This window comes from Ascaphus truei, unplaced genomic scaffold (genome assembly GCF_040206685.1).
Source record: "Ascaphus truei isolate aAscTru1 unplaced genomic scaffold, aAscTru1.hap1 HAP1_SCAFFOLD_515, whole genome shotgun sequence".
Taxonomy (NCBI): domain Eukaryota; kingdom Metazoa; phylum Chordata; class Amphibia; order Anura; family Ascaphidae; genus Ascaphus; species Ascaphus truei.
The window spans coordinates 101,313-173,401 of NW_027456846.1; the positions used below are offsets into that span (position 1 = coordinate 101,313).

A 72,089-nucleotide genomic window follows, 5' to 3' on the forward strand; every position below is an offset into this window, starting at 1 on the left:
AAACCAAGTACTTAATGCAAAAATATCAAAAAAAGAGCTGACAGATGCAGTAAAAACATTAAAGATCTCCAAAGCTCCTGGCCCCGATGGCTTCTCCAATGCCTACTACAAACGGTTCCTCCCAATGTTATCAACTCATCTCCAAACGCTATTCAACTCTTTTTTGGATGGCTCCCCAATTCCACCCTCCATGACCAACGCCAGCCTAGCTATAATACATAAGGATGGCAGAGACCCACTGCAATGTGTAAGCTACCGTTCTATCTCCCTACTAAATAATTATCTTAAACTGTACAGCAAGATCCTTGCCAACCGGCTGAACCCAATCCTACCCAGATTGATAAACATTGATCAAGTGGGGTTTGTCCAGAATCACCAGGCTTCTGACAACACCCGCAAGATCATAAACATAGTCGACCACGTCCGCATCACAGGCTCCAAGGCAGTTTTGTTAAGTCTTGACCCAGAGAAGGCGTTTGACAGAATTGACTGGCTCATTCTTGATCATACAATGCAGAGATTTGGCTTCAATGACTCGTTTCTAGAGGGAGTCAGAGCACTTTATCGCAGCCCCTCTGCGATGGTCAAACTTCCAGGGGGGCCGGCAAAGGCTTTCGAGATAAAAAACAGCACAAGACAGGGTTGCCCCTGTACCATCTTCTTTTTGCCTTGACAATTGAACCACTGGCGGCAAGAATACGGGACAGCGTTAATATCCAAGGCATATTAATCGGTGAAACCAAATACAAAATTTCACTGTTCGCTAACGATGTTATCCTCACACTATCTCACCCCCATACCTCCCTCCCCCAACCTACAAAAGGAATTATCGGATTTCGGCAAGATATCAGGCTACAAAATTAACAGTGACAAATCAGAAGCCTTGAATCTTAATCTTTCAGAATCAGAGATACAACTGTTAAAACTAAACTTCAACTACCGATGGAGCCCTTCATACTGTACATAAAATATTTGGGAGTAAATTTATTAAAGGACTACCGCTCCCTATACCAATGCAATTACCCATCTCTTTTTGATAAAATTAGAAAAGATTTGGATAAATGGGAAGAATACCAAATTTCCTGGATCGGGAGAATGATCTCAGTTAAAATGAACATACTCCCGAGATTACTATATTTTTTTCAGACACTCCCGATCCGGGTCCCTGGGTCGGAATGAACAGATATCCAAAACAGAATATTTAAATTTACCTGGCAAGGAAAAAGACCCAGGGTCGCAAGATCAGTACTAATGTCGCCAAGGGTTAAGGGAGGTATGGGGGTGCCAGATATTTCAAGGTATTACCATGCAGCCAAACTAAAACAAGTGGTTGAGTGGAATTCAGACCCAGACCAGCTATGCTGGTTAAAAATCGAGTCTCACTATGCCAAAACGCCTTCTCTGCATGCGAGCCTATGGACAACGGACAGAAGCGACAAGGGAGTCGGCAGATTTGAACTAGGAGCTATGGGCCACACATGGAATATATGGCAAAAGTCTAAAAACAAATTCAAGCTTTCGGCCCCTGGCTCACAACTCACTCCACTATACAATAACCCAGAGTTCCCTCCCGGATGCGAGATTAAGCAATTTGAACAATACTCAAATAGAGGTATCAGAGCGGTGGGCGACCTACTAAGCGACAAGAAGTTCCTGAGCTTCCAAGAATTACGTAACAAATTCGATGCTCCTGACATGGACACATTCAAATTCCTCCAAATTAGACATTTCCTACAAAAATTGTCCCCCACATTAGAATTCCCACTTCTCACAAAATTTGAAAAACTGTGCCCGGAGGACACACACCAAAAAGGCCTTATATCACAAATCTACGCTGTTCTAGAGAAACAAGCGAGTTCCGCTACACATGACTATATGCTCAAATGGGCAGCGGAACTAAATATGGAAATAGACAATGAGGACTGGGAAGATATATGGGACGCGGCATCAGGAACTTCTGTATGCACAAATATCAAAGAAAACATATATAAGATAATGTTCCACTGGTACCTCACGCCAGTGAGACTGAAACAAATCTACCCTCTGGCTTCTGATCTATGTTGGAGAGGCTGTGGACAAAAAGGGGACATGGCCCATATATGGTGGCTATGTCCACAAATTCAGAAACATTGGCTCACAATTCAAAATCTAATAAAAGAGGTCACAGACTTCACAATCCCTTTAGATCCACTGACCTACATACTGGGCAAGCCGATAGAGGAAATTGACCGCCCAGTATGGAAATTAATCTCCTTCATTTTAACAGCAGCAAGATGCTCAGTGGCGCTCTCTTGGAAGAAAATTTTCCCTCCCACAAAACAAATTGTGAGAAAGAGATTAAACGAGGTTATGTTAATGGTAAAGCTGACAGCATTCCTCAATCACGCAACGGAGCGGTTCTACACTATATGGGAACCCTGGCTGATCCATTGAACGTATTTATCATATCCCCCCCCCCAATTTCAGCAACCATCTGGGACCGCCGGAGGGATGCGTGGGAGGTGCTGCCGGAGGGTAAAGGAGATCCCAAGTATCCACTCACCCCCCCCCCCCCTTTTTTTTCTCTTTTTCGGGAGTCTTGTCCCTGGGACCACTGAGTGACCCGAGCAGTCAACCGCACCTTCGGGTGAGTATTCAGTGCCCCCTCCCCCCCTCTTTCACCCTTCTGTCACCAAAAAGAAAAAATAATTATTATGGTATTATGTTACGATTATCCTATAATGTTTGTAATGTGCTGTATCAATGCCTAATAAAAATGTTTGGAAAAAAAAAATCACATCGTCTGCGTACAGTGCCACCTTATGTGACTGCCTCTTTAGCGAGATCACTGCTATATCTGGGTTTAGTCTAATATGCGCTGCCAGGGGTTCTACACAAAGGGCAAACAGCAACGGGGACAGCGGACAACCCTGCCTAGTTCCGCTACGAATCTGAAATTGTTCTGATGGGAAGCCCTGGTGCCTCACCCTTGCCGTTGGGCCCTCGTATAGCACCAAGATGGCCTGCAGGAGACGTCCCTCAAAGCCAAATACCCCCAGCGTCTCTCTTAGGTAGGGCCAATCTATCCTATCGAAGGCTTTTTCCGAAGCCAGACTTAATACCATTGACGGAATCTTTTGCTTCTGGGCCAGATCTATCAAATCTATTATACTGTTCGTCTGGTATTGTCTGCTGCTTGTCTGCCCCCAATAAACCATACCTGATCCGGATGGATCAACCTGGGAAGGACACTACCCACCCTGTTTGCTAGTAGTTTGGAAAAAAATTTGATGTCAGAATTGATCAGAGAAATGGGCCGGTAGCTCTTACAGTCTGCCGGGTCCTTTCCAGGTTTATGGATCAGGGAGATAGACGCCTGTAGCATTTGTGCTGGGAATGAGGCCCCTGCCAGAATTGAATTGAACAATTTCAAAAGATGAGGGGCTAGAATTTTCAGATATTTTTTATAATACAGGTTTGAAAAGCCATCCGGGCCTGGCGCCTTTGCTGGTTTAAGTGACTTTATTACCTCCGCTAACTCTATAGCCGAGAAGTCTGCCTGCAATGCCTCTCGCTCCTCTCTGCTCAACTTCGGTAGCTGTGCCTTTTTTAGAAACCCCATCAGATTATCCCTTGTTTTTTGATTGTGGCTAACCTTGTCTCCATCATATAGCTTCTCATAGTAGGATTTGAATTCCTCCACAATTTGCGTAGGATTAGAGGTAAGGTTCCCCCCCTGCGTTCGGATAGATTGAATATGGTAATTTGGCAACTTGTTCCCAATCTTATTGGCAAGAAGGGCATCTGGCTTGTTAGCTTTTTCATAAAACTTACGCTTGAACCAGTTTAACTCCTTTTCGGCCTGGGAGGAGAGCAATAAATGAAGCTGAGTTTTGGTGTCTAATAGCTTCTTCAGAGTAACCTCCTGTTTAAGTGTCTTATGTCGAGCAGAGAGGGATGCCAATTTCTCCTGCAGCTTCTTGACCTTACACTCTCGTTGCCTTTTCCGTCTAGCAGCCAAATTCATCAGGATTCCCCTGAGGGTAGACTTATGGGCCTCCCATAGCGTGGAGTGTGACGACACACTACCCTCGTTTTCCCGAAAGTATTCTTTGATCCTCTCCCCCACCTCTCGTTCAATGTCCGGAATCTTCAGCAGAAGCTCGTTAAGCTTCCAGTTCGCTCCAGGTCTGTCTAGATAATTTAGGGTGCACCGCAGCTCAATCGGTGCATGGTCGAACCACAAAATATCGTGGATCCCTGTATGGGAGACCACTGGGACCATTCTATTTGATACAAGAAAGTAATCTATCCTGCTGTATCTGTTGTGTGGGTAGGAAAATAATGTATATTCCTTGATCCCCTGATGTTGCTCCCTCCAAATATCTAGCAGTTGGCAGTCTCGTAAACCTTGTGTGATGGTTAGTATGTCTTGTCTATGGGAAAGGTTAGTCCCCGTGCACCTGTCTAAGTCTGGGTTGAGCATCCTGTTGAGATCCCCTGCCACTATAATGTTCCCTTTTGCCGCCTCATGTAGTTTCTCAAAAAAGAGGGAGAAGAATTCCGGTGCCTGCTCACATGGAGCATAAATTGAGGCCAGTGTGAGAGGCTGGCCCTGTAGAGTCCCTATCAGGATTATATAACGCTCCTCTTGATCAACCAATTTCTTGTCCATTTGGAACGGTACCCTATTATGAATTACAATAGCTACCCTTCTCTTTTTTACCCGGGCCGAGGCCATGTGTACTGACCTGAAGTCTTTGTCTAGGAATTTGGGAAAACTGTCTCGTGAAAAGTGAGTCTCCGGCAAGAAGATGTCCGTGTTGTGCCGTTTATAATCTCAAAAGCCAACTTATGTTTTGCCGGGACGTTAAACCCTTTTACATTATGCAATAAGCATCTAAATTCTCCACTCATCCTAAATCAATGCAGGTGCACTTCTGACGTAGCCAACCGATAATGAAGGGACTTTCTGGTGCTGTTACGCCACTTCTTCGCCACTGTCGAAGGGACAACACGACACTGACACATGTAACAAAAACTTTGTCGTCGACTTCAGGACGCCTCCACCCCAAAGCCAAGTCCAGCGCCTTTGGGGATGGGCCACTAGAGGTGGCCCCTCTCCTCTCCTCCCCCTCTCCTCCCACCACCCTTACCTCCCTCCCCCAAAGGACTTTGCTGGTGTCCTGAGCTACACCCCTCCCCAGACCCAGCTGCAGGCCCATGTGGACTGCGGAACAGGTACCCCCCCATGGTTCCGGCCCCGCTCCCCGACTAACCTCTCAATAAACCTCCTTAACTAAATAACTTCCTTATCTAAGTTGCCTACTGCTCCTCTCTATGCTAACCTTATCCCCTCCCTCTACGGACTCCCTGTCTACTCCTCTCCCTTTCCTCTCTCCGTTGCCCCCTGCACTCCTTTTGCACTGATCTCCCCCTCTTCCCCTGCACCATACTATATACATGCCTTTAATACATTCTATAACTCCGCGACACTACCTGTTGGGCCTTTCTATCTATCTCCCTAAGTCCTCTACTGCACTGTTTCCCCCCCTTTCATCTCCCGACCTCCATATCTACCTTTGTTCCTGCTCCCTCTCACTCTCTGCACCCCTACATGTATCCCACCTCTCTCCTCTCCCCTCCCTCCCTCTGTCCTTCAGAGTCTTAGCTGCTTCTTCCAGTGCCTCCTGCTCTTCCCCTCTCAACTCCCCCTCCTCACTCTGCTTGCCCACCACCCCCTCTTTTTGTCCCCCTCCTCATTTGTCCCCTCCCCTCTCGCTTTTTCCTCCCCCCTCGCTCCTTCCTCACCCCCCTGCTTCTCGTCCTCTTTGCGCCCAACCTTCCCCCTGGATTCACTCCCTGCCACCGTGGCAGCTACTCCCCCAGTGCCTCTGATTTTTTTGCATTTCAGCCGTGGCACTGGGGATGTTAAAGCTACATCTGTATGTCTCGCTAATAATCAATGTTAATTGATTAACTGGAATATGAAGTGATATGTGTTGCAACCTGGGCACCTACCTGTATAACTTTTCTTTAGAATGGTATCTTTGTGGACAGAGAGAGAGAGAGAGAGAGAGAGAGAGAGAGAGAGAGAGAGAGAGAGAGAGAGAGAGAGAGAGAGAAAGAGAGGTAGAAAGAGATAGTGTTCTCTTTCTCTCTCTCTTTCTGTCTTTCTCTTTCTCTCTCTCTCTCTCTCCCTCTCTCTTTCTCTCTCTCTCTCTTTCTCTTTCTCTTTCTCTTTCTCTCTCTCTCTCTCTTTCTCTTTTTCTCCTGTCTTTCTCTCTCTCTCTTTCTCTCTCTCTCTCTCTCATTCTCTCTCTTTTCTATTTCTCTCTCTCTCTCTCTTTCTCTTTCTCTCCTTCTCTCTCTCTCTCTCTCTCTCTCTCTCTCTCTCTCTCCTCTCTCTCTCTCTCTCTCTCTCTCTCTCTCTCTCTCTCTCTCTCTCTCTCTCTCTCTCTCTCTCTCTCTCTCTCTCTCTCTCATCTCTCTCTCTCTCTCTCTCCTCTCTCTCTCTCTATCTCTCTATCTCTCTCTCTCTCTCTATCCCCCAGTGCAAAAAAATCAGAGGCATTGTGTGTGGGGGGGCGGGGGTGAATGGAACCTGCTGCAGCATTAATCCTTTGGGCCATGAGGAACAGTAAGGTTACAATAGAAAACTTTATTTGATCTACTAATGACAAAGAATATCATATTATAATGCAGAATATCAGCAATTTATCATGGGATTCAATGGCAATAATAACACAGAATATACCATCATAACTCGCCTGTAGGAAGAATAACCCTTCCTACATCTGTAGGTGCTTAATGCATTTTTCTTTCAATCGTTCTCTTCTACCTCTGGGCAATTTCTGCCAATGTTAGGGACGTCACCACACCCCATATTTTCACTGTATTTGAATAGAGGGTGTCTGATGTCAATATCAGCTTGACCACAGCAATCTCACTTCTTGAAGTTGCCCTGTGCATATGAACATAAGAGATAAAATAGATCCAACCTCATACCTTGAATATATTGAATGAATATAAAAAGGTGCAGTTTCTCCTTCTGCTTTTCATTCCATCATGCCCCATTTATATTTTATACAAAGAAGTGAACTGCTTAATCCATTCCATTTGTTTAGTAAGAGCTTTGGTAAAGCATCCCTTCATAATACAATATGAGTTTAGTAGTTAAGAGGATTACCTCTTTCATAAATAGCTCGGAAAGAAAAATACATTGAATTTAATGCATGAAACAGGTCAGCCAAGCACTTATCAGACATCTGGCATCTTTCTCTTATCATTGGAGGGGAGAATAGGTCACCGTTACGAGAACATGGTACGAGATTAGGAACAGTGATCTTTCGTATGATACAATGTTTTATAAGAGCAGTCTTATAACACGCTGATCAGTAAACTGATGGTCATAAACCTACAATTTTCACAAATATATTTCAGTTTTAATTTCAAATTGCTGAATAACGAAACATTGCAGGGGCAAAAGATTCTGGTTTGACAATAAAATTACTACATTAAGCTGTAACCCATGACAGAGAATAGTACAAACAGACAACAGCCAGCACCACTGTAGTGCTTACTCTCAATTCATACATGGGAACAACAGATCCAGAGAGACTGAGTGTGGCTGCTTTTCTGAACTTGAGATTACTGAGGAGGGACACAAAAGGGAAGTACTGCATTTATATGCGTTGGAATGGACCAGAAGAAAGGACATGAGGTCCTAAAATGTTGCTCCCCTTCTTATAATTATTGCTTCTTTTTGCAATTACCCTCTTTTTCAATCAGCCATTTTTTTTCACTTTTTGTACACCTTTTTGCATGATATTAGGTATTGTATATCCTATTCACTCATTACTCCATGGTGCTATATACATATATATAATGTGTGTTAGTGATTTATTGTTATATGTTACATTTCTTAACTCTGACAGTAGTTTTTTTTATCGTCTGTGCGGTTTTCTACTGATATATAAAAATTGAATTACAGACAGTGCTTTGTCAATAGTTTTCTTGTTTGTGTGCGAGTCACATTTATTTAAATTCTATGTAAGAAAATAGTTATGTAGCCATGTCTAAGATTGGTGTACATATCTCTTTCTCATGTTGGCAGTAAACCTGGTAAGTATGCAGGATTGCCAGCAACAATCAATGAGGTTTGCCCTCACACCCTGGTGAGGTGTCATATATCCCCAAAGGAAGTGACAACATGCAATGTGCCCCCACTTAGTGGTACAGAGAGGGTTTGTTCTCTGGGGGGTGATATAAGACACAGCACTGCTTAAAGTTAGAAGTCAGTTTCCTGTTGTTGTGCTGCCTCTGTTCAGTTAGAAGCACAGGAAGGTTTGCAACAGTGTTGCAGTGTCTCCTGCTAGCTGTGAGTCAGTGAGCATACGCAGCAGAGTTAGAGGAGCTGACAGACAGAGCAGAGTGAGAGGAGCTGACAGACAGAGCAGATCAAGAGAGGAGCTGAGAGAGACAAAGCAGCTCAGGAGAGGAGATTACAGCAGCCAGAGAAGCTGGGGAATCTCTTTGAGAGTAAAGGTGGAAAGCAGCTCTATTAGGGAGAAGGGACCTTCCTAATGGAGTGCTGCACAGAGATGAGCGGCTGAGTTGCTATCTGTGAGGGGCAGCTTGCCCATACCACCATGCAACTAAAGATGTCTTGTTCGCATATACATCCACTGTGTGAGTGTGAAGTTACTCAGCAGTGGATGGCACCACCAAGAAGGATTTCCTTGCCAGGACCATCTCCCTGCGGAAGCACAGATCCTGATGAGGTGGAGGCGCTGCACATGAAGTAAGTTGGACTCGCACCCACTACCTCAGCTACCTGTCCTGATGACATCCCCTAATACCATCAAGCGGGAGACTCAGGAGTCCTGTTACTTGCAGGTGCACCACCATACACGATCACGTAATGGGGACCAGTTAGACCACACGGGCCAATGTGAGATTGGGTGGGTCAGACAAGGGGGGTCCACCCGTTACAGTTAGATCACCCAACCTGATAAAGTGCAACTGCACTGTATGAAGAGCTGCTCTCACTTTAAAACCCTTGTACCCTATAATATCATTGAATTCTACACATATGTATATATATTTAATTAGGGTTACAGAGTACTTTCATATCACCACTACTCTTTCCTAAATCTGTCTCCGCGTCTCCCCTCCTGAAATCCCTCTTCTGGCTTCCGATCAAATCCCGCATCCCACACTCAATTCTCACCTCACTTTTAAAGCTTTACACTCTTCTGCCCCTCCTTACATCTCAGCCCTAATTTCTCGCTGTGCACCATCCCGACTCTTGCGTTCTGCTCAAGGATGTCTTCTTTCTACCCCCTTTGTATCTAAATCCCTCTCCCACCTTAAACCTTTCTCACTTTCTGCCCCGCACCTCTGGAATGCCCTTCCCCTCAGTACCCGACTAGCACCCTCTCTATCCACCTTTAAGACCCACCTTAAGACACACTTGCTTAAAGAAGCATATGAATAATCCTGGACACATGATAAATAAAGCTTGGCCCCCTGCAGATGCAGTTATTAGAATTCCCTCCTACTGTCTCTATATGTTCCCCTACCTACCAATTAGATTGTAAGCTCCTCGGAGCAGGGACTCCTCTTCCTTAATGTTACTTTTATGTCTGAAGCACTTATTCCCATGACCTGTTATTTATATTATTTGTTATTTATATGATTACAACATGTATTACTACTGTGAAGCGCTATGTACATTTATGGCGCTATATAAATAAAGACATACAATACCACACATTCTTTTCTGACTTAACAGGCGGTGTTTGAGGGGATACAACTGCCCCATTTTAAAGTGGCAGCCCAAGTGGCAGGTAAAAAAATAAATTTGTTTTTATTTTAATATATGCAGCCTTTGATTACCTTTATTGAAAACTAATTACCTAAGCTGCCAATCGATTCGTTCTCCCGTGAATGATCAGCAAAGATCTCTGCTTCCCTGTTTTCACTTAATGTCAGCAGCTACAATGTATAATTGTAATGTTGCCTATTGTTACAATTTGCAGCACAAATGGCTGGGAACATTTGAAACAAATTATCACAAACATGAAAGTGTTGCAAAGGTCTTGCACTGCTGGGAAGGGCTTAAGTCTGCAATGGACATAAAAGGATGCTCAGTGTATTAAAACTCATTAAAAATTGCATTAAGGGTTGAATAATAAAAAATAAAAAATGTAGTACAGTAAGTATTATCTAATACTACAGAACTGATTTATAATTAAAAAATATACTGGTAGGATATTGCTTGGATTGCTCCGTTAAACAACATCCGACACTGCGTGCTTCATAAGCACCTTCGGATGTCGGGAAATGTCTGCTGACTGTCCCAGCTCCAATAGCAGTAATCCGTCCATCCATGACGTACTGTATGAGGGACTTTGGGAACTCAACCTACACAGGCAACACAGAGCTTTCAGTGATAGGTTCCGATCGCAGCAGAGGTTATCAGCTGAATATAAGGGGAATGACCAGCACTCCTGAGTGCTTCACAAGTACCCTCACAGGCGCCGCGGACATTCTAACGGACGTCCCAACATGTCGCAATGCCAAATGACGTCATGATGTCACGTTACGAGGTGATGCACTGTCGTGTTGATGACATCCGTGGTGTCATTTGATGCTGGGGTTCCAAACGATGTAGAGGGCGGCAGCAAGGAGGCGACAGGACACATGTAAGTGCCTAAGGGCGGTGGATTTTCAAATCTGCTGCTGCTTACAAAGTACTCTCATAGGAGGTCAGGAAGTTTGTGGATTAGTCACCAGTGCCCATGAGTGATTCACAAGCACCCTCACAGTTGTCAGGAAGTATTTTGTGCTTGCCCCATCTTCAGACAAACTTACCTTATTACATGATACCAAGCCTATGTATCTGTTAATTTCATACTAATGCTTACTGAGTGTCTGCTTATACAGCTGAGTATGCAATTTTTAGTACCAAGCAGGTGAGATTCATTTACAGACCCTACGAACCAGGCAGCACTATATTAATTTAGAACTCATGTGTTCCCAGTCACCATCAGGCCTGATGCATAGTTAGGCAAGATACAGACCACCCTCATCCATACTTCCATCAGGGGATCTTGTATTTATCTAGAGTATACTAGTACTAGCCTTATAATCTTTGACTGTCAGAATTTGCCTGTTACTCTATGGTGGTTTTAATTATCACCAATCATCTGGTGATTTAATTCACCCCCATTATTTTATTTGTTTGTATAAATAAAGTTTTGTTTTTACCTTATATCAGATTACCCATAACTGTTTATAATGGGGAGACCATTTCTAATATTTTATCAGCATTACACTGAGGTGAAATCTTTATGCTAGTTGCTTTTATTACTTTCATTTTTTGGAAATGAAGTCCTGTGGGGAGAGAAGTATTGGCGATGCACAGCTCGGTGAAATGATAATAAGGCTGGATTGTTTGAGAGTATTAAAAAATTATTTATTTGGCCATAGGCAAGTAGATTAAAAAAGTGGGATAACCCCACAAGCAAACTCTGACGCGTTTCGCCTGCAATCAGGCTTTATCATAAGGGAGATGTCAAAGAGATGTCACTCTTTGATAAAACCCGATTGCGGGTGAAACATGTCAGAGTTTGCTTGTGGGGTTGTCCCTCTTTTATATCTACTTGCCTATGGCCAAATAAATCAGACTTAATTTAATTGATATGTATAACTCTTCTAACCAGAGTCCCTCCTGAAAAAATGTTTTTCATTATTTATAGCAAGATCAAGATAGTAAAATATTTGCTGTCACAGGTAATGTTACATACAGTACACTAAGAAAGCCAAATACCTTATTGTTGTTATTTACAAAATGATTTTGATAGCGAAGTAGAACTATCTTTCTAAATGAAGGTATAATAATGCCACAATTTGCTTTGCGAATATATTTATATTTTTAACAAAGTTTAATGAAAAATGTGCATATAGATAAAATATTTTGCCGATTAAATTGGTGCTAATTAGTTATTTGACATTTGACACTAAGTGCAAACACATTTGCGAAAGTTTCCATAACATAAGGCATATTGGAAGAGAACTTTGAGTGCATATTAGGGGTACTGCAATGTTTTTGGATGAATATTAAAGCACAAATGAAAAATTGGCATGTAGTAATATTTGGGAGAATTTTTTTTTCCCCCCATAAAAATGTTGTGCATCACAAATATAGAGATGTAACCTACGAAGAACTGAACTCAATTAGATTTGGGAGTTCAAGTCCAAAACATGTCAAATTGAAAGTAGTGATTTTTGAAGTCTCACAAAAAATCAGTGACCATTGACAGATCTGCAAATATCTAGTACTCATGAAAATGCAGCACTCATTTTATGCACATCTTTATCTGTAGGGCCTGTTGTGAATACATGAAAATCTCTGCAGTTCAGATATTTTGATATGTAAGTCCCAAAGAGGGAATAATACATGTACTCTCTTTTATAAATCTGGTGCAGTTTTTTTTTCTCCATTTCTGGGGAGTTTTGCAGCCAGGAGACTAAATAATAGGCTGACAATTTTTTAAATAATGTTGCCAATTTTAGCCAATTTTTTTCCTAAGCAGAATACAAACATAAAAGAAGCAGGGAAGTTGGAACGCACCATTATAGAACATAGTACACTTTAGCGCTTCTTGAGCATGTGGTGGAACTGCACAGGGAAGGGCTTGGGACGATTGTCATTTCATCCGTTTGAATACAATGGAACTTGTCTCCAGCATGTGGAAGATGGCTTGACCGCACATTGTATTAGGGGGCTTTGTTTCTAATTACAATTGTAGACCCTAAAAAACAGAACAGCTAAGACCTAACAAAATCTTCCATCAAGTTTGGAACTGGGATAAACATACTTATTGTACATTGTGCTGGGAAATGTGTTTCGCTTTGCATTATTAAAATGCATTCTTACTTTTTGATGCAGAGCAGGATTTGCCGATTGAGCAGATCAAGGAATTGGAGAGATGGAAATCTATCTGATACAGAACGTATATTAGGTCAAGACGTAATACATGTGTACAGTTCTAACATGTTTTCTGTCTCCCCAGTGGAAAAACCTAGTAAAGTACCTGAAGTTTGACTGATATACCACTCTTTTATTCACTTGGCCTGGGAGCGGCACAGAACAGACTGTGCGGTCTGCCACTCGGCATATCACAAGAGAGAATGAACATGGTAAAAGAGCATGCACTGGGTAGACTTGTTTCCAACAACAGTAAAAGTCTTGGTAGACTATAAAAGTAGCCCAGAAGTATTCTTGATCCATCTATGGGGGGAACAATATGGGCACAATAACATTTCTAGACCTAATTTCCAGATGTAGGCAGATTGCGTCAGGCCAAAGGCCTTGTGGAATGATACAGCCATAATTTGGTCTAAAATTATCCCAAGATTAGCATTGAGGTGGGCCTCCATGTGGGTGGGCATGAAAAGAAACAGGGAAAAGGTAAACAAAGCCATCAGTAAGTTCATTCTCTCTCACAAAGGTAAAATGGTGAGACATATGGATTTCAGGGAAAGGAGAGGTAATTGGCACAGAAGAAATGGGGTACACCTCTCAAACCAAGGTCTGGCTAATTTTATCAACAACATCACTGAACCAATACAGGCAATAAAGAGTCAGAGTGCAGGGTCGGTTTGTGTTAATGACTCTTATGACTCTGGTGGTGGGAAAATACTAGGAAGAAATGCGCCAACTGTATGGTCGGGCCTGTGGTTAAGTCCCAGGGGAGATTGTGCATTCCCGTACTTTATTAGCAGATTTGTACAAATCTTCTGCCTCCTAAACATTTCTATGTACGTTTAACTTGACAAAGAGAAACATTTTTCATATATTTATTTTATGTAAATAGACCCCTTTCCAGTTTTTTATTTTTATAATGTCTGTAGTGTTATCAATCTTTGTGCTATTTTAATGGTGTCCTGATATTAAAACAAATGATTTCTTCAAAGTGCAGGTCTCCTTAAAGATAGAGATACAAAGTAGAGCTCTACTCACAAGTTCATAATGAAGTTATCCTTTAAAGTGACATCCAAGAACAGTGGAAAGACAATGTTTCAGGTCCCTTATCACCTGATGAAATGTTCATATGGGACCTGAAACGTTGTTATTCCACTGTTCTTGGCTGTCACATTAAAGGAGAATTTCATTATGAACTTGTGAATAGAGCTCTACTTTGTATCTCTGTCTTTGAGGAGACCTGCACATTGAAGAAATCATTTGTCTGTGTTGTGTTGGCTGCGCAAGCAGGTTTCTCCTCGCCTGAGACTATTTCCTCGTACTTTTGGAATTATACCCGATATTAAAATAAACATGGTTGTACTGTGTATCAGAACTAAGGTGATTGGATTCTTCACTAGTTATTAAGAGCAGTGATCAGTATGTCACAGTACTTGATGATAGTACTCTCTCACTATTTATCTAATGCTTTTATTTTGCTTAAGAAAAGTGGGTATATGTTAGTACGTTCGTTTCTGTACTCACATCATAAGGATCTAATAGGGTTGCAAGATGTCCCAGATATACAGGATTATCTCTTATTTAATTGCATTGTTCTGTTGTCCCGGAAAGGTCTATCAAAACGTATAATTGTCCCGTATTTTAGTGCCTTGACACAGGGCTGCCAACGGTGGTGGAGGGAAACCTGGGGCTGGTGCTGGAAGTTGGACCTGGCCAGAGGTCGATTCCAACTTTTGCGTCTGGCTGTTGAGCCTGTTTGCTTATGGGCCCCAGCGCCCTCTCCGGAAGTTGAGCCCGTCCAGAAGTTGGGTCTAGTTTCCACAACCTCGTGTGGCACCGGTGAACCTTCCCCCCTCCATGATAAACGTGTGTGTGTTGTGGTCGGGGGAATTGGGTAACCCTAGGATCTAAGAATTATGGCTCCTTGTAATAGTTATGCTGTTCAGGATTTTAAATCCACTTTACAATAGGGACTCACGTGCACTAGTGCATTCATTCAGCATAATTTAAAGAGAGTAGAATTTATCCTAAAAATACTTAAGTGCCCAGCACTGAAATGGTTAACATGAATGTAAACTACAGTTTATGTTCATTTAGGAGCATTTAATTGCTGTTATACTACTGGTGTTGTGTTTTAATCAACTAAACCAAAAACTTTGTATTTTTTTTTTTTTTTACTTTGTGCCACTTTTTAGAATTTGCTTAGAGAAAGTAAATCATTTACTTTAGTATTGTTAATGAAAATATAATATATTCCATGAGCAAAATAGAGATACATCTGAAATGCAGTGACAACCTAAAGCATAACAATTATCAGAAAATTAATAAAGAATAGCACTTTATGTAATGCAACCCCCAAAGAGGCATTACTTTTCTTTCCATCAGAAAGTGAACCGTTGTTCAAAATATCTGTAATATTCCATAAATCTTCATGATTTACTCCTGGTAGGAGGAGTTTGGAGATAAGGCTGCTGAGTTTTGTCTCCATAGTAGATTGGAGCCCTTCTGTAGGAGAATAATCAGTCATATTTTGATCTGTTGGGTCTAGGCAGGCACCATCTGGTGACTTTTTAAACAAAACGTTGCTGAGGTCAATACCTGCCAGTGATGTAGGGGACGAGCATGGTATATCACGAACAAGCTTGTAATTATCCATCCAGTCTTTTAACCATTCAATTCTGCAGTCACATTCCCAAGGGTTCCGGAAAATATAAAGTCTTCCCAGAAAATAAACTGGCTTGAACACTGCAAAAGGTAAAGAAGTTAAGTTGTTGCTGTTAAGGTGCAAGGTTACCAAGCTAGTGAGGTTTTCAAAAGTGCCTTCTTCAATGTAATTTATTTTGTTACGATCAAGGTAGAGGACTTCTAGCTCAACCAAATCCTGAAACCAAGTATTTGAGATATTCATGAAAAAATTTCCACCCAAGTTTAACATCTTTAAACGTCTCAGCCCCTTGAAGCAGTTTTCTGGTAACTCAATAAGTAAGTTGTCATTAAGATAGAGATACTCCAATTTCTGACAGTCTTGGAATGACCTATCGTGAATGACATTAATTTTATTGTCTTGGAGGTTGAGATATTTCAGATTCACTAGGTCCTGGAGGGAATTGTAGGCTACTGCTTCTATCCTATTACTCTCAAGGTAAACATGAGTCAAATTCTCCATACCCCGAATGGCCCCAGGGATTCTTCGGAAGTTGTTTTGAAAGAAGATGAGTTCATGTAGGGAAGGTAGCTCCACAAATATCCTGTCTGGAATGTTGAAAAGGTTACAATCTGCTAAATCTAGTCTGGCAAGTTTCTTCAGAGCTGTGAATGTCCGAGTGTGCAAATAACGAATGTAATCATTATGAGCCATCTTCAGCTCAGTCAAGTTGGGAAGCCCCTTGAAAGCCCCAGGAGTGATGAAGGATATGTTGTTGTGACTGAGTGAGAGAGATTTTAATGAAGGCAAAGTCCCAAAAGCCCTTTCAGATAGGAATTTTATGTTGTTTTTATCCAGGTTAATAAAAGAAGCTTCACAGGGAAATTCATCAGGAATCTCAGGGAGTCCTATTCGATCACATAATACAGAGCAAGTTCGTTCCTTAGTGCAAACACAGTTCGATGGGCACAAGCGGGCACAGGCCCATATGGCATAAATTGGTTGGATAAGAAGAAAAACTAGGAGAGAAGAACATATACACCAGTTAAAACCAGACCAAACTAATTGAAATAGAAAGATACAATATTAACCACTTAATTGTTTCATTACTTGACATTTACAAATTAATAACTAAATCCTGAAAATGGGCTTGACAGAATTCAATATTATTTTACTCCTAGCCAAGCTGACAGTTTCCAAACAAGCAACCAGTGCAACATGTGACAAATACAGTATGGGTCGTAACCTGGGAAAACTGGGATAAGCAAGATAAATCTTAAGTCCATGTAAAAGAGCTATCACCTACATTTGAAGTACTCATTCATTTTTGCACAATTTTAACTGGACTGACACAGCTACAAGAACTTGTTTCATGATAGACCAAAAGCTCTCACATTCACATTAATCAGCAATGTCAATTATTTACTGGTATTGAATGCAGTGATTCCCACCCACTGGTATGCAAACTAGCAATCGTTCTAATTTGTTCTGTTCCCCAAGAGAACATATGTACTGATCCCTTAACCTAGTTGGTGGTATAACATTATAGAATTTAAGAAATTAGGACCACAAATATCAGAAATACTAAAGATAACAGATTTTTATTGATCAGTTAAAATCTCTAAATATTTTGTGTGTCAAGGACTTCAGCAGATAATTTAAACCTTTTCAAATTTACATTTGCCTAGCAGACATACAGTATACAATGATTGATTGTTTTAATGTATATAAGAGAGACGTGGGTGTCTATAACGTTATATTTCAGGTGGAATGTGCTTGTTTTAGAGGACTCTGTGGAGAAAATCAGTAAGTGTTGAAGGGATCTTAAATATGATAGGGGTGGCTCTCTGAATAAGTAAGGGGAATTAGGACTATATTAAACTTTTCTTGGCATCTTATAGCCCATTCCCTTGAATAGCCAAATACTGTAAAGTGACTTACAGCTTACTAAATATGGCTATGTATGGGTGTTCCTTATGTATTTTCATGGAGGCTGTGCATATTTGGGGGCTGAAATATTTTGTGTAGTTAAGGTTGGGATTTGTAGGTTCTGTGAGAGTGTTGAGGGAGAGCTAAAATTCGACTTGGGCTCGCTAAATAGTGTTCTCTAACTTTGTTGGGGCTACTACTGATTGTATTAATAAGTGATGTTGGATGTCTGTGTGTATGTGATGGGACGTGTGTGTGTGTGTTTAGGGTGTCTTTAGTGTGAATTTGGAAGAATGTTATTCCTTCATGTGAGGTTTTTGATTAAGAGGATAGGGATTTGCTTATCTGAGACTGTAGTCCAAACCAGTCCTTACCACCTTGAATATAGAATTTACTGGTGCCCATGAAAGAAAAGTTTTGGGTCCTGTGACAGGGTGAATAAATGTCCCCAGCCATATGTCTGGCAGACCTATGTTTAGTGTGAAAAATAGAAGAATGGGACGCCGCTCAAACCATAATATCAAGTAGTATGAAAAGAGCCTGGTGCACGGAGAAGAGACAATAATGTAACAGAAAAAAAGTGACAGAGGTCACAGTAGTCCCCTATTAGTTGCACTCAAGGCAGAATCAAATTAAATAACTTAAAGATATTAATATCCACAGTATGGACTTAAAGTCCCAGATGAAAGGAAATAAATGCTTAAGGATACAATATCCACTGAAAGATTAAGGTCTGAAAAAAACTAAAATAAACATAATCCATAAAAAGGACCATATATGTCCACAGAGAATGTTTCATAGCCTAAAGACGCCCATGAGTGACGTCCGAGAGCTGGATTCCTTGTGGAGCTGAGAAGCCTCTGTCGGGAGTTACCTTAGTCCGGTCGAGCACAGGAACATAAGGAGCATGGTCGTATGAATCTTGTCTGTTTGCCACTGATGTTCCTTACTCCTTTGGGCACCTCAGGCGTTATTCGCTGGGGATTGTGGTCACTTACACTCCCTCAGGGCAGACTACCATACACACTATCTGTTACCATCTGACGATCAGACCATTGCATACTTACCTACCTATGCTCCCTTTACTGTGTTTTTGCTTACCTTGACTTACACCCACAGGGCTAAATAGCTTTGGTAGCAACATTAGGGATATCACTATATTACATTTATACTATAATCATTATAGCTAATAGTGTAGTTCCCCACCTTATCTGTTGCTACCCATCTCCCACCCGCTCCCCTACAGGGTTATTTTAACACTACACATATTGTTTTATTTTTATGTCACTTGTTTTTCGGCGTTATTACAGTATGGTTTATTAAAGTTTTTTTATTTTTTGGATTTTATTAGTGGATGTCATTGTTATACTTTAGGCTATGAGACATTCTCTGTGGACATATATGGTCCTTTTTATGGATTATGTTTATTTTTTTCAGACATTAGTCTTTCAGTGGATATTGTATCCTTAAGCATTTATTTTATTTCATCTGGGACTTTGAGACCTATGTTTAGGTCTGCAGTGCAGCAGTGACCAGGTTAATATTCAGCTGGGAAGCTCTTGTCAATTAGTCTGGTCCCAGCTGCCCCATCAAAGAGCTTTAAAAACTCTAGGCTGCACACACAGTGTCTGAGTGACTGAGCTCCTGATTCGAACCAACGCTAACACCACCCTAACACCTGTCACTAGTTTTAAATACCTGGGCTTATTGTTTGACTCCCACTTAACATTCGGGATGCACATTGATACCCTGACAACCAAGACCTATGCCAAACTAGGGGTACTTTACAGGAACAAATCCTCCCTAAGTCTCCTGGTCAGAAAGAGTATCGCACAGCAGATACTAATGCCAATTATTGACTATGGAGACATAGTATATGGCTCGGCTCCTCAAACCCACCTTAGCAAACTTGACACCCTCTACAATTCAATTTGTCGTTTTGTTCTCCAATGCAACTACAACACACATCACTGCGAAATGCTCAAAGAACTAGATTGGTCAACACTAGAGTCTAGGCGCAAAGTTCACCTTTCCTGTCTTGCCTTTAAATTCTTCATGGGCAAGCTACCCAGCTACCTGAACAAGCTCCTCACCCCTACTACCAGCAGCACTTATCACCTGAGATCAGACTCCAAAAGACTATTCATGGTCCCAAGGCTCAACAAAGTATCCGGACGTTCCTCCTTCTCCTTCCGTGCACCCAATAACTGGAACAACCTACCAGAGACTCTCACATCCACCACCAGTTTAAGTTCTTTCAAATCTAAGGCTGTCTCACATTTTAACCTGGTCTGTAACTGTTTCATACGCTCATAATATACATTTTCTTTAACTGTGCACGCAATGTCTTGTATATAATGTATACCCTGTTCATTTATGTAACTGTACTTGTAACCATGTACTATTGTTTTACTCTGTGCCCAGGACAAACTTGAAAACGAGAGGTAACTCTCAATGTATTACTTCCTGGTAAAATATTTTATAAATAAATAAATAACATGCAGTCTGTCAGATCCAGTTTGAGATACTGAATTGCTGAGGGAGAACTACTGCTACGGTCTGTCTTCAATATACTATTTTGATTAACTGTTTGCTGTACTGTTACGCTGGAATCTAAACATCCCTTGATGGGAAAAGGGCCAAGCCCCGCTCAGGACTTAATTTCTGTTTTGTATGCTGAAAAGAAGCTGTTTTGTTTTTGTGTGCCATATTTTTAAGGCTCAATAAATAAGCCTTTGCAAGAAACCCACGTGTGGTTGCATGTACCCTGCAACATATGGTGTTAGAAGTGGGATGTTGAGAGGCCCCTGCAGTTGAAGGGCCACCAAAAAAAATTACAAATGGAAGAATTTTTAATAGAGTTTCTGTGCACCTAGGCCCAACTACAGGCAGAGAGAGATGAAAGACTATTGCAGAAGCAAACCCAGCTCCTAATCCAGCAGCAGGCAGCACAGGATGAGCAGATAACCAGGTTGTTGACCCAATCCCAGGGGTCTGCCAGTCCAGAACTTGCGAACAAACCCCCGGTCCTCCTGAGGAAAATGGTTCCGAACGAGGATCCGAGGCTTTTCTACTGACGTTTGAAAGGGTTGCCGAAGCCCAGGGCTGGTCTTCAGATCGCTGGGCAATCGCTTTGGCCCCGCTCCTCATAGGAGAAGCCCAGGCCGCATATCAGGGCCTCCCAGCGGATCAGGCAATGGACTACAAACAAGTAAAAGCCACCATACTGGATCGCTTAGGTCTGACCCCAGAAAACTACCGGCAGCAATTCCGGAACCTGAAGTACACCTCTAAGATGAGACCCCGGGTCCTAGCTCAGTGGTTATTGAACTTGTGTACTCACTGGATACAACCCGAGCAACACACTAAGGAGACTATTATTGAACAAGTTGTTTTGGAACAAATCCTACAAGTAATAACTCCTTTCTGCATGCTCTTGGGTAAAACGCCATGGTGCTGATACCCTAGCTTTGGCTGTCTGACTCGTTGAGAAATTCCTTGTAGATGAGGATCAGGCGAGTGTCCTGGACCCGATGGATCCAACTTCACTGGCACTTTCCGGACACCCAAAGAGGGAGATCGAACCAACAGGGAAACTACAGCCCCTCCGTACGCAACCAAGTGCCACAAAATGAGCAGTCCTTCCAGCAAGGGAGAGGTCCAAATGCCGGGCACCACCGAGACCCTCATCCACTTCCTGATGTCGGCTCATCGCCAAATGAGAGGAACTTCAGAGGACGTCACCCACAGGACCCATCAGATGCCTGGTCTCCAGTATCCGGTCCAGCTGAGCGGTGTCCACGGCACCCTCCTGCGAGGGAACCCTCTCCATGTTCTGCCTGCATAGAACAAGGCCACCAGCATGTGGACTGTCCTCAGACAGATTGTTCCTTCAGCAGGACAGTGGCCTCGGCCTTTCCCAGAGAAAGTTGCAAGCCCTGGCTACTTCCAGCCCAGATTGGGGGTAAAACCGTCCAGGCCTTTGTAGATTCAGGCTCTGGAAAAACGCTGGTCTTCCAGGAACTGTTACCGCCTGACGTGCTTTCCTTTGACTCCCCATGGAGTATAGAGTGTTTACTCGCGATGTAAAATGGTATCCAAAGGCCAAAATCCTGCTACTGGTAAAAGGTCAGGAGGCCAGGATCGAAGTAGGAGTCACTCCTTGGCTCCCTTCCCTCATTTTGCTCGGCCATGACTGGCCTTTCTTTTCAAACCTTATGGCTCCAGTCTCTCAGAAGGAGCCTCATTCTCTGGCTCAGGAGAAACCTGGTAAACTGTTCCTCTTCTCGGCAGACCTGTTCCCCAGTAGACACCGGGTTCCAAAGACTCAGAGGCAAAGACGCTGTGACAAACAGGACAGGTAAAATGAGGGATACAATGTGTTTGTATCCCTGAAGAAATTCACTTATATGCACACTCCTGGGAGTAAAATATAACTTTTAATACACAATACTTAAAACATATATTACCGAAAAAGGAGGTATAATAAACATTAAAAATGAATGAAATATTATAGATACATGCACCCAAGAATGGCTCTCAAAAAATGTATATAGATACTCCAGTCAATAATTGTTACTGGAATCCTAGAGGCTCAAGGGGGTGCAACCAGCCAAGGTGAGCCCAAGAGAGCTCAGCACTTGCAAACACTCGTGCAGAAAATGCTTTGCCAAACATAGCAGCAGGGGTTAATCACTGCCTTCATGGAAATACTGATTAACCACACTGCATAGATGATGCCATAAACAAGCTGCTACACTGTTTTTAGATATATGTGTGCACTAGTGGATATGCTGGAAAAGACACTATGTTAAAACAGCCCCATAACGGGGACTGATGACATAATCACGCGTCCAACGCGCGTTTCCCTCCTACTATGGAGCTTCGTCAGGGTAAATTTTTGGGCCGCAAAAAAACAAAAACTTAAATTTTCATAGAAACTTAGGTTTATTTCGAAAAGTACAGTATAAAAAAAAACGATAAAATTAATGTTTTTTTCCTGACACTTAGCATCTCTAACTCTCTCTCCCTCTCCAACTCTCTCCCTCTCCGACTCTCTCCCTCTCTCTAACTGACTCCCTCCCTCTCTCTGACTGACTCCCTCCCTCTCTCTCTCTGACTGACTCCCTCCCTCTCTGACTGACTCTCCCTCTCTGACTGACTCTCTCTCTCTCTGACTCTCTCTCTCTGACTCTCTCTCTCTGACTCTCTCTCTCTCTCTGACTGACTCTCTCTCTCTGACTGACTCTCTCTCTCTCTCTGACTGACTGACTCTCTCTGACTGACTGACTCTCTCTCTCTGACTGACTCTCTCTCTCTCTCTGACTGACTCTCTCTCTCCTGACTCTCTCTCTCTCTGACTGACTCTCTCTCTCTGACTGACTGACTCTCTCTCTCTGACTGACTGAATCTCTCTCTCTGACTGACTCTCTCTCTCTCTGACTGACTCTCTCTCTCCTGACTCTCTCTCTCCTGACTGACTCTCTCTCTCTGACTGACTCTCTCTCTCTCTCTGACTGACTCTCTCTCTCTCTCTCTCTCTGGCTGACTCTCTCTCTCTGGCTGACTGACTCTCTTTGACTGACTCTCTCTCTCTCTGGCTGACTCTCTCTCTTTCTGGCTGACTCTCTCTCTCTCTGGCTGACTCTCTCTCTCTCTGGCTGACTCTCATTCTCTGTCTGACTCTCTCTCTCTGGCTGACTCTCTCTCTCTGACTCTCTCTCTCTGACTCACTCTCTCTCTATCTGTGACTGACTCTCTCTCTTACTGTCTCTCTCTCTCTGACTCTCTCTCTCTGACTGACTCTCTCTCTCTCTGACTGACTGACTCTCTCTCTCTGACTGACTCTCTCTCTCTCTCTCTCTCTCTCTCTGACTGACTCACTCTCTCTGACTGACTCTCTCTCTCTGACTGACTCTCTCTCTGACTGACACTCTCCCTGACTGACTCTCTCTCTCTCTGACTGACTCTCTCTCTCTGACTGGCTCTCTCTCTGACTGGCTCTCTCTCTGACTGACTCTCTCTCTGACTGACTCTCTCTCTCTCTGACTGACTCTCTCTCTCTGACTGACTCTCTCTCTCTCTTACTGACTCTCTCTCTCTGACTGACTCTCTCTCTCTGACTCTCTCTCTCTCTCTCTCTCTCTCTCTGTGACTGACTCTCTCTCTCTCTGACGGACTCTCTCTCTGACTGACTGACTCTCTCTCTCTCTGACTGACTCCCTCTCTGACTCTCTCCCTCTCTCTGAGTCTCTCTCCCTCTCTCTGACTCTCTCCCTCTTACTCTCTCTCTCTCTCTCTCTCTCTCTCTCTCTCTGACTCTCTCCCTCTCCCAGACACACTCTCTCTCCCAGACACACACTCTCTCCCAGACACACATTCTCTCTCTCTCACAGACACACTCTCTCTCTCTCTCTCCCAGACACACTCTCTCTCTCAGACACATGCTCTCTCTCAGACACACACTCTCTCACACACTCTCTCTCCCATACACACTCTCTCTCTCTCCCACTCTCAGACACACACTCTCTCGCACACTCTCTCTCCCATACACACTCTCTCTCTCTCCCAGACACACTCTCTCTCAGACACACTCTCTCTCAGACCCACACTCTCTCACACACTCTCTCTCTCTCTCACACACACACTCTCTCTCACACAGACACACACGCAGACACACACACTCACACACAGACACACACATACACACACACCCTCAGACACTCACATGCACAGACACTCAGACACACACACACAGACACACTCACACACTAACACACAGACACACACACAGACACACACACACACACACACACACAGACACACACACACACACACACACACACACACACACACACACACACACACACACACACACACACACACACACACACACACACACACACACACACACACACACACACACACACACACACTTTATTATTAACCCCTTCCTTTGCCAGAGATGGGCCAGCACTACCCACAGTGATGCATGCAAGGACGACTCATCAAAGGGGATGAGACAAATGACAACTAGTCCAACCAATATATTAAGAACACAGATGTTGTGTATAAAGTTGTTGAAAGAAAAAATTGACTGATTCTCTCCCTCCCAAGTCTACATGTGCAGCCGGGAGTGCTGAGAACGCGATACATGGCTTTGAAGGCGGGCGGTGGTGTTAGCAGATGGGAGAGCTCGCGGCACACTTAGCTTGTTGCTGATTGGCCTGTGCTGTGGTTTGACAAGAGTGATACGGGGGGGGGGGCCCGCTTGCTGCGGGCCAAAAAAAAATTCTGCCAGCCAATCAGGAGAGGGAGAATTTTTTTCCCCCTTTGCAGAGAGCGCGGCGCGCGCATTGCCTGGCACATCGCGAGCTGGGCCACAAAAATAATCGTTGTGGGCCGCATGCGGCCCGTGGGCCGCGAGTTTGACATGCTTGGTGTACACAATAAAGCAAATTGGACTCTGTAAAAATATTTGCACGTTGAGTGAAAACTGATTGAATTATAGACAACAGAGTTGTCCTAAATGTAACTTTTTCAGACTGGGTTAAAGTTGTAAGCAGAGTACCTCAAGGATCAGTACTCTGACCCCTTTTTTTAACTTGTTTATTATTGTTTAACCTTGAGGTTGACATACATATGCAGCGGCCATTATTTTAACAAATCACGGCGCCGTTTTCGTGCGCTGCTGTACTCCACGCGGCATGAACATGGCCAATCGCCCCAGGCACACGTGTTTATCGTGGTTGCTTTGTTTTAATTTCATGGATTGTGTGCAATTAAATGCAATGAAATGAATGAATTATAATGTGTACAGTACTGTGCTACTGTGTCAATTTCAGGTATTTAAGCCAGAACACTAAAATGCCATTTTATGCACTTGCGTCTTAAGGCGTTACGGTTGGAAGAAATCCTGCGCCATGACATGGGTATTCCGAGGTATACATCGCATGATTTGTTAAAATAATGGCCGCTGCATCTGTAGAGAACAATCTCTCCATCTTTGCTAATTACACTAAAGTGTAAGGTAGTAAAATCAGAGCAAGATGTAATTTCTCTCCAGAAGGTCTTGGAGAGACTGGAAATGTGGGCAGGTAAATGGCAGATGAGGTTTAATACAGATACATGTAAGGTTATGCATTTGGGATGCAAGAATAAACAGACAACATAAATTAAATGGGGAAATCTTAGGTGAATCATTGATGTAGATTAACAAGGAGAAGGAGAGAAAAAACAAAGCACTGATTCCACTGCTAGCTTGAAAAAACACAGAGGTTCGTTCCCATAATGAACAAGTTTATTGGATCAAACTAAGACAAACAATACACCTGTACTCCACCTAAGACTTTGGTATATCCTAGCCCTATTTATTGTTTAGTTTGGTGGGGTACTCCACCTAAGACTTTGGCTATTTTCTCCAGCTGTTTTTTTGTTCCAGAGCACCATACAACCTTGCTTGTTGAATCATTGATGTAGAAAGATTTAGGAGTGCTTGCAGCAGTCTTAGCAATTGTGTCCAGTATCATGCAGTAACTGTAAAAAAAAATAAGATCTTTTCTTGCATTAAACAGGGAATAGATGGAAGGGACAAAATGAGTGAAGTGATATCCCCATCCCACACCAAATCATCTATAAAGCGACAATAGAAAATAATATTGTACCTTAAGGGGTGTCTATCTCCAAACACGTGGAACTGCTCCCACCAACCCATGAAAAGATTGGCGAATGAAGGAGCAAAGCTTGTGACCATTGCAGTTCCCCATGATTAGAGATAGAAAACCCCATCAAAAAGAAAATAATTATGTGATAAAAGAAAGTGAATGGAATCCAAACTGAAAGTGCTCTGACACAGTGATAAATTGGACCTATTCAAAAAGTAGCAGACAGCTGCCATCTCTTTAGTATGATCAATAACTGAATATAGTGCAGTCATGTCCAGCGTGACCAATACGTAATGTTTTTTCCACTGTATATTCTGAATTTTATTAATGATCCAAAATAAAGGACGTAATTCTTGCACCAGAGGTTGGAGGTAGTGATCAATGTAGCATGAGAGACCATCTCCCAAAGATCCAATACTAGCGACATTTGACCTCCCTGGGGGGAGACCAATGCCTTGTGGATCTTTGGGAAATGGTGAAATATAGGGATAACGGGGTATGGCTTAAATACTCCTTATCGCTTAACACCCCCAACAATTTACCCTCCTCAAGCAGGTTTTGAAGGTCCCTTAAAAAGAGACGGGTGGGGTCAGACCATAGCACAGCATAGGAGGAGGCATCAGAAAGTTGGCTTAAAGCTTCCCTATGATAATCCCTCCTATGCTGCACCAGTATCGCCAAAACCTTGTCTGCACTTCTGATAATTAGATCTTTATTGGCACGTAAAGATGCTAAAGTCGTTATTTCTATGGTATGTTTCTGAACTGCAAGTCCTGTTTTAAAAGAAATACCCCATTCCGGCCTTTATTATTATTTATCTTTTGGAATGTTTGAATCTCAAAAGGTGTGGTTTTTTCCCCTCTTAACTGTGTGCTGCTAATTGACCAACTGGAACAAGCTGATTTATTGGGGAGGGGGGAGGGTCATGTGACTGCTTTACCTGTATAAAACTAACACCTTCCCTGCGTTGGCAGGACCTGAATTTGGCATTTTATAGTGAGGCATTAAAGTGAGCCTTTTAAGTGAGAATATATAGCTAGACTATAGTTTGACTAGAGGGGACTGGACATACTGCCAACTCTTCCACACATGGCAACAAATGGTGAGCTTATATGACCACACTATGATCCCATTCTTGTTAGCCTGCACATTTTAACCCCCCACCCCTTTACAACTTATTTCACTGCAGCCTCTCCCAAAACTGACTGCACACAACTACCTCACACACCCACTCAGCCCACTGAAACCCTGAATAGACCCTAGCACTGCAATGCAGCAAAACATTTGACAAGGGAAAGGCACACCCCTGCTGTTTAGTCTACACACACTTGGCTCACAACAGCTCTATGCAGCATTACCTATCTCTGGTATAATGAACCTGCTATGTATCTTAACTTTGTTCTTTCTCGTGGCCTCATGGAAATGTTACTCACTCTATCCACTACTAACTCCTCCCTCCTGGCCCACAGCCAACATCACCATACACCCAGCACTACTCAAAAGCCTTGCACTATCTACTGAATGTTGGTGGAGAACCCTAAAAACCAGCACACCAACCACCACTCACTCTAATGGCAAACACCACAAATTTACAACTTGCAAACAACTACTCAAATTTCTACTCATACTATTACTCTCTTTAGCAGGTGATATTGAACCTAACCTAACCCATTTCAACTCTGTCCCATACCCCTGAGAATACCCCCTTCAAATTCCAAAAAGGGCTATCTGTCGCCCATATAAATATCCGGAGCCTGCTGCCCAAACTGGATGAACTAAGAGCATGGTGCCTTATGCATAAACCCAAAGCCACCGTTCTCACAGAAACATGGCTAACCCCTAAAACTCCCGATGCAAATATTGCCATTCAGGGATACTCCATTTCTTGGAGAGATAGGTCAAAGAGAGGAGGGGGGATGTTATTTTATATTGCAGACTCCTTACAATTTACACTGCTAAATTGCCCCCCAAGTCCACCCTCTTTTGAAATCCTGGTTGGCAGAATCTGCCTCCCATTTTCTGAGCCCAACTTGCTTGCTGACATCTACCGCCCACCTAAAGCCCCTCTACAATCCCTGACTGATACTGACAGTCTCTTGGCTACATTTTCTCTCTGAATGAGAAGAGTGAGCTGCTAGTTCATGGGGATTTCAACTTCAATTGGCTTGACCCTAAAAACCACAAAATCCAGATACAACTCAAGTCACTTAACCTATCGCAACTCATTTCCCAACCCACACGGACAAATCTGAAATCGCACAACCATTCCTTGCTAGACTGGATTCTCTCCTCAAATCCCAGCAGAATCCAATCCTCTGGCATCCTTCCTGACATTTTCAGTGACCATCCAATAGTGTACTGTGTAAGGAAAATTAAACTGCCCCATTCAAGCCCTAAAGTTCTCCTCACTAGAACATTTAGAAACTTTAACCCACAACAGTTTCTGGCTGACCTTACCAACTGCCCTTGGCACAGAATCGATTTAATTCCCGACCCTGATTCTGCGCTCGACTATTTCCAATCCGAGTTCTTAAAACTCTGTGATATTCATGCACCACTACGCAGAATAAGGGTACGGGGGCCCACCTTCCATGGGTTACAACTGACCTTATAGCACTCTACCAATTCAGGGATGCATTGTGGAAAAGCTACAAAGTAACTGGCACTACCAAGGATCTCAATCACTACAGATGCCTGCGGATTATGTGCACAAGGCAAACAAGGCATGCAAAAGCACAATATTACTCTGACAATCTCCTCCAGAATACATCAAACCCAGCTAACTTCTGGAAGGTTATCAACAATATATTCCAACCTTCTAACCATCAACAACCAAGTAATATCACCAAGGGGGATATTACTCTGACAAACCTCACTGACATTGCAAATGCGTTCAATGATTTCTTTGTGGGGTGTGCTACTAACTTATTAGTGAAACGCAACCCAAACCACAAACCTGAATCTCATCCTGGGAGTACCCCTATAGCCCCACCCCCTCCCAACACTGCCCACAATTTTTAATTTGGCCCAGTATCCGAAGAGGAGATTAAACAAGCGCTCCTCAAATTAAAACTAAGCAGCCAATGTGAATCTGACTTACTACAATCTAAGTTCCTAAAACCTGGTGCCCCAGCCATTGCCAAACCAATTGCTTCCATAGTCAACTCTATCCTGTCTGCAGGCCATATCCCGAAGACCTGGAAAACTGCCAGAGTTTTCCCAATCTTCAAAAGTGGGGACAAAAACACTGTCTCAAACTACAGGCCAATCTTCCTTCTCCCAATCCTATCCAAAGTCATGGAAAAATGTGTCCACTCCCAATTAAGCGATTACTATACCAAGTCAAATTTCCATAGCCAATTCCAATTTGGCTTTCGCCCCAAACATTCCACCGTAACTACCCTGCTAAAAGTTTGCAAAGAAATCCAGTGTGGAATGGAACGGGGACAACTCACTGGTGCAATTTTCCTAGATTTTGCAAAGGCTTTTGACACAGTTGATCATGCTATCCTGCTTAACAAACTCCAGAGCTCTGCAATAGGGAAGCATGCTTTAAACTGGTTTCAGTCCTACCTATCAGGTTGATCCCAACATGTGTCCATCTCAGGCTCTAACTCCAACCCCCTTGATATCACCTGTGGTGTCCCGCAATGCTCTGTTCTGGGGCCCCGACTCTTCTCAGTGTTCATCAATGATCTTCCCACAGCTTGTAAGGAAGCTTCAATACACATGTATGCAGATGACACAATCCTATATGCACACAGCCATAGCCTCTCCGACCTTGAACACATACTTCTGTCTGACCTTTTGAGACTCGAAAACTGGATTTCCCAAAACAAACTGTTTTCAAACACTAAAGTAATAGGGGAGCCCCTGCTGCTGCCTCATAGAAAATAAACGGGGAACGGTGCTCTGGGTATACACTGAATAGGTAGAAAGGGTAGAAAAGAACCCAGTGTAGCACTCAAGTTCACCCTCTGGTGATAAGTGTGTGATTTAAAACATAAACTTTATTTAATACAACACATATATAAAATTATGGGTGTTAAAATGACGTACTAGAGGTCATAGGATCATAATACTGACAGCCATGGGGCTCGGGATCAATATAATAGAAGTCTCCTGTCATGTATCAAATATCACACAGGAAACTAAATAATAATCCTGATATAAACCTCTGTGAGGGTGAATAGGTAGGGTATACTCGATGGGGTACTGTATCAACAGGTCACACTAGGCAGTATATGCATAAACCATAATTGGTAGTGTTGTGACTTGTAGTGACTGGTGTACTCTGAAACAAATATATTGTGCACCAGTAGGTCTCACTGTGCAGTCAGGGAAAATCCTCCTCAATAGTAATGAATGTGCGCACAGTACTATGTGAAGCTGACCACAGGTAACCTCCTGAGGTTCACAGTATAGGGATATAGTACCCTACAGTGACCTCAGCGACACTGTCACAGATGGTGATAGTAAACACTGTGCTTCAAGTGTGATGGTGGGCACCCTTGTCTGGTAAGCTTTGCACATAGATTAACACTGCATATGAGGAGGCGGAGGCTGTGTGTAATAGATAGTTAATTATGGTAGCTCAATAGCAATATACCACAGCGCATATCCAACAAGACTACACTTAGTACTGAGAAAGGAGCATTGGCCCTAACAGTATTCAGTAGAGAGAGGCTCTAAATGTCCATCGGGGCACTAGTAGCCTGTGTAACAGCGCGGGCAGGACACCGCATCAACTCGCGGTCAGAAACATGAATGCGGAAGTAATTTCAGCCCTGCGCGTGCACGTGTGGGAACAGAGCCGACGCGCGCGTTTCGCGAGAGGCTTTCTCAAGGCGAAATGATAAGAGTTACTAAGGGTACCCTGCAGGTGAGCAGGTATATATAGGGGCCTCCAGATTGGTGACGTCACGACTTAACCCTCGAAGTGCCCAGCTATGCGTGGAGCTGCAGCAAGATCGCAGTAAGTATCCCACAGTGTGTGACTGCAGAGCTGGCACAATAAACATGTATCTGTCTGACTCTTCATTATTACTTGTTTTGTAGTAGCTGGTAAGTCAGACTCTGACACAGGTAGAGGTAAGGTACACTCTATTTGGCCTACACGGGTAATATACAGCTGGTGCAGTATAAACAGTTTAGTTAGTGATATAAGGAGATACTAGGGTCCAGAGATGCCTTAGATGGATAATGTTTAATGATAGAGTAATAAATTCATAGTCAGGATCTGGAAAGACCTGAGATAGGCATGGCAGAAAAGAAAATACATATGTTATTATACACACAGATGAAGGTGTATTTTGTGGGCTTTGAGGAGCGCCCAACGTGGTAGCTATTACAGAAAAGGAGTGTACAGGCATCCCTCATTGAGACCTCTCGGAGAGAGTGTCCCAAGTGTGTAGATCCATCTAGACTCTTTTTGGAGTAGGACCCTGTCCCAATATTCTTTTCTCTGTCCTCACGTGGAATGTTCAATCCCGCAAAAAGAGACCGCCTTGAGATCACCATCATGACACAGATGTCTCGACAGTGGTTTATCAGCCTTATTCCTGATTGTGCTGATATGTTCCAGCACCCTTAGTTTGAGACATCTACCAGTTTTTCCAACGTATACTTTCCCGCATATACACTTGCCCTGATATATGACCCCAGTACTCAGGCAGTTAATAAAGCTGCGTATTGGGTACCGCTTGGTGTCGTCCCAATTACCAAATTGTTTAGTGGTGGTCATATATTGACATGCCTTGCATCTCTGGCAGGTGTATGATCCGGTAGGTTTCGGAGGAAACCAGGTCCTGGGTGTCTCTTCCACATAATGACTATGTACCAGTAGGTCGCGCAAATTCTTTGCCCGTCTGCTGGTCATTGATGGATAGTCTCTTGTGACCCCTTTTAGTAGGTCATCTGCTCTAAGGATATGCCAGTGTTTCCTCAGGATAGCTCGTGCTTTAGGCCATACACGATTAAAGTTGCCTACGGATCTGGAACATCTCAGCTTGGGTAGATTACCAGACAACCTGACTATACAGGAAAGAAAGGCACTGAAAGATCTGGCCTCAAATGAAACTATAGTCATTAAACCTTCAGATAAGGGAGGGAATCTGGTGATCCTCAACAGAAGCGATTATAAAAAGGAAACCTACCGGATCATACACCTGCCAGAGATGCAAGGCATGTCAATATATGACCACCACTAAACAATTTGGTAATTGGGACGACACCAAGCGGTACCCAATACGCAGCTTTATTAACTGCCTGAGTACTGGGGTCATATATCAGGGCCAGTGTATATGCGGGAAAGTATACGAAAAACTGGTAGATGTCTCAAACTAAGGGTGCTGGAACATATCAGCACAATCAGGAATAAGGCTGATAAACCACTGTCGAGACATGTGAATCTGTGTCATGATGGTGATCTCAAGGCGGTCTCTTTTTGTGGGATTGAACATCCCACGCGAGGACAGAGAAAAGGAGATTGGGACAATCAATCAATGAGGGATGCCTGTACACTCCTTTTCTGTAATAGCTACTACGTTGGGCGCTCCTTAAAGCCCACAATATACACCTTCATCTGTGTGAATAATAACATATGTATTTTCTTTTCTGCCATGCCTATCTCAGGTCTTTCCAGATCCTGACTATTAATTTATTACTCTATCATTAAACATTATCCATCTAGGGCATCTCTGGACCCTAGTATCTCCTTATATCACTAACTAAACTGTTTATACTGCACCAGCTGTATATTACCCGTGTAGGCCAAATAGAGTGTACCTTACCTCTACCTGTGTCAGAGTCTGACTTACCAGCTACTACAAAACAAGTAATAATGAAGAGTCAGACAGATACATGTTTATTGTGCCAGCTCTGCAGTCACACACTGTGGGATACTTACTGCGATCTTGCTGCAGCTCCACGCATAGCTGGGCACTTGAAGGCAGGAAGGATTTACATTTCCCCTTATGAGACAACCCTGGATGAAGTTTAACTACTCAGTGTTTTTGTTTTCCTTCCTCTGGATCAAAAAACTTTTAATACAAGGGTAACGCACTTTCCCCCACCCTATGGGAAATATGGCAGCTACGGTGCGTGTGGTGCATTACCTGTGGCTCATGAGAGACCTGAACCTCTGCCGTTGGGAGCCTGGGATGCACCTGATTCGTCTGGTGACAGTGCCTCCACCTGAAAGGGATCCCAACTTGGTGGGATAAGCCCCTTACAGGAACATCATTGGACGAAACGCGTCAGAGTGTATGGTACTGATGCTCACTGTTAAGCTTCAATAAAGTTTTTTACTTTTTTCAAAGCGTTGGCTGGTGGAGTTGCTGTGACCACGGTCTACAATTTCCTTCCTACTTGACGTCATTTCCGGACGGAGCATGCTGACACCACCAGCAGCAGAGATATCAGCTGCAGTTTTCGCAGCGTTTGATCGCACTGAAACGGAGTCTGTGAATAAAGACTAGTTGATTTTCCTGTCGCAGGACACAGGGTGGAGGTGAGGCTGACGGGTACCGGACCGTGACTTACCTTGAGGTGTCTCTCCAGGAGATACCTCTCTGTACTTCTACCGGATAAAATCCTATCCCACAACCCTGATATGTTTCCATATAGGCTTACATAGCCTTATATCTATATAACCTTATTACTGGTGTCTCTCTCCAAGACTTAAGGACAGTATCTGTTCCACCTCGGTAGTAGCCTCGGTACACCCACAGGTTAATACCCATATTTCTCAGAGGTATTTTAGCAATGCACTTGAGGTCTTATAATCACCTTAAATTGCTTACCACTGAGCCATGCCCAATCTGTTCACAGAATGAAATGACTGACAGAGAGAAGACAGAGTCAGGATTACATCATTATATAGCTACAAGAGTACAAAAAAAAAAAAAAAGCTGAACAGAAGGCTTCTATTTAAATGAGACAGCTGTTTCTCTCCCTATGAATCATATCAATATTTTTTTTAACTACGACCTCTAAACTATGTAAGAGAAAAGTCAATGCATACCTAATATATAATATAAAATCAATGTAAATAATAGAAACTGCACAATGTTTAGACTGATTTTAATACATTCTATCCAACGATGCAACTATGTAAACAGGGGGAAAAAATGGAAAAGAGAAAAATATACTGTATGTACAAAATATGCTCCCTGGAGAGGCGCATGCGCGGTGGCAGAGAGTATGGCTGTGTGATCTAGGTGCTCTGTGCCCCGCTCATAGACACTTTTAAAAATAAACCTTCAAAATCAGCTGAAAAACCGGAAAAACAACACCAATAACTCCCCTTCACATCAGGATGTCGAAGAGACTATCCAAAACCCCGAAATCGAAGGGGCTCCCCCAATATTTCGGCAGCACCAGAAGCAGCACGGCGGATGCTGCAATGGCGCCGATTTCGAAACAGGGCTCTGATTCGGAACGGGAGGGAGAGCGGGAAGAAAATGAAAACCCTGAGTTTATCCCGGTCAGGATCTGTGACTTCAATCGTATATACTGTATAACGATTTAAAGACATTACTACAAGCAGAAATTAAAGAGTTGGGGAGGGAAGTGGGCAGGCTGGGGGAGCGAACCGGACAGGTGGAAACTCAACTCGATCTCACAACAAAAGCAACCAAGCGAAATGAAAAGAAAACGGGAGAGTTGCAGGCACAAATAAACGAACTGAAAGATAAACAGGAAGACGCAGAAAATAGAGATCGGCGCAACAATGTCCGAATCAGGGGGGTCCCTGAGGCAGCGGGAGAGTGTAAAAACTTTGTGCTTCATTGGTTGGGGGAGCTCCTACCTGAGACACCGAAGGAGCGACTGGAGATGGACCGCTGCCATAGAGCATTGCGATTCAGGCCTATGCAGACGGAGCAATCGCGAGACATAATAGTGAGAATGCACTATTATAGCACCAGGGAGGCCATCCTGCGGAAGACCCGCTGCATGCCTACAGTCGAATTCGAGGGCGCCCACATGATGATTTTTCAGGACTTGTCCCCCATGACCCTAATGAGACGCAGATCACTACTCCCGATCACCAAGATCCTCCAGGAGAAAAACATACGCTACCGCTTGACCTTTCCCTTTGGTCTAGTGGTCAGCAGAAACGGGAGACCGGAAAATCTGAGGGAGCCAGGAGAGGGGGAGGCTTTCCTAAAGAGGCTGGGCCTTGGGGGAGCCCCGACCGCAAGTGAGGACTCGGAAGAGGTGCCGGGCCCAAGCTGGGCAATGGTGGGTCGGGCCCCACGATCCCCGAAGGATAACCGCTGAGAAGAAGGATAGCCCACTTATAAAAACTTTCACCAGTTTGTCCTATTTAAGTTCGGCCTTGTGCACAATGCCCCCCCCACCCGCTGGGCTCGGGCTCGAGAGAGGTAAGCATATACCCTCAGACCCGTTCACCAAATAGGTGGAACTAGTCAGCAGGAGCCCCACGACCCACGATCCTATGGAAAAGAGATCCTCGTTTTGAGACTGTAGGGATGAGATACACTCACCTGAGAATGCGGTTCACGAGGCCCAAAGATGGTGGCAACTACGCGGCAGCTGGAACGCAGAAGCCGGAAACCCACACCAGCTGGGAGGTGAGCGCGAACGCATCCATCCTGGCGGGAAGACAACTCCAATAATGGCGGCCGCCGGATGTCCAGGGACAGGAGACGGAAATGGCTCAGCGGCCATCTTGGATGGGGCAGCGTAGCGGGCGACCGACGCCATGGAGCTGCAACCGGAAAAGGAGCTACATGACGCATGCACAGTCGCCGGAGCCCGTAAATGGAACCTGAAGCAGCACCAGACCCGACGGGGGGTGCAGAAAAGAGATAGCTGGACACCGGGTGTGGGGGGAGTGCCAATAAAACAATGCCTATGCGAGCGGATGGCTGAGGAGAAGGCAGCGGGGACAAAAGATAAGAGCGGGTGCTAGGACGTAGTTAGACGGGTTGGGAAAGTTAGCAGGAGGTGCGGTAGAACGGAAGGGGGAAGTGAGACATGAAGGGGTACAGGTGGACGACTGCAGTGAGGGTCGGTAGCAGGATCACAGGCACGCATGTACTGCTGCGGCACAGTTTATTCGAGCATTTGCCCATTCTGTGCCGCAGCAGTAGCCTGGCGCGCGCCCGAGAGTGACGGGCATGCGCCGAAGCAGCGGAAGAGCGCCCTCCGATCGGGGCGCTCTCCCTACCGCTGCCGGGTCCGCCGGGTCCCCCGGAACCCCCTGCCGCTGTCCCGCGATCGCGGGACACCAGGGCTCCCTCGGGGAGCCCCTGGACGCGCGTGCAGGGGGCGCACGCTCCCGAAGACGCGTGACCGCGCGTCTATGACGCGCGGCACGCCGAGGGGCGGCCACTAGCAAGGCTTGCGGATCTGGCCGCAGTGTAATAAACTGTGTCGCCAGTGTAGAATGAAAAGGAGACGCGACTGTGGAAAGGGCAAGCACAAAACAACAAGCAGGGAAGGAAGGCAACAGGGATGACGATAGGAGGTTGGGGGAAGTTAATAGAATTCGGGAAGGGAAGAAGATTAGAAGGGGAGGTGACATAAGCAGAGGGTAAAAGAGTGGGACATAACGGAGGTGGGGAGGGAGATGAGTAGAAGGAGACTAAGTGGTAGCGAGAAGGAAGGGAAAGAGCATGTGGAAAGAGGGAGAGGAGGAAGCGGAGGTAGGAGCTGAAGGCGAACAGAAGGAGACACAGCAGGAGTGTAAGAAGCGAGCTCAGTAGGGAAGAGGAGACACCGGAGGAGGAGGAGGGGCAGGGAAATGAGGAAAAGAGAGGGGCAACGTAGACTAGAGAGGATTTAGAGAGGAATAGGAGACAGGCAGCTCGATAGTGGCGAAGCACGCGGCAGGAGAGGCTAGGGAAGAACACCAGCGCACGGAGGGGCATTTCAGCTAGCTTGAGAAGGGAGTGGGAAGCAGGGGCGAAGTTCAACAACCCCGATATTGGGGCGGAGGGGGGTGTCGGCAACGGGCCAAAACGAAAGAGGCTTTTAAAAAAAAAAAAAAAAAAAAGAAGAAGGTTTAACTAGTTTAGCACAGTTGAGAGCGGGGCGGGGGCTATTGGAGCCGAGCCTGCTCTGCGGCCTGCATGGGCCAGGGACTGGAGCCGGGAAGCTCCAGTAAAGTCCTCTGGGAAGAGGGGGGAGGCAGGGAGGGTGGGGAGTGTCTGGCTAGCTCCCTGCTGCGACCCCCAGCTCCCAAAGGCGTTGGACCCGGAGTCAAGTTGGCGGGGCCACGGCTCTGGGGACTTTATATGTTGTCTCTATTTGTATTTGTATGTGTACATGTGTCCCCCCCCCAGGCTTCCCTTTTGTTTCCTCCCAGCCCCCCGGGAACATCGTCCAGAAGAGAGCCGACGGGTCTTAAGAGAAGCCGGAGATCGGTACCTGAAAGAATCGGCAGCTGAGATGAAAGCAACACTCCTATTAGACGAGGGTTCATACCACCGCCCAGATGAGTAATGAACTGATCCTTATCTCACATAATGTTAAGGGATTTAATAACCCCATTAAACGTAGGATTGCTTTCCGGGATTACATCCGCAAAAAGGCAAATATCGTTCTTATCCAAGAAACACACTTCTCCAAACACAACCCCCTCAAATACCTCGACAAACACTTTAGAGCAGTCTATATGGCGTCAGCAGGAGTTAAAAAAAGAGGAGTGGCCATCTTGGTCCACAACAGGCTACCCCTGTTGGTGACGGAGACCCACAGAGACACAGATGGGCGATACGTAATTGTAATAGGGATGATACACAGTCAAGAGGTCACCTTAGTATCCATATATGCCGCGTGTGAACAAACAGTTCTTCACGGCATTCTTTGACAAGCTACATACAATTGCACGTGGTTGCGTTATATTGGCAGGGGACATTAACAGAACCTTGGACCCAGACATGGACAGATGCACGGGCTCTAACCTACCACAGAAACATGACGTACTAAACTTAACCCAAGGAATAAGAGATTGCCAGCTGATAGACATATGGAGGGAGCAACATCCCACGACAAAAGCATACACCTTCTATTCACACCCCAATGACAGATACAGTAGGATAGATTACTTCCTGATATCCCATAAGGCGGTCCCCGTGGTCTCACACTCTGGGATACATGATATTTCATGGTCAGACCACGCATCCATAGAGCTGAGGTGCACACTGGGGGCATTGGACAGGCCCGGGGTGAACTGGAAATTGAATGAGCTGCTTTAAAAAAAAACAGTATCAGACCGGGAAATTGGAGATAGAATCAAGGAATATTTCGAGCTCAACACCGGGAGTGTGTCATCACACTCAAGGTTTTGGGAGGCCCATAAGGCAACCCTGAGAGGGATCCTAATGAATTTAGCAGCACGTACAAAGAGAACAAAGGAGGCCCAGATAAAAGAATTACAAGAGAGAGTGGCACATCTCTCCGCACTTCATATAGCCAATAAACAGGGAAGCACCCTAAAGGAGCTCTCTGACACTAAAATTAAACTGAATCTGTTGCTAACCTCCAGGGCCGAGAGGGAGTTGGCCTGGTCTAAGCGGAAGTTTTTTGACAAAGTCAACAAGCCAGATACCTTACTTGCCAACAAATTACGTAACAGGCTCCCAAATTATAGTATCACTGCAATTTGAACACGGGGGGGGGGGATCTCACCTCCAATCCTAGACGAATAGTAGAGGAGTTCAAACAATACTACGAGATTCTCTACGATGGAGATAAGGTCAGCCACTCACAAAAAAATAGAGAAAAATTGGAGAAATTCTTACAAGAGGCACAACTTCCTAGATTGGGCAGGGTGGAGAGAGAGGCACTTCAGGAGGATGTCACGATAGAGGAGATATCAGAGGTAATAAAGTCCCTCAAGCCTGCCAAAGCCCCCGGGCCGGACGGCTTTTCAAATTTATACTACAAAAAATATCTTAAAATTCTAGCGCCACATCTCCTGAAATTATTCAATGAAATTCTCGCAGGGGGTTCCTTCCCATCCCAAATGCTCCAGGCCTCAATCTCGCTGATCCACAAACCAGGCAAGGACCCGGTAGACTGTAAGAGCTATCGGCCCATCTCCCTGATCAATTCTGATATTAAAATTTTCTCTAAACTACTAGCTAACAGGGTGGGTATCGTCCTACCGAGGTTAATCCACCCGGATCAGGTGGGGTTTATTGGAGGAAGGCAAGCAGCAGACAACACTAGACGGATAATAGATTTGATTGATCTGGCCAACAAAAAGAATATCCCGTCTATGTTATTAAGTCTGGATGCAGAAAAAGCCTTTGATAGGATAGATTGGACCTAAGAGCAGCACTGAGAGCTTTTGGTTTTGGAGGACGCATTCTAGAGGCCATCCTAGCCTTATATCATGGCCCCACAGCAAGGGTGCACCACCAGGGCTACCCCTCAGACCAATTCCAGATTCGTAGTGGGACGCGACATGGGTGTCCCCTGTCCCCGTTGCTGTTTGCCCTGTGTATAGGGCCCATGGTGGCACACATCCGCCTAAACCCCAATGTAGCAGGGATAGATGTAGGGGACCAGTCCCACAAAGTGGCGCTTTATGCCGACGATGTCATCCTGACACTGTCGAGACCTCTTACCTCTCTGCCCAATGTATTTGAGATCCTGGGAAGATTCAATCAAATTTCGGGGTTTAAAATTAACCAGTCCAAATCTGAAGCCCTCAACCTGAACCTCCCAAAACCGGTGGAGAAGTTGGTCGAACTAAATTTTAACTTTAAGTGGCAAGCCTCCTCAATCAAATACTTGGGTATTTACATCACAAAGGACTATAATTCACTATATAAAACCAATTACCCCAAACTGTTTCGGACTCTAGGGTAGGATCTCTGGGTCTGGGCGGGATATTGCATTTCCTGGTTTGGACGAATTCATAGCATTAAGACGAATCTCCTTCCCCCGGGTGCTCTACCTGTTCCAGACTCTCCCTATACCCCTAGTGCGGGCGGACATCCTCGCCTTACAGGCCAGAATCATGAAATGTATATGGCACAACAAGAGCCCTCGAATCGCGAAAAGCATACTAACACGGCCAACGATTAGAGGAGGATTAGCGGTACCTTGCTTGTTGGCGTACTATAAAGCAGCGCAATTATGCCAAATTATCCAGTGGCACTCCGACCTGTCATTGCGGCGTTGGGTGGCACTGGAGAGAGACTGTTGTGCTCCAATAGAGCTGCACAACCTAATCTGGCTGCCTAAACGTTGTGGTAACACAGTAGGGATGCTGCTGCGGACTATGGCGAACTCTCTAGCGGTGTGGGGGAATGCCAAATTTAGACATAACTTGACATCTAAACATTCCTTAATGACCCCGCTACTGCATAATCCAGATTTCGCTCCAGGGATGACCGGTGCTCACCATTTCATAGTCTGGACTCAGTCGGGATATAAGCGACTGAAAGATCTGGAGGGGAGTAAATTTATTAAAACCTTTACACAAATCAAATCAGAAAAAGGGATACCAAATACCGAACTATTTCATTACCTCCAGATCAGAGCATTCTACAATAAATTCCCAATTCGACCGGCAAGGACCAATTTCGAGCAGCTGTGTTCAAGAGATACGGACACAAGGGGACTTACCTCCAGAATGTATAGGGAAGTAGTCTATCCAGAAGGACCTGAAGACCCCCGACTGAACTACATGACAAAATGGGAGACGGATCTAGGGGAGACTTTAGAGGACGAAGACTGGACACTCATCCTACAAGCGGCAGCCAAAAGCTCCATATGCTCAACATTAAAAGAGAACGCATATAAGGTCCTGATGCGCTGGTACCACACTCCATTAAAACTATCTAAATTTGTTGGTGGATACTCCCCGCTCTGCCCCAAGCCGTGCGGGGAGGTAGCTGACCTACTCCATATGCTGTGGTCCTGCCCTAAGGTGGTCCCGATTTGGGAGAAAATTAGAGGTTGGACGCAAAGGATTCTTAACATGGAGATCCCCCTGGACCCGTGGCTGTTCCTCTTGGGCAGATGAGTCCAGGGACTGCCAAAGTCGGCACACAAACTGGTTGCACATTTGGCAACCGCCACCAGGTGTGAGATCGCAGCGGTATGGAAACAGCAAGATTTACCAATAATCCCCAGAATTCAAAATAGAATTTGGCACGTCTGCCAGATGGAACAGTTGACGAGCTGGGTCAACGACACTGGCAGCAACTTCTTAAAAGTATGGGCATTGTGGATTGCCCACACAGACATCCCCGGTGTGGATACTGGCACAATTTTGCAATGATAACAGTAAATGCGTTCTCTGGTGATGGAGCATGACATACGCTGACTAATATAGGTGACAGGTAGGACCCATCCCATTACTAAGCTCAGCGTCTGAGAGACCACTCAAGCGGCGCCTGGAGAACACCAATAACTGATGCGGATAGATACAGACCCAGAAACTACCCGAAGCATCTCTTCCCTCCCCCCACCCCACCCTTTCCGTACCTTCCCGATGTCGTCCTGTCTTGGTTATGTCAGTCAGGTTTGTCGAGTCCTGTGAGTAATTGTTGTCTGTTCAGTTTTCAGCGCGTTCACTGACAACCCACGGTAGTGAGAGCCGGGGCAGAAATACCAGTGGGCATAAGGATGTTACACAATGGTCTGTGATATAATGTATAAGCTGTATGACCCAATAAAAATTTGAAGTTGAAAAAAAAAAATATGCTCCCTGAAGAAGCCTATCCAGCCAAACGCTTAGGGAGGATTGACACATGGGATCAAGATACACAGTGAGGCAGACGCTAACTGTGGAGGAGAAAGTGGCATGGGAGGAGAACTTAGGCCCCGCTCAGTCAGGCTGCATTGCGACGTGTGCGCGCTTACGTTCGCGTACACGTCCGTGTCAATTTCTGGTTGTTCGGTGGGAGTTTTCAAACTGAAAACTTCACCGGCGGCAAAGTGCAGCGTTGTCGCTGCAACATTTTGCCGCCACAACCAAAATTGAAATGTTGTGCTACTTGTCACAAGAGGGGGTGGCTAGCCCGGTAATAAAGGGGTTATCCCCCAGCTGGCCACCCCTACCATCGTGTTGGAGGCGAGGTGTTAACTGTAATAATGGTTAAATGTGTATGTATTCCCCTGCCTCAGTACAAAATGTATTCCCCTTTGGTTTTAATGTATTTCCCTGCACTTACAGTGGTTACACCAAACACATACACTGGGATCAGGTCGGGAGGGAAAGGGTTAACTGGTTGAATGCTTATAGCCCTTTGTTCCCCTTCCCGCCTTTTCACCCACCATTTGCCGGCACTGTCCCATAGGTCGCCATTGGAGCTCCATAGAAGTCAATGGAGATTGCGAGGTTTTTGACCCTATACCTAGGAAGACCAGCAGATGGCGCCCGAGAGGATGAGCGGAGCTTCCCCATTGAAATGAATGGCGTAATGCATTTCAATGGGAAATACCTTGAGTCCGCTTTACAAGAACGAGGTGATACATTATAACCGTGTTGGCTGACTGCCAAACCGCAGTATTCGAGTACCGCTACTGTTTCAATTAAAAGAGCCTTGATCGCTAAATTGCCGTGGTAACTCGGTCGCGGTCAAGTTCAAAACATATTAAAATATGTATCTTTGGTTCTAGGGCAGCTAGCCATGACATTCTTTCTGCCCCTAGCTCGTGGGGACCCCCTCACTCGACCCCAACCGAGTCCGACTGGCAATGCCCGCAGGAAAGAGTTGCGCCCGCCACGAGGGTCGTGGCCATGGACATCAATGGCAGACAAAAGACGCCAGGTTTAAAAAATGTATAAAACACAAATGTATTATCTCTGGTTCGGTGATAGCTGAGAGGCTGGAATTTGGGTTATTTCATTGTCCCATTCCCAAGTAAGTGTATATATTCCGTTTGTTATTTGTCCAACATTGTGTCTCCACCTGTCTTTTAAGGAATAAAATCTCTTTATTATACCACAGTCGTATTCAATACAACTCAGATGATTTGGTGTATATTAAAACCCTGGGCTACCGTGACACTACTGTCGAGTGATGTGAGCTGGTTCAGCCAATAAAGGCGAACCAGCTCCGTGACTTGTGCGTTACGCCCCCAAACGCCGCGACCCAACTCCTGCAGTTGGAGCAGAGATCGATGGGCTGCAGGAACGCGCGGCAGAGGCACGAACGCAAGCACGCTGAAGGAGCGGTCTGTCTGAGCGAGCCCTAAGAATGCTGGGTTGCAGGATAGACTAGCATCCCCTCTGTTGGGCATGTTCATATTTTATGTTTGTGAGTGCAATATGTTTACTTTATATATATTTTAAATATTAAACCTATTACACTGTATTTTTTGCATTTTTCTCTTTACATGTACTCTGGATCAATATTTGAAGAGCTTGAATCCCTTATTCTAAATGTACAGTGTCACGGTAGACCAGGTCAATTAACACATTTATATTTCAGGGATCATTCAATAGGCAAAACAAGGCAGTGAAATAAAATGAAGTTTATTTGAATAAAACCTCGTAAATACAACAAAATACAGAAATATACACACTTAATGGGGTCTGTGGGTTGAGATCTAGCCTTTCCTAGGTGCAGAGCGCTCGTTTGCAAGGGTTTACCTTGATCGGAACCTTGTTCCAGATGTCTTGGACCGAAATTCAGGAAAGAAGGATCCAGCGCTCCACGGTTTTCTAAATAAAGGAAAATTATTGTGCCACACAACGTTTCGACCAATACACTGGCGACACACTTAATCGCAGTGCGGCCAGATCCGCAAGTCGGGAGATTTCCCGGCTTTCTAGTGGCCGCCCCTCGGCGTGCCGCGCGTCACCGACGCGCGGTCACGCGTCTTCGGGAGCCTGCGCCCCCTGCACGCGCGTCCCGCCCCGACAGCGGCAGGGGGTTCCGGGGGACCCGGCGGACCCGGCAGCGGGAGGGAGAGCGCCCCGATCGGAGGGCGCTCTTCCGCTGCTTCGGCGCGCGCCGTCACCCTCCGGCACGCGCCAGGCTACTGCTGCGGCCAAGAACGGGCAAATGCTCGAATAAACTTGGCCGCAGCAGTAGGTCTTTCTCAAGTGACTAGGCATACACCAAATGAGGATATACCCATTATATATATCCTCAACCATAAACAAAACAACAGATGAAAACAAGTAAAAAATAAGTCAAAAATCACCCCAGCCGTTTTTTTACTTGTTTTCACCTGTTGTTTTGTTTATGGTTGAGGATATAGATACTGGGTATATCCTCATTTGGTGTACAGTATGCCTAGTCACTTGAGAAAGACCTATTGGTTGAAACGTTTTGTGGCACAATAAATTTACTTTATTTAGAAAACCGTGGAGAGCTGGATCCTTCTTTCCTGAGTATACCTGCACCGACACACTTTATTCGAGCAAATACCCAGTATGTACCTGGCAGATACCTGGAATGCGCCGCTCCTCACCTCTGACAAGCCCCGTTGCGTTTGCCTTCCCAGCCTGGGTTCATGCCTGGCTGACGGGCGGCTGATCTGTTAAATGATAATGATTAGGATTTAATAGGCTGCAATGCTTCGCGTGTCTACCAGATGGCATAAATTCATGAATTGTAATGCAGTATATATATATATACTGTGCAGTATTGCAGCCAGCGGGAATAAAATGCTTCAATCCCTGCATGGAAAATACCTCAATGCACTCGGGCAGAAAACAGTCACAAACCTCAATACACCCGGGTATACCCGAATTCGTGGGACTAGCCGAGCTCGAATAAAGTGTGTCGCCAGTGTACTTTGGAAATTGCCTGGCATTTACTTCCTTGAACCAGCAGCACCGGTAAACTGTATGTCTAATTTATCTATTTTGTGGAGTGCAGCCTAACCCCTTTTTACATTGCTGGACCGAGATTCAGCAGAAACTCCTGACCGGGACCTACTGTAGTACCAATAGTCCTGGAACTGTTTTCGGCAGGAACTACAGACCGTGACCGCTACGTTCTCAGAGAACTTGGTACTCACGTCTGACTTAGTCTCTGCAGGATATGAAGGAGAGAAGGAACCCAATATAGCACTCAGGTTCACACTCTGGTGGTGAGTGAATGATTTAAAAACATAATCTTTATTAAACAACAATTATAAAATATTGGTCGAGCGACGTACTAAGGGTGGGTTGATCCTAAATAAAGAACACCATTTGGGTCTGGATCAAAATAATTAGTGTGTGCCAGATGATTTTAATAAACCACTGGTACTGAGTTCGCACAGTATTCCTGATGCGGACTTGTGTGGTAGGTAATTATTCCAGGTGTGTCCGGGTAAGTACTGAGATTGCAGGTCACAGAGATATAATATATAAGGTACTTAATGGTAAGCGTGACCTAACTGATAGACATAAAAAACAAATACACTATGTATATCAGTGGTAGTATAGTACAATCAGCTAAGCTCCTCAATGGAGAAGTGTGTGTGCCCCTATCAGTGTCAGAATGACCTAAGGTTAACCCTCTGCGTGCTATACTTGAGGGGTGTGTGGACCTATATATACCAGCGTGGTAGGAGTCAGAGGTAAGTATCCTGACTAAGGTCATAAGGGTCAGTATCCCAATCTGGGAGACGCTGATGGTGGGGGGCAAGCTGTTGACTCACACTAAACAGAGTGATTTTAATTGAAGCTGAAGGAACCTCACGGATGGTATGCAGCACCCCAACACTGCAGGGCAGCTGCAGTATGCTGAAGGTACGTTCCCTCAGTACTGTGATGCCGGAACACTATCCCTATAAACACCTTCAGGAGGCTAAGAGTGACCGTCGGGGCACTTTTGTCCTGTATAGAAACGCACTCGCAGACTAGCGCATTAACTCGCGGTCTCTGAGAGTCATGAGGAGGCAGTCCTGATCTGCGCGTGCACGTGTATACTGAGTGCCGACGCGCGCGTTTCGCGAAGGGCTTTTTCAAGCAGCCCAATTGAGCCAAATCATACAGTGGCACTCAGATCCGGGTCTTCGGAGATGGGTGGCATTGGAAAAAGAATGCTGCGCACCAGTAGAGCTGCAGAATCTAATTTGGTTACCCAAAAAAAGCTGGTCTAGGGTTAGGATACCGCTGCAGGCCATATCAAGCTCCTTGAGGATATGGGAGGCAACCAAATTCAGATGTTCTCTCACAACACTAAACTCCTTGATGACTCCTATATTGGGTAACCCAAACTTTGCTCCAGGCCTGAATAGTTCTCATTTCTCAAGGTGGATTCAGTCAGGTTATTTGCGACTGAAAGATCTGGAGGGTAGAAAACACATCAAAACATTCGATCACATCAAAGAGGAAAAAAAATATGCCAAACGCAGAATTCTTTAGATACCTCCATATCAGAGCATTTTATAATAAAACCCCAATTTGGCCTGCCAGAACAAACTTTGAGCAGCTGTGTTCTAGAGGAACGGACACAAGGGGACTAACTTCTAGAATGTACAGGGAAGTGATCTGCCCCGAGACAGGAGATGAACCCAGACTTAGCTATATGAGACAGTGGGAAACGGACCTAGGGGAGACATTAGAGGACGAAGACTGGGACAGGATCCTGCAGGCAGCAGCTAAAAGCTCTATCTGTACCACGTTAAAGGAGAACGCATACAAAGTCCTGATGCGTTGGTACCATACCCCAATCAAATTGTCTAAATTTGTCAGAGGCTATTCCCCGCTATGTCCGAAACAGTGCGGGGAAAGGGCTGACTTGCGTCACATGCTGTGGTTGTGCACGAAGGTGGCCCCGATTTGGGCGAAAATTAGAGAGTGGTTGCAACAGATGATCGGCGTGGAGATCCCCCTGGACCCGTGGCTGTTCTTGCTGGGCAGGCGGGTCCGGGGGCTGTCGAACGCAACACATAAATTGATAACACATTTGGCAACCGCCACCAGGTGCGAGATCGCAGCATTGTGGAAGCAAACGGATTTACCAATTATACCCAAAATCAGGAACAGAATTTGGCTTGTGTGCCGGATGGAGCAGTTGACGAGTTTGGTTAACGACTCCGGCCCTAATTTTCTAAAAGTCTGGTCGCCTTGGTTGGCCCAGACAGACATCCCGGGGGTGGACGCCACCACAATTTTCCAATGATAGTCTGAAATGCGTTCTCCGGTAACCAGATGGGTCCACGACAACATAGAGATAGTACGAACAGGGGGGGCATGAGAGATAAGAGAGAGAAGGACACCATAAGGAACGGAGCCATGCACTTACAGATCCCCAAACAATAGGAGGCCGATGGGAGATGAAGAAAAGAGAGATGCATCCATCCATCAGCCCGGTCGCCCACCCCTACACACCCCCAGATACCTCAAAGTTACGTCCCCCTGTCAGTCCTGTTTGTCATGTTTGTCATGTTCGTCGTATTAGTTTTTGATCATATTCATTATAAGGTGCATACGCTGTAGCCCATGGATTGTGTTACTATGTTTGTAATGTATCACCCAATAAAATGCAAGTTATAAAAAAAAAAATATCCTAAGATTTTCTCGTATGGGGAATGGAATAAACAAAACGGCACTTTATTTCTTACTAGCCATATTCCCCACACACTTTAAAATAGACTTAGGACTGGACTTTACAAGCCCCCTCACAACCTTATAAATGGTTGGAGTACCCCAGAACCTCTAAGCAGGTTCTGGGTTACCTGTACAGTAACTGGGTATCCCCCTAACCTGGGGACCCCTTATAGTTACAGGGATACTTTACATCCCTGTGCACCATTTACCTTTTTGGGCTGTGCTGAAGCACGACCTCTAGTGGTGAGTCGCGCAAGCGTTTTCATGGGGAGATATTATCGAGACAATGTGTCTACATGCATCCAGGAATCCGACCTGGGTACATTTTTAGGGGAACCAGCAACTCTGGGCCATGACTAGATAGACATGATCTGACAACACTTTCCCGCAACCCCCCCCCCCCTCCTTGAAACTCATACCACAACAATCCCTGCTTGTTGGCATCCCTGGAAAGGTAAAAAACACCAAAAAAATATTTATTGTTGCAAAATTACAGGTAATGCTTTGACAATAGTTGGGTCCATGAGCTGACACTCCTGAACCCCAACACATGGGTCAGAGGTAACCAAACGGGCTTAACCTTTATTAGCAAGTCTGGTTACCTCTTCACCGTCACATAAGGAGCTGGTTAATTGCAGCCAAAGTCAATTAACCAGTCTCCACCTGGATAATCATACAGCTAGAAAAGCCTCCTGCTAGAAACTGCAAGAGAGAGACTCATGGGCACAGTCACAACTGTACTGCCAAAGGAGATCCTTGTCTTGAGCACACAGAAGGATTGTGTGCTGACATCAGGACACCAGGGACCAGACATCTATTCCAGGGTGCAGCAAACCTGGGAACCGCCAGAGTCTGTTCCTCAACAGACAAAAATCCCAACCCAGAGACTGACATGAAGGGCCACCTGCTTTGAGGTTTCGCTTTTGGACTTTGGGGTCTTAGGTTGGTAAGAGGCTTATCCTCCCAGCCCTGCAGATAGTCACTAGGGATGTGAGTTAGCCGTTACAAAAGGATATGCTGTTTATTTCTTTGTGTGTGTGTGTGTGTATATATATATATATATATATATATATATATATATATATATATATATATATAGCCTTAAACTGTATCACCTAAAGTCACGGTCTGAATAAATGCCACTGTCTCTTACAGTTCCCCTAATTCAAACTCAGTGTCGTTGTTTACAGTCAGTGTCTTTACTCACTGAGCCACTCATTCAATGTTTAACGTTCAACACTTCAGTCTTTTCGTTGTATATGTAGCCATAATTGCCTTTACCAAAGGGAAATTTCTTCTTTTTGTTCATGAATAGATGTAAACAATCATATTTGTGCATTGGGGGAGAATCCCAAAACTTTTAAAGCAGCAATCCCTCTATAGTTCATTAAAAAATTACATTTCTTTTTTTTTTTTGACCACTGCGAGCTCCTTTGTTTCAGTTAGCTATTTAAAAATTCTGTAATTGCATTCAGATATAAGTTGCTGGAAATGTAACTCCCATGTAGGTTTGTGACGGGGGAGGGGTGCCAAGCGAGTAATAAAGGGGTCACCCCCATTAGGCACCCCCTTCCACCGTCTGGGAAGTGAGGGGTTAACCCGAAATGTACGTATAATACATATGTTCCCCTGCTTCATAACCAAAAGGTATGTCCCTTGGTTATCCTATTTCCACATTTAGAGGGAATTAATGTATTTGTATTCCCCCTGCCTCATGGCAAACTGTTGTATTTGCTAGATGTGTATATTGGTACAATTATTTTAGTTTGTACCTTTGCAGTGTATGCAACCACCACATACACTGGGATCCAGGTGGGAGGGAAAGGGTTAATGTTAATTTGGTGTTTATGGCCCTTTGTCCCTCTTCCCGCCTTTGCAGGCTCCATTTTGCAGTCTCTCCATAAGTCGCCATTACAGCCCCATTTAACCGTATGGAGATTCCAGCGATTTGGGCCTGATATCGTAGAATGGCGCCCGAGAGGAGGAGCGGCGGTTCCCCATTGTAAGTCAATGGAGCCATTCATTTCAATGGGGATTCCTCGAAGCCGACCTCCAGGAACGGGTTGGCAGCCATCCAAGCCGCATACCGCAAGAGCGGAAACATTGTCTTCAAGAGAGCTTTGATCACTCCCCGGGCAAGGTCAAATTCAATTGGCGTGGGAAACTTAGGTTCTAGGGCACCCAGGAATAAAGTTCTTTTTTCCCCTAGACCCTAGGAATCCCCTCACTTGACCCCAACTGGGTCTGAGATTTAATGACCATGGTAAAGGGTCGCGCTCGTTATAAGGGTCGCACCATAGACTCTAATGGCGGAGGTAAAAGCCGCGAGTAAAAACGGCTAAGTATAAGGAGCAGAAACCTGGAACCCATAACTCCGGTTCTGTTCAACCGAGAGGGCTGAGATTCAGCCACCATGTAGTCCTAGTTCCAGCAGGATTGCATGGCAAATACCGACCCTCTCAAGGCAACAGAACGGAGTCAGGGTAATTGCAAAGTTTGGGTTTCTGCCATTGACTTGCATGGCAGAAAAAAGCCTTGTGTTCCAAAAGTGCTTTTAAACGGTAATTGTGTATCTCCGGTCCGGTGGGTCGCAGCGAGTTGAAACTTGGCCACCATGGAGGGTCCCCTCTGGCATGAGGGTCTGGTAAGTTTGGGCCCGCTCGGCCCAGTTGAACGGACTATTTTAATATATATATATATATACATTAGGGCGGAGAAACGCAGGGCTTGAGTGGTCTGTAAGTGCTGTAATTCACACTTACAGACAAAGGATTTCCTGACCAGATACAAGTCTGTTAGACTTGTAGGCACCCTGACTTTTGTGTGGGGCTAAAGAAATGAGACCCCAAGGGCCAGATGTGCGCATGTACCAACTAACTGGGTGCATGATCTAACAATGCTTCCCACGTTAGCTGGCAATGGGTCATTGGGTGGAGGTAATTGATGTCCAATGCCTGACACCCTCTGTGAATGTATAGGGCTGGATTCCCATATAAACCAGTGTAAACCCTATACCCATTGTCTTCGATTTTACCAACTACTTGATGCCTGATTGCTGTATGAATTGCCAATCCTGTACCTGATTGCTTCATTACCCAACCCCTAAGTAAGTGCTATATTTTGTCTGTCATTTGTATCATCTTGTGTGTTCACCTATCTAAGGAATAAACTATCTTTATTATATCTAAGTCGTGTTCAATTCAACCCAGATATTTTGTGTATATTAAAACCTATCATTAGCTACCGTGACAAGGTTACATAAAACAAAGGCAGAATGGCGCACTGATTGGCAAAAATGGCAAGAAACATAATATACACTAGATTCGTAATAGAACATTAAAACCAACTACTAAGGAGGTGGAGGGGCAAGAGATCCCACTGCTAATACAACATTTGGGTCCGGACCGAATACTCACGTGTAAAGCAGCAGGAAAACTGTCACTCTTCGTAGGTCATGTATTGACCCCCGGGTTTTAAATAATTTTTTGCCAATCAGTGCGCCATTCTGCCTTTGTTTTATGTTTTCTGTGAGCTCCCCTTAGGAGCTCACGTTTTCAGGGGGTGTGGAGTCCCTGGGCAGACTGCAGAAAGAGGGCTTTTTTATCACCAAGACAGCACCAGCGCAGAGTGACATTCTAGCATATCCCATGTAGGTTACCCTGGATAATGCCATTCACACACATTAAAACAATAGAGATTGCCTTGGTAACAGCTGATGCCAATGAAATAAAAAAAATAAACAGGTACTGTGCAAAACTGAAAAAATGTAAAGCAAGAAAAAGGTCGGAATTACAAAAAAAATGACTTAATTTTTGTTTTCTTGCAGGACTGCTGCTCTAATTGGTGTGCTGTGGCATACGAAAAAAATAAGATGGGAAACAAACCTCAATTGCTTTTAGGCAGGGTTGGAAATATTCATTGACATTTCAGTCAGGCACTAGCCAGGCAAAATTATGTCTCCTAACTAGAAAAGCATATTATAAACAAAAATGAGACTACAGTAGCTTCACACTGTCTCTTATTTTGTTCTATGTTGACCCTGTGATGTGAGTCAGGGAGCTTTGGGGCTTACTCACATATATTACTTTACTCTTTATTCTCTACAATATTCTTCCTCCTCCATTCTGCCCCAATTCTCTCCACAATTTTACATTTGCTTCATTCCCTTTACGCAGCCCAATCTGACCCTCAATCTTGTTACCCTATCAGCCTACATTCACCTAACACTCCCTGATCTACCCATCACTCATCTCATACTGCCCCATCTACCCCTCATTCTCTTCACACTGTCCAATGTGCTCCCATAAACCTCTCCCTGCCCCATCTACCATTCATTCACCTCCCACTGTCCCATATACCCCTCATTCACCTCCCACTGCCCCATCTACCCCTCATTCTTTTCACACTGTACAACGTGCTCCCTTTCACCTCCCACTGCCCAATCTACCCCTCATTCACCTCCAACTTTCCCATCTACCCCTCTTTCACCTTCCACTGCCCCATCTACCTTCATTCACCCCCACAGTCCCATCTACCCCTAATTCACCTCCCAGTGTCCCATATACCCCTCAATATCTTCCCACTGTCCCATCTATCCCTCATTCACCTCGAACTGCCCAACCTACCTCTGCCACCTCACATTGTCCCATCTAACCTTCATTCCCCTCTCACTGCCCCAGATAACACTCATTCACCTCCCACTGCCCCATCTACCCTTCATTCCACTCCCACTGTCCCATCTACCTCATTCATCTCTAACTGTCCCATCTACCCATTTTTCACCCCACTGTTCCATCTACACTCCATTCACCACGCACTGCCCCTTCTACTCCTCATTCACCTCACACTGCCCCATCTACCCCTCATTCACCTCACGGTCCCATCTACCCCTCATTTACCTCCCACTTGTCCCATCTACCCCGCATTCACCTCATACTGCTCCATCTACCCCTCATTCACCTTACATTTTCCCATCTGCCCCTCATTCACCCCATAATGTCCCATCTGCCCCTCATTCACCTCATACTGTCCCATCTGCCCCTCATTTACCACACACTGTTCCATGTGCTCCCATTCACCTCACACCGTTCCACCATCAGACGATCTGGGAATACATTGGTGTATTGGAAAACAATTCTGCTTACATTTATGAGGGGGGGCTTTAGTCTCACAGCCACTAGTCGGCGTCTATATTTTCGATACAGGATTTAATTTTGTCAAAAAGGAATAATGGTTTATTTTATTTTTGATATTGAGCTGTTATGCTATAATTTATTTTACATGTGTATTGTACAGTAATATTAATTGAGAATTAAGACAATTTAAATAAACTTTTTGATTGTGATTCAGACATATTGTAGATGATAAAAAAAGAGCATAATTGCTCGCCAAACCTAAGGGATTCTTCTAAATAATTCAAAGAGAGTTTTTCATTAATTTTGATTAATTTTAATACAAAATAATTGTAACTTTTTCATTAAGCCTTTAGGAAGATTATTTCATGAAGCATAGCACCAGCATGTTATTTAGTATATATACTATGCATTGGAAAATATGTATGCACTACTAATTGACTGTAAATTGCAGATATCACTTTTCTTCTATATTTCAATAAGAGCAATTGTATTTTAATACCACAAAACCGTATCACTCAACAAAGTAGTTGGTGAAAGCTTCGAAGCTTTAAAAAAAAGTTTCTATAACAGTCAAATTTAGTAATAGAATATCATAACTCATAAGTGAATAGTGAGAGATCTCGGCTATTTCCAAAATGTGGCAAACTCAGTTGTTGTTTACTGCATCTATGTAATTAAGAAAAGTACTTACCATTTAATATTATGTCAAACATCACTTTCCCCATTATATTGTGGCATTTCCAAACTAGCTGCTAGTTGAATATTTGGTCTGAAATGCATCAAGAAGTGGAAATCAGTACATATTAACACATTCAGTTTACCATAGTATTCTGCCTCGTAATGTTCTTTTTTTTATAGGTCAATAAAATGTACACTGTCAAGCTTATATATTTCCTATCATTCAGTCATTTTATAAGGCTTTCCAACACAATTAAGTAAAATTACAAAGTAATATTTCAAAGTAGTATTTCACTAACTTGAAAAAGAGTACCTTCTCACATGATTCATTTATTCATTTATTCAGTAATACAGTTATATTTTCCTCTGCTGTCTCAGTTTGACTCCTACTATGCCATATAGAATGTAAGTACCCCACCCATTATACAATTATACATTTGTTGCTCTGGTCTGAACAAGATATACAGTATATTTCCATATATTTTGTATGAAACAGTTGGTTGGTACTGTATAATAATAATAATAATAATAATAATAACAATTAGTACATTACCTAAATTCCAGTGTACGAGCATCCTTCTTCCATCGCTTAGCATGACGATGCTCTGTACTATTCCACTGCGGACCATTTGGTGTTTATCTTTATGAAAGCTGGCAGCAAAATTCTACATATTAAATGAGGATTATGATAGAGATGGAAGAATGTGATTGCTTCAAAATAGAGACAGATTGCTGACAAATCAATCTGCTTTGTGCTCAACCCAAAATAATATCACAGCCTCTATTTGGCTCCAAGCCACGTCTAATGTTTTGCCACAATTCCAGGGGAGTGTTAACTGAGCAAAACAGGTTGCATAATGTGAAATGTGATTAGTTTGTCTGTGGGAAGCATGACTTTTTATGGTTTAGGATTACTGAAAAATAGTTGGGCAAAATGATATGTACAGTAAATAATGTGGTGATGCTCAATTAGCCTTTATGCATTTCAAGATTCATCTCCTGGTCACTTGTGGACAAAAAGTATTATCTCTAAATGAAGTCACACACAGAATCATAATCATTTTCTTTTTTTCCTTATGAACATGCTGTTTTTTGTAACTTTTATAACGTGGGCCGCGCTTACAGTATAGTCACGGCGACGCAACGTTGCGTCAAAACAAGTGTATTGAATCCATCGCGTGTGCCTATAGTAGGAGCGACGCGACGGAGCGAAGGCTTGGTCGCGATCGCTGGAAGTCAATGAAAATTGATTTTTCAGTGACCATAGGATGACAACAGCGACCACGTGAGTGGTTCAGCCGATGAGGGCGAACCACTCATGGACACGCCCCCACCACGCCCCCATCATGACCCCTCCACACCTCCCAGTCGCCATCTCTTGTCTCTAACACTATAAGCAAAAATTGGTGCTGCGACGGATGACATCACGTCGACGTAGCAAGGACTATAAGCGAGACCTAACACATCTACTCCTTTGTGCAGAACAACTCAACTCTTCCAAACCTGTTTAAGTTTTACAGTGCTTTCAGATACCTGAAAGTCCCAGGGGATTCACCCATATTGTGCCTGGCCACCGTGTTTTAACCATCTATACTAATGACGTAAAATGTTGGGGGGATGCTTTTTCCATATTACGTCATTTCTATGAGTAATTACCATATGCTAAATCAACCAATCATATAAGGATGGGTGTTCAATAAGAAGAGAGAAGATTATGTATTTTTTTATTTATAAAAATGTTTTACCAGGAATAATACATCGAGAGTTACTTCTTTTTTTTCAAGTTTGTCCTGGGCACAGAGTTATGGTGATAATACATGGTTACATTAAATGAACAGGGGTTATACATTCAATTTATAGACATCGCAATATCGAGGTTTCATCTTATTGTGGCTGCGGGAAGCTTCTATAGAGAGACCAAATATGAAAGAGGAAAAGGGGCACCTGCCTCATACCGTTATAGATATTAATTGGGTTTGAAATAGAGCAGCGGTGTGCAAACTAAAGGGCGTGAGATTTTTTGGGTGGGGCGCGGGCGGTTTAAATAAAATGCCTGGGGACCACGCGAGGCCTCTGCAACCTCTACTTACCGGGATTCAGCCAGCTTCAGGACACATAACCATGGCAACGCAGCGTCAATTGATGTTGCAGGGTCTTGTGACGTATGTTGCCCTGGTAACGTGATGTAAAATGACGCCGCGGGTCACAAGACGTCACACGACCCCGTGGCATCAAATGAGGAAAGCGAGGTAAGGAGGGTGGTGGCAAACTGAGGAGGTAAGGCGGGGGTGGCGGGCGTCGCAAAAAAAGTTTGCGCGCCCCTGAAAGTTTGGGGGTTTTGCAACTGCCAATTTAACAGGGACTTAATTCTGTCTCAATGAGGCTTCAATAGAAAGCCTCTAGTGGTCTGAGTAATCCAGCAGAGAGCTTGTTAATTGCAACCAAAGTCAATTAACCAGTCTCCACCTGGCTAAACAAACAGGTTAAAAAGCCTCCTGCTGGAAACTGCGAGATACTCCCGAAAACAGTAACAACTGTGCTGCCAAAGGAAATGATGTCTTGCGCACAAGGCTGTGCCCCCACAAAATATATATGTGTATAAGAGTCAAAATGGAGTGCTATTGAGTGTGGCAAATGTATACAACAAGTGACAGAGAAGCCCAATGCTACATCCAATATGACAAAAATACAAAGTAAAATACTTATATATTCTCTTGAAAAAGGGTCATTTAGTTTAACCCTTTGGCCAAAGCATTGTAAGCCTATGAGCCACGACAAGGCAGACCCAATTCACAGGTCCTAACACTACCAGATAAAATACTAATATACCTCTAATAGGATTACAATTCTCATTTACCTCTATTAGGAGGGAGAAAGACCAACATTGGATCTATATCCATAGTTACATAGTAGATGAGGTCAAGAAAAGACGTACATCCATCAAGTTCAACCTATACTAAATTTAGACAACAGATACTTTATCCTATATCTATACTTACTTATTGATCCAGAGGAAGGCAAACAAAAAAACAATGATATCTCATAAGGGGAAAAATAAATTCCTTGCTGACTCCAAGAAATGGCAATCGGATTAATCCCTGGATCAACATCCTTCCCATGGATACTTATTTGGTATATCCCTGTATTCCTTTCCTTTCTTAAAAGATGCCCAAACTTTTTTGAACAAATCTATTGTATCGGCCAACACAGTCTCAATGGATAATGAATTCCACATTTTAACTGCCCTTACTGTAAAGAACCTTTTCCTTTGTTGCTTGTGAAATCTCCTTTCCTCCAACCTTAATGGATGGCCCCGAGTCCTTTGTACTGCCTGTGGGATGAATAGTTCTTTTGAAAGCTCCTTGTACTGTCCCCGAATATATTTGTATATAGTTATCATATCCCCTCTTAGCCGCCTCTTTTCTAATGTAAATAAATCTAATGTAACTAGCCTCTCCTCATGTTACAGAGGTGCAAGCCTTAATTCTAAAAACTTGCCCGGTGTACAGCTCTGAATACCAGGTCATGACGTGCTATGTTTTCCAACCATATAGCAATTGACTCGGGTTTCTATTGGGCGCAGAAAATTGCATTTTAGCGTTGTCTGCTATACCGTCTAGAAACTCAAGTGGGCGATTGTGAACTGTTGTCTTAAAAGTCTAATAGCATTTCAACCTACTATACAGCCGTACATTTCTGCAAGTCTGTGTGTGTATGTACAGTAATTGTAATTTGAAGATTTATATTTGAAACAGAGATAAACATTACGAGTTCATACTGTGTACAGTAGTCTGAGGCTCCTTAGCCATACACATACAAAATATGAGGACACATACTGTAATGTATACAGAAGTACAGTATTACAAAAATATAACGTCGCATCTTCTTCCGAATATAAAATATTTTTCCTCTCATGCGGATTGGAACCTTGCTGAAACGCATACTGTATGCGTGTCATCACATTTCTATATGTATTATTTATTATTATTATTATTATTATGTATTATTTATTAATCAATACTTTTGCTAGGCTTGCTCTCCTTTTCATACTGTTTTTATTTTATGCGCTTGCGCATACGTCTCATTGGAACCTTGTTGAAACGCTTATGTGTGTTATCCCATTTATGCGCATGCGTGTATGTCTCATTGGAACCTTTTGAAACGCATATGCGTGTCATCACATTTAGGCGCATGCGTGTATGACTTCTCATTCAATGTGAATTTCAAGTCTGATAAAAAACAACTTTTTGTTTGTTTCTCAACATGGGATTGCATAACAATTTTTGCTATTCTGAGAATCAATCACTACTGTAGCTTCTTAATTCTACACTAGTCATGTACGTACTTTATGAGGTGGGTGGTATACTGTGATTTTTATTTGGGGGTGTGGGGTTCAAAACATTATGATAACCTGTTGAAAATATTTCTTTGAACTAACAATCCAGCATACAGCCCTCTCCCCCTCCACCCCCCACACACAAGGCTAAAGTATTTGTACTTCTTATCGACACCTCCTCCAAACCATTCATTTGTAGTGGGTGGATTTGTGGCTTAGTTTAATATCTTCCCGAGCGTGTTATCTCATTTATGTGCATGCGTGTATGTCTCACATATCCCCCCAGTAACGGTACTGCAACCGCTTATCAACCCCCCCCAGCCATTCTTTAAAATCTTTGAGGCTTTGTTTACAGTAATTGTGTCACTGAGTCTTCTTGAGTCCGGCAGCCTCTTTGAGGCTTTGTTCACAGTAACGCATGCGCATGTGTGATAATCCCTTCTCGAATGACTCCTCCACACAGGTGAATTTCAAGTTTAAGGGCCGGTGGTAACTGTAGCACCTTCAACACCCCCCACCACCACTTCACACACACAGCCTTACAAACAAACCATTGTGAATAGAAATGTTTATCCACACCTTCCCCAAATTAATCTGTTCAATGATTCTCGTGAATTTAAAGATTTTTTTAAAATTTAATCTGGATAGTAATTGAAAAATGACAAATTCACATACTGTACTGTAATCATGAATAATACAAATGTACAATCTTGTCTTTACATTATCTTTTTTGTAATGGCTGCATTGCATTCAGGAGTTCTTTTGTCATTGAGAGAGGGTGGGTGTAAATGAATGACTGTTGCTACAAAATACAGTACACACAGTGCAATACATTTACACATGATACCCCCCCGCCCCCACCCTTATTTTAGTGCAGCAGCTCTGTCTGAAAAGAAAAAATGAGTGCAGTAAAGAGCATTTAAGGCATTGCGTATATCACTATATTGGACTATACAGTTACAACTATCAAACTATACTGTATACTGTACAGTACACAGTAACTGTATAACTACAGTATACTGTACAGTATATACTGGAACTCTATACTACATTATAACTACTGTATAATAAGTTTTTTTAGTGCAGCAGCACTGAAAATAAACAATGAGTGCAGTAAAGTGCATTTAAGTCATTGCGTATATCACTATATTGGACTATACAGTTACTACTATCAAACAATACTGTGTACTGTACAATAATGAGTAACTGTATAATTGCAGTATACTGTACTGTATACATAAATAGAGAAAAGAAACCTAGTATATAAGCACTCTTCTTCACAACTAAATGTATAATGAATGTATTAAAATACTTTATTGAATCAATGAATAAAAAAATGGGGTTTAAAATAAGATATATATCAAACAGTACGTGACTGTCATTAGTAACGTAACTCTGGTAAGTTAGGTTGATGAAACATATGGGGATCCCTTATAGATATTCGGGATCCTTATGCTATTGTATAGCTGCCTATTAATATAGGACTAAGGCCGTCACTGGGCCACTGCTTAGAAACTGATCTGTCCCTTATAAGGCGGATCTGAAATGTGTAATAGTAAGCTATAAAATGCTTTGTTCGTCCGCTATATGTGTAATCTGTATAAAGACAGCTGGCAGCCTCCCTGGCGGTGTGTCTTATGAATAGGGTTAAACCAAAGCACTAGAAAGGGACCCACGTAAGAGTTTCTTCCCCACACCACCACTAGCCTATGAGGTATTATTGTTTAACTAAAAAGTAACCAGATGTCCCTAACTAATAAGTATACAGGCAATGACAGCCCGATGGGTACTGGATACCACTGAAGGCTAATGTGGAGGAATAAAAGAATTCTTCCCCCAATGTGGTTTAGTAAATGGTCTCCTGTATGGAGATACTGCTTTGGTAAAAGGACCCTTATAACATATGTTCAGGGTAGGTTACCGACTGGCATTGTATTTACACAGTTAGATTCATATTGGATCCAGCTAATGAGAGGGGGGGGGGGCAGTATGATATGGGCTGTCTGAATCAGCATACTACATACTGTACAAGGCATACAGGGTGGTGGAGTACTTAGTAGACAAGCCTCTACATCAAGGGGCACTGTTGTCCTTGAGCCTCATGTGTCAATGACTGAGATCTAATGATTTCAAATTTAGTAGGCAGAACAGTAAGTGAACTGATATTTCAGGTGTTCCCCCCTCTTTGCCTCAGTTGGCAGTAGTATGAGGAGTGATAACAGCTAGACTGTGTGTGATTACTGCGTAGTGGCTGATCAGGCACAGTTATTGCAACCCAGTAGGCTATTGTAATTATTCCACTCACAGCGTGAGCTGGTCAAGGCAGTGGGATGCAGCTACTGAAATCTAACAGCTGATGCAGTTTGCCTCTCATATCAACACAGTGCCATGCGGTGTGCAACCCGTGATCATTACTCAATTACACCCCTGCACCGGAATACAGCTGTCTACGTGTGAGTATTTCACACATACACGTAGGAGAGATGTATAGAGAAGGCAATTCCTGTGAGCCGTGATGATATATTGCAGTGATCAGTGAACCACGCAAAGACACATAGATAGAGTACACACTTCTAGCTCTGTAGTATAAACAACAAACAGACAACTGAGGCTCCCTCACTAGGCTACCAATGTTATCAAATATCCAGATCTAGTGTTGATCAGTGGTGTCTAGATCTGTGTAAGTCACATAGCGGGACTACAGTTGCATAGTCCCCTATATCAGCGCTGATCATAGATATATCAGCGCTGATATGCTCGAGGGTATGCCTATCTGAGCAGTGGGCTCTAGGAGAGCAGCCCCATATAGCAGGACAATTCTGCGGTGTGAGTATAACCCGCAAACTATCCTTAATCTGATACACGGAGGAAGCTATAAGGAGACAGCAGTGTAGCTGTCGGCAAACAGCTGTTTTCAAATAGAAAGCTTCCCGCGTGTGTATACTGAGATATGGCCAACGCTTGCGTTTCACGTATGCACGCTTCTTCAGGGCACGTAAGTTGTGCGGGTGTTCTCTGTGTGTATATACTGTACTGTATATACTGGAACTCTATACTACATTATAACTACTGTATAACTACTTTATAACAAGTTTTTTATAACAACAAGTTGTGCCATACTTACCTGTATCATACTTGCTGTACCTGTACTTACCATACTACAGTACTATACTGTACCTTACAACTTTCCTGTAGCCTGCCCATTACACTGTAAAACAATGGGCAACACGGTCGCAATATGATCTATATATTTATTACATCTTTCTACGGTGGGTATGTTGTTCCACAAACTCAGTATGCCACCAATTCATTCTTTTTTGACGGTTTCACCACTTTTCTGATATGATCCTTGAGCTGATACCAGACCATTTCGATAGGATTCAAATCTGGCGATCTGGATTTAGTTAAAGAGATATACTGTACAGTAAACAGTGTAAAACAATGAGAAACGGTTACAGTACCATACTTACTCCGGTGGCGTCTTAACACAGTTGATACCGCTGGCAAGAATATGCGCAGTTGACGCGGTGTGTTTCGGATCATTGTCCTGGAAGAACCGGTGACCAGCTGGGAATTCATGTGTAATGTATTCCACAATCTCAGGCACTATTTCCTCTTGGAAAAAATACTTTATTCATGATTCCTGTAACAAGAAAATAAAAGTGCTCCAAATACTGTACACTTGTACAGTACAGTGCATAAGGCAACAGCATGTGACTTTGTGCATTATTTTACCGTCAAAGATGATGATGCATCCTGGTCCACGTCTAGAGATGGCACCTCACACATGCAGATTCACTGGGTGTTTGGGCTCCAGAGATATGCATCCTTTTTTTCTGGAATACAAAAGAGGCAAATCTTTCAAGCGATACAGTCGATACAGTTGACTCGTCAGTAAAGACGCAAGAGATGTAGGTGTGTAGCGCACAGCATCCAGCAGAGAACAGGTCTGGCAAAAACTTTCTTTATTGGCAAGGCATTAAAAAGAGGGGCGCAACCCTTCAACGCGTTTCGTGCAAAGTGCTTTGACAAAGTGCTTTGCACGAAACGCGTTGAAGGGTTGCGCCCCTCTTTTTAATGCCTTGCCAATAAAGAAAGTTTTTGCTAGACCTGTTCTCTGCTGGATGCTGTGCGCTACACACCTACATCTCTGGAATTCGTTTATATAGCAGCACGCATTGGAAGGGAGACTCTGGAGGTGAACAGACTGTGAGTACTCTTAAGGGGCTATCCCAATGAGGTGAAGGAGGGTGTCCTAGGACAACTTCCCTAATCTTCAGGGCTTCCTGGTGCCCCCACTCCCATCATTATGGACTGAGTATATCAATGCACAATACCTTAATACCCAGTGTCTCCCTCCCTTCAGAAGCACACATACAGCGCTTTGAGCACCATTGTTCTATTCTGACTCAGTAAAGACGCAAACCTGAAAAGTCTCGCCACATTCGATCCATGCCCGTGCCTGGTCCACTCTTTTGATCTTGTTGGCTTCCCATATCATAGGATATGCTCTTTAATGACTAGGAATAATTTTAGAGGTACTGTTCAGTTACTTAAACGACACGTTTACCTACTGTACTGTCCAGTACTAACCTTACAAGTCCTTATTTCCATCCCAATCTCTGAGATGCGGTTATATTGTGATTTTGCTCTAGAGCGTACTTGACCCTTGTGGCACACCTCATCATTCTATTCACTTATTTGGTCAACCAGAAGCATTGTTGCCCTACAGTGTAAAGGAAAAACAACAATTTGTTACAGTAGGCCACAAAAATTCCCTGTACTGTATTCTTTGTCATTTATACACAGTATGTATAGTATAGTGTATGGGGGATACAGTATATGTTACTCGACCTCTCTTCAGCATGTGACACAGTGGACCACCCTCTTCTCCTCCACATTCTCCATACTCTAGGTATCCGGAACAAAGCTCTATCCTGGATCTCATCCTACCTCTCCCATCGTACTTTTAGTGTCTCTTCTGCTAACACCTCCTCCTCCTCTATTGTTCTCTCTGTGGGGGTACCCCAGGGCTCTGTCCTGGGACCTCTTCTCTTTTCTCTGTACACACTCTCTCTAGGTGACCTAATAACATCTTTTGGGTTTAATTATCACCTCTATGCCGACGACACACAAATATAATTTTCAACACCTGACCTTACACCTGCTGCACAAACCAAAGTTTCTGAATGTCTCTCTGCTATATCATCCTGGATGACCCTCCGACGCCTTAAACTCAACATGGCTAAAACAGAGCTCCTCATACTTCCTCCCAAACCTGGCCCTACTACCTCCTTCCACATTACTGTTGGACCTACAATCATTCACCCAGTAGCCCAAGCACGCTGCCTAGGGGTCACACTCGACTCCACTCTCACATTCGCCCCTCACATTCAAAACATTTCTAAAACTTGTCGCTTTTTCCTCCGCAATATAACAAAGATACGCCCTTTCCTCTGTTGCTCGACTGCTAAAACTCTGACTCAGGCCCTCATTCTCTCCCGTCTCGATTACTGTAACCTCCTGCTGTCCGGCCTTCCTGCCTGACACCTGTCTCCCCTACAATCTATCCTAAATGCTGCTGCCAGAATCACTCTACTCTTTCCTAGATCTGTCTCAGCATCTCCCCTCATGAAATCCCTCTCCTGGCTTCCGATCAAATCCCGCATCTCACACTCCATTCTTCTCCTCACTTTTAAAGCTTTACATTCTTCTGCCCCTCCTTACATCTCATCCCTAATTTCTCGTTATGCACCATCCAGACTCTTGCGTTCTTCTCAAGGATGTCTTCTTTCTACCCCCTTTGTATCTAAAGCCCTCTCCCGCCTTAAACCTTTTTCACTGACTGACCCACACCTCTGGAATGCCCTTCCCCTCAGTACCCGACTAGCACCCTCTCTATCCACCTTTAAGACCCACCTTAAGACACACTTGCTTAAAGAAGCATATGAATAGCACTGTGGATATTCTGAACACGATACATAAAGCTTGGCCCCCTGCAGACGCACTTACCAGAACTCCCTCCTACTGTCTCTGTACGTTCTACCTACCTACCAATTAGACTGTAAGCTCCTCGGGGCACGGACTCCTCTTCCGAAATGTTACTTTTATGTCTAAAGCACTTATTCCCATGATCTGTTATTTATATTATCTGTTATTTATTTGATTACCGCATATATTACTACTGTGAAGCACTATGTACATTAATGGCGCTATATACAGGCATACCCCGCTTTAAGGACACTCACTTTAAGTACACTCGAGAGTAAGTACATATCGCCCAATAGTCAAATGGCAGCTCACGCATGCGCCTGTCAGCACGTCCTGAACAGCAAAGTTGAACTCCCTACCTGCACAGAAGCTGTGCACAAGTGGGGAGACTATAGAGCCTGTTACAAATGTGTTATTTACATCAGTTATGCACGTATATGACGATTGCAGTACAGTACATGCATGGATAAGTGGAAAAAAGGGAGTGTTTCACTTTAAGTACATTTTCACTTTACATACATGCTCCGGTCCCATTGCGTACGTTAATGCGGGGTATGCCTGTAAATAAAGACATACAATACAATATGTACCAGTACATGTACAGTATACACTTTTGCCGCTAAATAAATATACTATAACATTATTGATTCATTAATTCTATTGTCTTGATTCATGAAGCAATTATGTGTACATACTGGATAACTGGCAGCTATATTCATCTGTGATACTCCATCATTTATGCTCAGGTCAACTTTGGGTGCAGATTATTACTACTACATCTATTTATACATCATATGGCTTAGACATATTATGATCAGTATGTTTTACACTTTTGTCAGGTGTTAACTTTGCCTCTCCTTGGTGGGTGATTCATTTGTGTTTTTGTATGCCATGTTTTATTTTCAGGATAATATTATTATTGATTCCCAGCTGGACAGTCATCCCTGCACGTGGGAGGTTTTTTTTATTAAATCCCTCGTTTTGTGCTCAGGGATTACTGTGATCATTACCCTATGATCTAGGTTTTTATATACAGTATAGTGTATGGGGGATACAGTATATGTACCAGTACAGGTATACAGTTTTGTCGCAATATAAATATACTGTAACATTATAATATAATATTACGTGTACTGTATGTGTGTGTGTGTCATACTGTGTACAGTATACAGCATTGGTGGTTGTGAGTGAGTAATAATTAAGTGAGTGATAATTAAGGGGGAGGTGCAACTCACTTAGAAATACAATGGGTGTCATGAGTGTCTTAAAACTAATTGATTATAAGAATGTAAGTCTTGATCAAATATTAAAAACATGCATTTAACCTGTACTGTAAAGTAAAGAAAACATACTGTAAATACTTACTCGGTAGTGGCTGTTGGGGTCCGCTTGACACTTTTAGCCTTACTATGGGCATGATAGCTCACAGTGGTTGCTGGTACAACGAAGCCTGAAGTATTTAACCAGTATTGTATCTGTGAAATTTGGTGTCCTCTCTTGTACATATCATGTATTCTCATGCTGAGATTTTTTTAAATCTTTTTCGTCTGCATCGCTGCATTTAGAGAAAAAATACAAGCATAAGACTGTATATTCGATGTGTAGTCTGTGTATTCAATGTGCAGTGAATCACCAAAATGGATGGTGTTTTTATACTTTAATGGGTCTCAACCTCACTCGACAGGTTTAGTAAACAGTACGAGAGTAAACAAAACTGTATGGTGCTCTAACACAGACCTGACCACTTGCTGGGTTTTTGTGCATTATAGGCATGATTCCATATCCTTGAAGTGTCCCACACTATAATGGACCATCTATAAATTGTCACACCACATCCATTACATCAATAAACTGGAAGAGCAACACCTCTTGATTGATGAATACTCACACTTGCTTGTGTCCAGTCTCGTGCATTGAATAGGATTTCTGTGGTGTAAAAGGAGCAAATCACTCACTGTTAGTAGATGGGTCTTCAGTGGGTCTTTTTCTTCACAGGTGTGTGCTGCCGGTTGTCCAGAATTTCCACAGGTTCGATAGGGAGAGATGGAGCACTACAGGAAAAAACTGCTAGAGAGTGTGTTCCCAATAAAAAGGTTAATTGGATCAGAGCATAGTACACAAAAAATGAGCCCTAGGGCCCCCACCAACGCGTTTCGAGCTTCCGCTCTTTCACCTTGAGAAAGAGCGGAAGCTCGAAACGCGTTGGTGGGGGCCCTAGGGCTCATTTTTTGTGTACTATGCTCTGATCCAATAAACCTTTTTATTGGGAACACACTCTCTAGCAGTTTTTTCCTGTAGTGCTCCATCTCTCCCTATCGAACCTGTAGTAAACAGTACGCCCACTTTTAATACCTGCACCTCGTGTCCATGCATGCAAAAAAAAATCAAATAGGGACACAGTGTATAAAAGGTGACACAAATTGCATAGCCTACCACACTCTGATCTCTATCTGAACTTGCCCTTGTCCAGATACTGCATTGTGCTATCTGCTTCCATGGATCACTCCCGATTCTACAGACGCAGGAAGCTGCTTGCTTCTGCCGTGCCGACCACGAAAAAGCCAAAGGCGGAAGCCTTTGCCAAAGTCAAAGCGAAAGGCAAAGGAGAATAAAGAAAACGTTCCGACGACTCCAAAGGCTAAGAAGCCTGGGCCTTATTATGTCAAGAAGAAATTCACTGGCGTACAAAGAAAGCAACAGGCTTAGAATCCACCAGCACCCATCCACGACTCTGCTCTCCTGGGAACACCCAAGTCACCTGCTCTTGCACCCATCCACAACGCTGCTCTACCGGGAGCCCCCAAGTCACCTTCTCCTGCACCCATCCACACTGCTGCTCTCCTGGGAACACCCAAGTCACCTGCTCCTGCACCCATCCCCTACGATTCTCTGCTGGGAACCCCCAGGTCACCTGTTCCAGCACCCATCCCCTACTATGTTCTGCTGGGAACCGCTATCTCATCCGCTACAGCACCCATCCACGCAGATGTCAACGGCACTCCTCGCACAAGATCCAGCTCGTTCGCCCACATGGTGAATGGTTTAAGTTGTGTCGATATCCCTGTCAACTCTATGGTGCAAAAGATTGATCTTCTTTTAGAGACCATGTTAAATATGGATAGGCGTATGGAGATGATGGAGAGGAAGATGGAGAGTAACATAGCGGGGATAAATTCTTTGCTTGTAGTTCCTGCCCCTGTATGTTGGACGCAGGAGCAGGAGGGTGGCCTGGATGTGACCTTCACGATTCCATCACCAAGCGCACCCCCTCCATCTGCAGAATATGTGTGCCTGTATGCCATTGATGAGGATGAGATGACAACCCCGGTAAGACCACAACAGGAGATGACAACACCGATAAGGCCACTACGACAGGAGGAAGCATCCTCCGAGACCACCTACCCTCGCCCGCTGCAAGAAGCACACCTGCTCACAGAAGCACACCCACTCCCAGAAGCACACACGCTCCCAGTAGCACACACGCTTGCATTGAAACGCTGCCAGACATCATCTTGCACGACCTGCCCCAGCGAGTCTGGGAGAAATACAAGATCGGAAGTGCTGGTCTAGCCCAGAAATATGCTCTGTCCATCTTTAAACACCATGTCAGGTATGAGGTGTACAGCAGGTGGACCCACAGTGTTAATTATGAAGGGAATAAAATCAAGAAGACTCTGCCAGAAAATTTTAAGAGAACAATTTTGGAGGAAGTGCAGCGTTATTTTACTGTTACCTATCATTTAATGAGAACCGTGAGAGACACCATCAATGTAAGGGCTTGTCATTGGAAGGACAGACCGTTGGGGATCATCTTTGCTGCTGCTTGATTGTTCTGTTGTTCAAAAGTTATAAAATAATGTTTTAACGGAATTTTTTTTTATTGTTTCATTGTGTCACCTTTTATAAAACATAAGTAAAATTTTTTATTTATTTATTTATAAAATGTTTTACTAGGAAGTAATACATTGAGAGTTACCTCTCGTTTTCAAGTATGTCCTGGACATAGTTAATATGACAAATAATACATGGTTAAACATACCGTTACATAAATGAACAGGGTATACATTACACTGGCGACACACTTTATTCGAGCTTGGCTAGTCCCACGAATTCGGGTATACCCGGGTGTATTGAGGTTTGTGACTGTTTTCTGCCCGAGTACATTGAGTTATTTTCCAAGCAGGGATTGAAGCATTTTATTCCCGCTGGCTGCAATACTGCACAGTATATATATATAAACTGCATTACAATTCATGAATTTATGCCATCTGGTAGACACGCGAAGCATTGCAGCCTATTAAATCCTAATCATTATCATTTAACAGATCAGCCGCCCATCAGCCAGGCATGAACCCAGGCTGGGAAGGCAAATGCAACGGGGCTTGTCAGAGGTTAGGAGCGGCGCATTCCAGGTATCTGCCAGGTACATACCGGGTATTTGCTCGAATAAAGTGTGTCGGTGCAGTATATACAATACATTGCATGCACAGTTAGAGAAGATGTATATTATAGGCTTATGTAACAGTTACAAACCAGATTAAAATGTGAGACAGCCTTAGTTTTGAAAGAACTTAAACTGGTGGTGGATGTGAGAGTCTCCGGTAGGTTGTTCCAGTTTTGGGATGCACGGTACATTTCACATAATGGTTGGTTAAAATCAGTCAGTCCCTCAAGAAGGCTACAAGAATTTTCATGAATGGCTCCAATGAGACATACATGCATGCAAGATTAAACTAAGCCACAAAGCCACCCATTACAAATGAATGGTTTGGGGGAGGTGTCGATAAGAAGTAGAAATACTTTAGAAGGTACCCCCTAGGTAAGAGTTGGTACCGCCCAAGAGTTACAGGCACCCCAAACTAGTCAGAAAGGTGTTCCCCAACAGGTGAAGGGGCAGGGAGTAGATAATCCTCCCTCATTGGAGGCCGAGATGTTGTCAGGGTTTTAAAATTTTCTGGTAGAACAAAAAAATTACAATTCCATAAGCCAGTATATGACCAAGTGGTAGTGGTAGACAAGGAAGTAATAAACCCACAGGGGGTCAGTCTTTTTCCTCATTTTGAGTTGCATAACGATCTCTTATACCGAGTTGAGAAAGAGAAGCAAACTCAAAAGATACAAATGCAACTGTTAGTGCCAAGACCCTATAGAAAATAGGTATTATGTTTAGCTCATACTCTTCCTTGTTCCGGTTATCTGGAAAGGGAAAAAACCCAAATCCGCCTCATGGCACGGTTTTATTGGCCAGTCATTTATAGAGCAGTAAGGGACTTCTGGGATTCGTGCCCTGAGTGTCAGATGGTTGCCCCAAAGGGGAACACCAAGGTCCCTTTGGTGCCTGTCCCATTAGTAGAGACCCCTTTAGAAAGGATATGTGTGGATATTGTGGGTCCCTTGGAAAAAAAGGTACCAGTATATACTCGTCATAATAGATTATGCTACAAGGTACCCAGAAGCTATTCCATTGAGAACGACATCCGCTAAGGTTGTAGCGACCAAACTAATTAAGATCTGCTCCCGAGTGGGGTTTCCTACTGAAATTTTAACAGACCATGGAACAAATGTTATGTCCAGGCTCATGAAGGAGGTCTGTGGTCTGTTAAAATCCTCAAACAGATGGACAAGACGAATGGTTTAATAAGACGCTTAAAAATATGCTAAGGAAATTTATATCCACTGAGTCACGGCATTGGGATGTACTGCTTCCACCTCTTCTCTTTGCCATTCTCGAAGTTCCCCAGCCTTCCACAGTGTTTTCACCTTTTGAGTTACTTTATGGAAGACAACCAAGAGGAATCCTGGATTTGGTAAAAGAAATGTGGGACGAACAAATATCAAGGGTAAATAATGTAGTACAGTATGTATTAAAATTAAGAGTAAGGTTAGAAAGTCTAGAGGTGTTTGCACAGGAAAATTTGCGAGAGGCACAAATAACACAAGAAAGGAATTATAATATAGGAGCTTGCGCAAGAGAATTTCAGCCAGGGGATAGGGGTTTGTGTCTGCTTCCGACGACAGAGTCGAAGTTGTTGGAAAAATGGCAAGGACCCTTTGAGGTAGCATGAAAAGTAGGACCTGTAGACTATGAAATATTGCAGCCAGGGAAAAGAAAAACAAATTTATCATATAAATCTTTTGAAGCCCTGGAAAGCACAAGAGAGTTTGTCTCAATAGGAGAGAAGCAGTTAGACTTGGGACCACAAGTAGACCCTGGCAGGAAAAAGGAGAGTGTCCAGTTGGGGGGAGAATCTGTCCTTGGAACAGAAAGTACAGGCACGAAAGATGGTGGAACAATTTTTGATGTGTTCTCGCCATTGCCAGGGAAAACACATCTGATTGCACACCATGTCGAAACGGAACCATTTAAGAAAGTGAAACAGAGACCTAACCGAGTTCCTGAAAAATTAAGGGGAGTTGAAGAAGCTGAACTTGAAAACATTCTTAAATTGGGGGTGATAGAAAGGTCACGGAGTGAGTGGTGTAGCCCCATCGTGTTAGTCCCTAAGCCGGATGGGTCTACATGATTCTGTATAGATTTTAGAAAAGTAAATGCGGTTTCTAAATTCGATACATACCCAATGCCCAGAGTTGATGAATTGTTAGAGAGGCTGGGGAAGGCCAAGTATATTACGACGTTAGAGCTTACCAAGGGATATTGGCAGATCCCTTTAACAGAAACGTCACAGGAAAAGACTGCTTTTGCCACTCCCTGTGGTCTGTTTCACTTTTGGACCATGTTGTTTGGATTGCATAGGGCTCCAACTACCTTTCAGAGGTTAATGGATCAGATATTGTTACCCCATAACAAATATACATCTGCCTACCTTGATGATGTAGTCATTTATTCCACAGACTGGGAAATACATTTGGCTAAAGTGTCGGCAGTACTAAGGTCCCTTAGAAAGGCAGGCCTGACTGCCAATCCAGCAAAATGCTCAATAGGGAGAAGTGAAAAAAAGCACTTTGGCTTCATACTTGGTAATGGACAAATAAAGCATGTCTGCAGCAAGGTACAGGCGTTGATGGATTGTCCAGTACCAAAAAAGCAGGTGAGAGCTTTCCTGGACTTAGCAGGGTTTATAGGAAATTTGTACCAATTTGTTTCACAGTCCTTGGTCCCCTCACCAATCTAATAAGAAACGTGGAACCCAATAAAGTCCAGTGGACAGTACAATGTGAGGAGGCGTTTAATGGAGTGAAAAGGATACTCTGTTCAGAGCCAGTTTTACAGAGTCCAGACTTTGAGAAGCCCTTCATTCTTCAGACAGATGCCTCAGAAGTAGGTTTAGGGGCCGTCTTGTCTCAGGAAGTAGACGGGAAGAGTGTCCGGTCCTATACTTTAGTAGGAAGCTCTTAAAAAGAGAACAGGCCTACTCTGTAATAGAGAAAGAGTGTGTAGCTGTGAAGTGAGCAGTTTAAGCACTCAGGTATTATCTCCTGGGTACCACATTCACCCTGGTCACAGACCATGCTCCCCTAAAATGGCTACATACAATGAAGGACACAAACCCCAGAGTCACACGCTGGTACTTTTCTCTTCAACCCTTCTCCTTCCGGGTACAACATAGGGCTGGGAAGTTACACAATAATGCAGATTTTTTGTCCTGGGAAGGGGGGGTGGGGGTCCAAAAAGCGAGTGTGCGAGGAGCAACACTCTGAGGGGGGAGGTATGTAAGGGAGTATACAAGAGGTTAAACTCTCTCACTTTAGAAGACCAAAAAAACCACACCCGAGCTGGCAGGTTTTCTAGCTGATTGGAAAGGGGACGTTTAAAAGGAAGACAGCTGATTTCTTTTAGGCTGTCATTTTGCCCTCAACCTGTGAGGAAACAGGTTGCAGAGAGCCTGGCTGAGGGGAGAGCCTGAACACCCGGTTGTATACCTGGAAATAAGGACTACTAATTGTGTTGCAGACTGATGCCATTTATTTTCATTGCTTTATTCTCTCTGTAACTACAACCTGATTCCCTGGTAAGGGAAATAAAACACTTTTCATTTCAAGAAAGTGGTGTGTAAGCTCTTCTCTGACCATACCGACAAGGCCGCTCTGTCACAAACCCTTGGAGGTGTCATGGAAACCCACAAAAGACAGGAGACCAAAATAAATAAAACTGATGGGGTTTATTGTAACACTAAAGTAATTTAGATTGGGAAAACAAAATGAAGTCTGCAACGTATGTAGAGCTACATTCAAAAGGCTATGCTAGCTCAGGGAACAGACAAAAGGCAGTGGGCAAATAGTAATAGTGTA

General features: G+C 43.8%; 1 protein-coding gene across 1 annotated transcript; it reads right to left on the reverse strand.

Annotated features, from left to right (window-relative positions):
• Positions 1-14,173: 14,173 nt before the first annotated feature.
• NYX (nyctalopin) lies at positions 14,174-54,184 on the reverse strand. The gene is made up of 3 exons (XM_075584263.1): positions 54,066-54,184; positions 53,526-53,603; positions 14,174-16,636 (listed from the first exon to the last, which is right to left on the reverse strand). Exons 2-3 carry the CDS (start codon positions 53,557-53,559, stop codon positions 15,270-15,272), a joined length of 1,401 nt encoding a protein of 466 aa, XP_075440378.1. The 5' UTR covers positions 53,560-53,603; positions 54,066-54,184; the 3' UTR covers positions 14,174-15,269.
• Positions 54,185-72,089: the final 17,905 nt, after the last annotated feature.

Coding starts and splice junctions, on each gene's coding strand:
- NYX (XM_075584263.1), bottom strand. CDS start 53,559: ATGGGGAAAGTGATGTTTGACATAATATTAAATG. Junction 16,637..53,525: donor GTTTGACATAATATTAAATG/GTAAGTACTTTT, acceptor CTTCTCTCCTAG/TTTTTCTTCTTATCCAACCA.